Source organism: Agelaius phoeniceus, chromosome 6 (assembly GCF_051311805.1).
Source record: "Agelaius phoeniceus isolate bAgePho1 chromosome 6, bAgePho1.hap1, whole genome shotgun sequence".
Classification (NCBI taxonomy): Eukaryota; Metazoa; Chordata; class Aves; order Passeriformes; family Icteridae; genus Agelaius; species Agelaius phoeniceus.
Window position 1 is genome coordinate 29,697,079 of NC_135270.1, and position 59,601 is coordinate 29,756,679.

The 59,601-nt window shown below is 42.8% G+C and overlaps 1 protein-coding gene across 1 annotated transcript; it reads left to right on the forward strand.

Annotated features, from left to right (window-relative positions):
- Nucleotides 1–5,625: 5,625 nt before the first annotated feature.
- LOC129121412 (deubiquitinase DESI2-like) lies at nt 5,626–55,980 on the forward strand. The gene is made up of 6 exons (XM_077180275.1): nt 5,626–7,080; nt 7,327–7,398; nt 35,922–35,994; nt 37,272–37,365; nt 38,369–38,510; nt 55,086–55,980. The coding sequence occupies exons 1-6, from the start codon at nt 7,042–7,044 to the stop codon at nt 55,326–55,328; spliced, it is 663 nt and encodes a 220-aa protein (XP_077036390.1). The 5' UTR covers nt 5,626–7,041; the 3' UTR covers nt 55,329–55,980.
- Nucleotides 55,981–59,601: the final 3,621 nt, after the last annotated feature.

Genomic DNA, 59,601 nt, shown 5'->3' on the forward strand with positions numbered 1-59,601 from the left:
TGATGGAACACCATTACTGGTTGTCTTTGCTATGGATTTCAGCTTACATTATAACAGTGCTCAAAACCACTGGTACCTAGAATATTCACCTAGAATAAATTATCATATAAGCCTTCTGTGTACCACAGAAGGCTTATATGATAATTTGAGGGTGGGAGTAATGAGAGGAAAAATATCTGAGTTTCATCTCCAGATCCTGCTAGATTTTTCTTCTTTATCAGCAGACTTTCCTTCACTGTTTAATGATGTTTTTGTATATGAGTTTTGTTTGAGAAGGCACTGTAGTGGGTTTTGGCTTGACTGAGTCATTTGAGAAGTGCACACATGTCTAATGGTTAGGCACAGCCTGTTTGCTCATGTGGATTTCATGAAAGAGCCTGTTAGAGCGCTCTGGGCACATGTTACAGAATTTATTGGGTTAAACAAAACCCATCACTAAGCCTTGTTAAGCTATAAAAAGCTATCCAGATTCAGAGATCAAATGAATCAACTTAAAGGTCTAACACTAAAGCCATACCTTCTTGCTTTTGTGAGGGAATGAGCTGCCCAGTCTCTGTATCTAACCAAACCAAGAGATGAGGTACTCCTGGGGAGTTAGAGCTACCATTTTTGCTTAGGTATAGATTGAAGGCTCACTCTTTAAAAATAACAGGTGTTTTAAAGTTAAAACTGGTAAAAAAAAATCAACCAGCTAAAGCTGGTCATAGTAGTATGGTGGTAATAGTAGTACTGAAACTATCAAAAGGCACTTGTGGGTGCACCTGCTGTTGTCTGTGGTGTTTGTTTTATTCTATAAGCTAAAAGGTTCCTTGTATTGTTGGAATGCTATAATAACTCCAGATAATGGCAGCATTCTATTGTATGTACTGGCTAATCATCCAACATGAGACAAGCAAAATAAGGAAAGGTAATTACATTGCAGTATTCTGAAAAAAACCCAGCAACCAACCACAGTGATTTTTAAGGGAATTCATACAATCAAAGAGAGTGGAGCACCTGTAATTACTAACCACTATTAACAAGCTGTAAAGAGTAGCTCTTGCAAGTTGCGTTTTACCCTACTTTGAACATACAGTTTAGAAAAGTAATAGGAAAGTTAAAAATTAAAACCAATTTTGAAACACCTTTCAATACTTTTTGTTATTTCCTTATTTCCTTTATAAAAAGTTCAAGGTCTATGAAAGGACTGGAAAAAGAGGTTTAGATACAGAAAAAGAAATACCTAAATTCTGTGACTAATACTGTGATGAGTACATGCAGCTCTTTAATTAATATCCTGTACCACTAGCTTTGATCACTTTTCTGCAGAATATGATAGCTTGACTGAGAAAGAGACCCTGGACACTAATCTGTAGACAGCTTGAGAATGCTGGAAAAATGTCACTTAGTAGCTGGGGAATATGTCTGGGAACAAATGCTGGAGCTTCTGTCTCCTTTTCTGTTGGTTGTCTTCACCCGATGTTAAATGCATAAAACACTTTGGGAACGGAGCCCAGGCCTCTTGAATCCTTTGTTGTATGGTGAGCAAGAAGGATGTAAGGTGTGAGAATGTAAGACTAGGCTTCCAGTTCCCTCTAATCTAACCAACAGGTGCTTATACCAAAGGCATTCAGTGGCCCCAACAGGGTGGTTTTGAAGGAGCGTGGCGTTTTTTTCAAGACGCTGTGGCCTGCTTTGCTTCCCAGAAATACAGCACAAATTACTGTGCACTGTCCCTTTAACTGCATCTGTTGGCTGCTTCTGACCTGTGATAGTTTGTGCTGTGAATTTTTAATAGCAATAATAAGAACAACTACTTCCCTAATCCTTAGTATAGGGATGTTTGGAATTTTCATCCCAGTGTCCAGGTTGGAAGTCTCTGTGTACATTGTTTGGCTCTCACTTGACAGTGTTGCTTTATGTAAGCAGAGGAGACAGTCCTGTGCTGCCCTGGGGCCTCTCCATGGCCCAGGAGCACCATTTCAGCCCAGCCTGGGGCCATGCCCCTGTGACATAGATGGGATCCTGTTCTCCAGCTCTGCTCTGCTGGGCCTGACACATGGGTGGATGTCCTGGCTTGACCTTAGACCTGACTTATTCTTATAAACTTGCCTGATGATCTGGACTTGTGGCTCAGTGTGGTGGCCATCTGGAGGCCTGCCCTGCACACCTTGCTCATGGCCTGTAGGACAGACCTGCAGAGGGCAGAGACACTGCCCTGTCAGTCATGTTAGGAGCTGTCAGCCTTCATTGCTCCCTGACAAGGAGCTTTATATTAAAAAGTTGTGAATGAGAAGGGAAATGAAATGTAAAATCAGGATTGACTCAATGAGGAATTAAATGTAAATATTAACTTTGTTTCCCCCTTCTACTACTAACACACACCTAGCTTTGAGCTACAAATTCCCACAGTCTTGGATGAAATCTTTTAAAGTATTGAAGTAACCCAGTTTGAGTTTCTTTCCCTTTGTGGTGCAATAAGAAGTTAAATATTTCACATGCTACCTTACACAAGGAAAAAGCACATTGCTGGCATCCTGTGCTGATTTTCTCTCCCCATTTTTTCCCATAGCCTATACTCAGGTCTGACTAGAATCTGTCAGATCCTTGGTATATGCAAGTGCCTCAGTTAGAAGTGAGATTAAACTCCTTAATCAAAATACCTCTTCTCATACACCCAGAATAAGGTTACAAAGCTCCAGCACCTGTCCAGGTGATGATTTATTCCTGTAGATGGAAGGCAGGAATTGCAACTCCCTTTTCATTCTTCCATACCTTCCACCATTCTCAAGGATCTGAAAAAATACTGTCTCTAGTTTTTCAACAGCCATTTTATATTTTCTTTAAGGAGGATAGTCTTGCTAATGTACTCAGAACAGGATTATAATGACAATTTGATATGTGTAGAAGCACTTTGTAAATTCAACATTACAAGCTGTCAAAAAATATAATGGACAGCTGGGGTGGTGTACCTGATGTCAAGAGAAGATCATTAAGTGTCTTGAGGTTTAAACTGGGCAGCCCTGCTGTGAAATATACTTAAAAGCCCCATTGTCTGCTGAGTTGCTTCTGAGCCTTTGAAAGTCCATGAGGGTAGATTAAGGAAAAATGTTAATTTTAACTAGAATTCCTGAATAGCAATGCAAGCAGACAAACTTGCAGATAGACCATCACCTCTAATGCAGCCATTATTTCTCTGTTGCACTACTGTTCTTTTGTTCTTGTCCCGCAGTGGAATGTCTTAGCTCTGTTTACAGTGCCCAGCAATGCCACTTTTGTGACTGTGACCTGGAGGAGGTGGCTAAAGTTCTCAGCTACTGACTTGACTGCCTTGCCTAATGTACCAGATAATTCCTTAAGGTTGTACCTAATTCTTGTTTTTTTAGTCCATGCTGGGTAGCAGCACTAATTTCCTTTTAACTCTCTTCACCTTTTTACCTTGTCTCCTCTAGACACCGATCCTTGTGGATGCACTCATACCATAATAGTAAGTGGGGATGATCTCAGATGAACTCAAATACGTGAATCCCTTTAAAAGGAGTGCTAAGAATGTTGGGCTTGCAACAGGCTGCTTAAATGTGAATGAAGGTGCTGTCTAGCTTTAGGTGTATGTATGGAAAAAGTGTGTCTGCTTTGTCCTAAAACCACCGTAAGTGCTTAAAAGAAGAATTCAAAACACAACCCAAGGCTTTAGTTCCAGCTGCTCTAACGAGTAGTGAGAAGAATTGACCTTTTCTCTGTATTTGCAATTCATTTATCTTGTAATGTTTTTACAACACAAGATATGGGCTCTGGTGCCTATAGGCAGCAAGGCTATCTGTGGGATTATACTCATGCTCCTGAAATAGAACAGTTCACTTTCTCAACTGGCATCAGCCTGAGCTGTTGATGAAACATTTCAACACAGCCCAAAGCAAACCAAGCCTTGTGAAGAGTTTATATGACTGTAAAACAACTCATATTAATGAGATCTTTGAATTCAGACTGATCCCTTCTATCTGGAGCTGTAATAAGTTGTCTGGAGTAGAATGGCATAAAAAAAGGAAATTTCATAGGATCTCTGAAACACTGATGAGGCTAAGACACAATGTGGAACAACTTTCTGTGAAGGGGCAAAAAGGGAGAGCAATGACATTTGTAATGTAGTTCTCACTGTTGTGGATTCTCTCCCTCTAACTTGAAACGTCTTAATGTGCAAGTGACATTTACTGTCTCTCCTACAGCAGAAGTCCTTTAAATAACAAATGCACATTTAGGCTGGCTTTGATCTCTTGAAGCAATATGATTGTTTTAAAGACATGTTTTGGTTTTAATTCCCCCCTTCTTCTAGCTCTAAAGTTTAGAAGTGGAATTCTAGTAATCTTTTTTCCCCCCTAGGTGATGAATTTTGAAATGTTTGTGGGACAAAACATTGAAGCTTGTGGCTGCCTGTCACCTTTCCCAAATCCTAAGTATTTGTAGATGCCTGTCTCTGGAATGTGTATCTGATTTAAGTCTCTAATTGATTTTAGTGAACTCTGAGCATAGCAGTCATTGGAGTTAATTTAGCAAATAAGCATGTGGGTAAGTGTGGGAAGACCTTGTAGTGCTGCTTTTCTTTTCTAGTTACATCAGTCTGCTATTCCCTCTCCTTTCAAGTCTCCTTAAAACATTACCATCTCTAGAGCAGGACACATGTCCCAAAGTGACAGTCTGGGGGTATCTGTGACAGTTTAGCAGGAGCCTCTGGGTTTCAGTAGGCGGTTTGTCTCACAAGTTAGGGCATGAACCATGCAGCTTAGCTTTTTGCAGAGCAAGATCTCCATTGCTCCATAGCCTTTAAAATGACAGTGGGGGCTCAGTCTATCCTCTGAGGAGTATCTAGACTCTGAGATGGTAAGGAGGAGGAAGCACCTTTACCCACCTGCACAAGCTGCTCCTTCAGATGCAGGTTGCTCAGATTGATGGTTAATGGCACAGTTAGAATTGGTGGGTTGGAGAGCTAGGGAAGGGGGGAAGTCAGGGTGCTGGTCAAGTCCCTGTACCATGTGTGTGAGGTTGTCCAGCTCACCCGTGGAATGACTAGTCCAGATGAAATTACTGTGCTGGGGTCCCTGACATGCTGCATGTCATCATGCCTAAGCCTGAACTGTGGCTTCGCACTTTCAGAATGCATACCTAGGGCAAAGCAGTTATGGATCTCCTTTGGCAATGTCTGGAGAAAAAAAATTGTCTGACTTTGTGTTGGCACTTAGCTATGCTGGACATGGACTCACTTCCTTTTCCTACTGCCTGCCTTCACTAGAAATTCTCCTGCACACTGGTTAACAAGTCTTATACAAGGCTGCAGCTCTATGGTCTTGTCTTTCTGCTCCTGACAAGGGAGGTGAGCCCTTCTCCGGACGGGATGGTTCCCATGTGGCTGAAGACGGGGCTGAGGCATGCTGGGCTTTGCTGATGTAACAGGCTCCCTGCAATTTTCATTCAGATCTGGTTGGCTGTGAGCTGGCAGAGAGCCTCAGCCTCAGATACGCCTCCACCTCAGATGAGGTCATCCCTGCTTTTTTTTTCCCCTCTTGCTTCAGAAATCTGTTGTGTATGAACGTTTAAGGTCAGAGTGCTAATTTCCACACCACTGCAAATCTCTGGGAGCAGGAAATCCTTGGTTTCTCTCCCAGCTGCTCTCTTTTCCAGCACCCTCACAGACTCTGCTCTCCCTTTAAAGAGAGAGGAGGAGCAAAAGGAAGACGAATTTACCGCAGTGCATTTTATAATTGATTCTCGCATCCAGTTCAGAGCGGAATGTTTGCTGGCAAGACATTGCAGAGCTTCACGGTCCTAACATGAGTGTAAAGTAGCTCCAGGAAGAAACTCCAGACCCTGCTGCTGCCAGAAGTGAAACTACTCGCCCTGCCCAGTCGCTTGGTCCCTTCCCCGCCCTCCCCCCGTGGATGCCATGCAGGGATGCATCCAGCCAGCAGGGGACGGGGTGGGTTCCCTCGGCTGTCAGTCAGTAGGAGCTGCTCTGTTCGGGACGAGCTGGTCGCGAAATAAGGACTGGCCCTGCGGAGAGCAGAGCACAGAGAGCCGGAGTGTCCAGCCCTGGCCCCGTACCCTGCCTGGAAGCATCGTCTGCTCGGCATCTTCCTCCCTCCAGCCCCAGTCCGGTTAATCCCGCCTCATCTCCCGCGAAGAACTGCCTTCTAACTTCGGCGCCGACGCAAGGTCTGCCTGCACGTCGTGGGCAGGATGGGGGTTGCGGCATCCCCTCTCTGCCCCGGGGGCAACCAGCCCCCTCCTCCTCTTCCTCCCACCGCCGAGCCCCGCGCTGGAGTCCCTTTGGCACAGCCTCTTCACCATGTCCTGCCAGCGGCGGAGAGCCCTCAAGCGAGTGCCTGAGCGGGACCGGCCCCAGCACCGCGGGCAGATCCCGGCTCCGGGCGGACCGGCCCCAGCACCGCGGGCAGATCCCGGCTCCGGGCGGACCGGCCCCAGCACCGCGGACAGATCCCACAGTGTCTCCGGGCTCCGCCGGCGGGAGGGAGCTCGGGAGCTCGGCGTCCGCTCCAGCCCCGCTCCCTGCCTTGCTGGCCCAGGTTCCTGCGTGCTGCTGGCAGCCCCCTGCGGTAGCGGCACTCGGCTCTGCCGAGAAATCTCCCCGCACGCACTGCTACCCAGCTTGCTCACGGCGCCAGAAGAGGGCTTGTATTTGGGCTCAGAATCTGTCTTCTGTGGATCGGGATTTAAGAGCTCGGACGGTGCCTGGTTACAGTGGTGTATGAGTCTACAGACCCCGAGGTGCACTACAGAGTTAAAAAGAAACCTTGGATCTGTCACGGCGTGGAGGGCTGAAATAAACCCTATACAACCAGCAAACCAAATCCAGGCCTTCCTGCCTCCCTGCAACCAACTTTACACACGCACACCCAACCGTGAGAATTCCCTCCTTTCCTCCTTCCTTCAGCGACTGTAGGATGAGGCATTTTCTTCTATCTGGCTGAGGGTAAAAGCATACCCTGGGGGCAGCAACACACATCTGGCAGGGACTGAAAGGTTTTAATCCAGCCTCCACTGCAATCAACAATGGCAAATGAACCAGTGATTCTGAATGTTTATGACATGGTGAGTATGAAATACTACTGACTGGGGGGCAGTGGGGCTGGGTGGGAGTTCATACTTGGAGGGCAGGCACTGTACAAAGAGGAGCCAAGCACAGATCCCCAGAGAGGCTGATTTCCCCCCCCCCCCCCCCCGCTTTTCCCTGGCCCAAACTCCTCATCCAAGCCTATCATGCTCTCATGTCAGAGTGTCAGAGATGATGCTGATCCTGCTTCTTTTTTTTTTTCTGGTTTTTTTTTTTTTTTTTAGCGTTTAGCCTATTTGTCCACTTTACAGGTATTGTGCCTGATTTTCTGCAGGATTTTTCAGGAGCAGCACTGGGTGAGGAGAGGACTTTTTAATTTCCAGTACCCCACTTAAGGAAGAAAATGTGGTCACCTCTGTACGTGTTAGAGATAATTTTCCTTTAATTTTAAGTGAACAAGCATTACCAGGCTGTGGGGCTGGGGTCAGGATTTCATCTAAGGAGGAGAAACAGCTGTAGAGTTGCAGTAAGAACATAATTTCTAATAATCTGGATTAATTCTTCATATGCATAAGATTGTAGTTAATAATGTTCTCTGAAGGTTAATTGCAGCAACAAGAGTAAAAAAACTGTCTGGTGAAGTTTCAGCACAGAAAGGGGCATGGGCACATGCTGCTCAGCAATATTTCCTGAAAGCTCACAGGGCAGCAAGTGGTTTTCCTTGACCTCTTCTTGCAAGGGGGAATGTGAGTGGGTGTTTTCTGTGCTAGCAAATCAGAAGGTCCAAATCTTGGCACAAACCCCCAAAGAGAAGGCGGCTTGGCACAGCCTATTTGCTTGCTGGTCTGACAGAAGCTGAGGAGAATCATGTTCACATGAGAAGTGTTTTGATGATTATGTATTTCACCTTTGTTTTTTGATTACCAACTAATGATTTTTAAAAAGTAGTTTTCAGATCGTCCACAAATTTAATAAAACTTTCTGGGGAAAATATGGCCCAGGTGCTGACTGAGCTCTAAATATCCAGCTCCAGACCTTTAAGTTTACAGCATAGATTTGCCAGGCAGTGACAACTTTTACCAGGAAGCCCACAGAACAGTGTGGGTTTCCCTGCTGGGGAAATCCAGGGAACAGACACCAAAGAGATTAGGAGTGGGTTGCTGTAAAAGTCAAATGTCTTTTTATCACAAGAATCAAGGGATCTTTGTGAACTAAAGCAGGTGGATTGTTTTCTGAGGGAAGAGAGAGTGGTAAAGGTTATTTAGGTAGGACTATATCTGCATTGGTGAGCAGTCCAGAAAGCACAAGTACTGTGGACTGAAACTGCCTCTTCCAGAGCAATTATTGGTCAAATTGAGCAAGTCAGTGTAAAATCCTTCCCAAGACTTTGGTCTTGAGTGTTTATTGGTCAGTTTCTTAGCAGCCTGAACTGTTAACTCCCCCAAGTTCTTCAGCCAACGGATTTGGTAACCCAAATAGGTGGTAGCTAGTGCCTGATAACAGGGGATTTACATTGCAAATGCACATGAAAGGATTTATCATTAATCCTTTGAGGAAAATAAAGGAGTTGTGTTGTCCTTTTATAATATCCACTGACTTCCTTGCAATTTTTTCAATTTGTTCTGCAGCAGACTATGGCCTAAGCTTTCCTCTCTCAGCCCCTGTTGATCCATCCCAAAGCAGTGGATGTTTCACCACTAAGCTGAAGAGATCCAAATACTGGATGGACATGGTCTTTATCTTTTTATGTTTGATTGATTGACACCAAAGATGAAGCCTTAAGTAATTAAGGCAGAAGGAACTTGCTGTTCATGGTCACTGTGTTCTGAGATGGACACGCAGACACAGTGAACAGAATTGAGGTCACCAATTTACTTCAGACTGAGTAGTTTTTGCTGCTTAGCAAACCATGGAAATCGTCATGTGTAAGTACTAACTCCATGGGTTAACCAGTCTATACACAGAAACCAATCTATTTTCATACAGCATCTGTTTGACTACCACTGAGTCACCTGTAGCTCAAGTCCTACCTTATGACTACTGCAGCTACATGCTTTTCCATTGCTGCTATGATTTTAACACCACGAAGCCTGGAATGTAGCCATGCAAAATCTGCACTTTGTTACACTGTGGTGGGGAATTGCGGGGGAACTGGGAAATGAGCACATTTGCTTGAATGACTGTTGGAAAACTAGCCTCAGTGGAAAAAACCCAACAACAACAATAAAAAAAAGACAGCTTGGAACAACAATTAACTGGATGTGAAGTTCTGCTTTCCTGACAAAGAACATGACCCCCGTATGGCAACTGGAAGCACTTACACTGCAGGAAAATTTATCCCCAGGGCAGAAGTTCAATTATGGGCTTTGTGCAGCTATGAAATACCCACTCTGTGTAGTCTTGTGTATTCAAAGATTATAGCCATTTATCCTTTTACCCACTGGATATGAAGCAGGCTTCTTTAGGAAAAAAAAGTTCTGCTGTTTAATGAGGTGTTTTGCACAAATTGCTGAAGCAGGTAGATCTATTTGTAGGCTTGTTTTCTTCAGCATAAAATAATGGAGCAAAAATGACTGGGTATTCCCAGTGTTCTGAATATTGTCATCAAAAGCAACCTATCTTCACCCTCAGCACACAGGGTGGTTGTACCCATCTCATGCCAAAGAGCTTGTACACTTGCAAAACAGAGCAAGTGGACTTTGCTGCTCAGTTAGGACAATTTAAAGAGTAGATATGCAGGATACTGAACTCTGATTTAATGTGTAAGTGTGAACACAGAATAACAACATGGATCATGGGTTTGGTCACTGATGAATCTCTTTGCCAGTCTGAATTCAGCTCTTGCATGGACTTAATCTAAGCCATCTGCTGGTTGGAGACCTGCAAGAAATAACTAGGTCTATAAAATCTGTGACAGTTTGCTCAGATTAGTCAGTTACCACTTTCCCTTCAGAGGGACAAATCAAATTTCCTTTCATAACTTCTTGCAGCTCTCTTTCCTCCAGTCTGTCTCAATATACTGTTTATCGTGGAACAGATCTTACTTAGACCACAGGCACAGGGTGGACTTTTTTTAGTCAGGATATTATCCTGTTTCCTCATCACTTTAAGTTTTTGAGGCTTACATTGGAATAATTTATTTAGTTGCTGTACGTTAATAAATGTTGCCTACTTCAATCAGGCAGGAGAGTAACTGCAATTATTTCCTGGGTTTAAATCTTTAACAAGCTAAACATATTCCACTAAAAATAGTTTTCTTGGAAGAGATTCAAGTTTGGGGGCTCTCCTATTTTCAGCTTATTGCCTAGCAGATTCATGCTATCATATAAGAGGCAAAGATATTCATATCACTATTGTTCCTCTTTTATTACAGCTGAGGTTGTCCTGAATTTCCCCTGTCTTTGCAGTTGATAACATGCAGAACTGTTTTGATCTATTGGCATTTTTGCTTACTCCTTCTGCTGGGGAAAATGAGCCCCTGAGATGTGCTGCAGAGGAGAATGAAAGCCCTGGTCATCAGGGAGTCAGGGAGCAATGACGTGGGATCTATTTGAATGAGAGGGGGGATCTCTTACTCAGCCTTGTCCCACAGTTACTCCATTGATTCCACTGACAATACTTGTCATTCCCTCTGGAGAGGGAAGTACCATTCAGGTTACTGTAGATGGACTGAAGAAAGGAAGATGCTTTGTACCTCTGCCTTCAGTACATAAGGAGCCTTTGAGTCTATTATAGAAACAGCAACAGGATTGCAAGCAAAGGACTTAATTCTGTGACGTGATTGTTTTGAAGCATTGAGTAGATCATGGAGCATGTCATTATCTCTCTGGAGGAAAGAATAAGTCTAGTTACTCAAAAATGTGAATGTATTAGTGCTTACTGTAGGTGAAAGTCTCCGATGCTCTCAGCTCACTTAGTCAGAAGAGTGAAAAACCCTAGTGCAGGTGGTGGCCCCATCTCTACACTGCTTGTTAGTTGTTTGTGAGCTGCTGTGTGTGGAGAAGCACAGCATCACCTGACTGTATTTGGTATTCCAGGAAGCCACATAGAGAGTAAGGGGAATCTTTTGTCAAGTAAGTTGATAGCTGTGAAATTTCTTGCTGTGATGAGCTGAATGGTTGTTCTAAGTCAATAGTAGAACTTGTGGTCTTGAAAGATTAAGTAATGGACAGTCACTAGGATTTTTTTTCCCCTTCTCCGTATGTTGACCACACATTTATTTTTTGTATTTAACAAATAGAGAAAAAAAAGCAAAATATTACCTTTGGGAGATTTTTATTAAATTCTGGCAACTCCTAATATAGATATATAAAATTAAATGCTTTGATTTTCCTTCAGATATTTGCAAGTCATTTCTGGTCAAAATTATTAGTCAAATCTGAATCATTTCAGTTCTCCAAAACACACTATTCACTCAAAGGTTTGCCATGTTCTTGGAAAGGCATGGCAGGTGTACCCTATTCTTATTTGTTCTCTGACCAGTCACAAAACTCGTAAGAATTCCCTCTTCCATGAATAAGAACAGGCTAGGAAAAATCTGGAGTGTTTTAATCTTCTTCACAGGCTTGTTGAGGAGGTAAGTGTAAAGATTTTGTGTTTAACATTTGACTTTATCACTGACTCTTCATTTATCTAGATTCTTATTCATTCTTCTGTCTTCAAATCACATCAAGCTCAGGGTACTGGGGAACAAAGCAGAATGGTGAGCTAACAGGGGCTTGGAAATGGGTTCCCCACAGTGCTATAGTGTATCCAACAGGAGTGCTAAATGCTCTTTTTTTCTAGGAGTGGTCAGACATAGTGCTGCTCAGAGGTGTGAGGGATCAGACAGCCCTCAGGGGCTTGTTTTATGCATCTTCCTGGAGGTTTGAGTTGGCCTTCTGTGCTGATTTTTTGTTTGCTTGGTAGGACTGTGTTTAGATTATTCAACTATGCATATGCTGCATAATGGGTTCAGGGTTCATAAGTCTTGTGTCATACTATGATGCTTTCTGTTATGGGCCCAAAAACTCTCTGGGAAGACTCTTGGTTAAAGGTCAGTAAGCCTAAATAGACCACTGCTGAGAATGAGGGAAAAGAGCAGAAAAAGCTGGATAACAGCAGAGTCCTGAGCCCAAGGTATGAGAAGTGTGTCCAGACTGCTTCAGTTTTCTTGGATACAACAATTCCCAATGCAAATGCTCTTGACTTTGGAAAAAAAAAACCCTCAATATTTTTTTTTTAAAGAAAGGTGTTATGGCAAATTTGGTGGCAGTACATTAGAGGTTTCAAATAAATCAGACTGAGCCGCCTGGCAGTCTGTGCAGGTGAGGAAAACTAGGCTTTGTTTCTGCATCTCTTTTCCTCCTAGACTGCATCAATTTCATTTGCGTGACAACAGGCTGACCTCAGGCAGGGTGGTAGAGTGGGACTGTTCCCTTGCCCTGCTTGAATGCAGGAGCAGAGGGACAAGAAAAGCAATTTGTTGATGCTGAGCACGGGGTTGTAGTCAGTGCCTGCTTTAAGTCTGTGAGATGATGAAATGTAACTAGATATCCTTCCTCTCTTGTCTTTGGAGAGAGGAAATCAATTGGAAGAAGAAGAAAAGATTAAAAAACCTATTACAATGAGCTGCAGCTGAGTTCTTTCCTTCAAGAAGAAGGAATCCAAACATGTCATCTGATTTAAATCAATTAAAGAGAAAAAGAGGAAGTGGCATGGCCCAAGTTAATAAGTCCAGCAATGAAGTGTGCCCATTTATGTATAGTAAGTGAATTTTTGTTGTCTTAGCAACAGCCTAGAGATGTGTTATCCATTGGGGGAGCAGTCTGTTTGGATGTTGTCAGGGTGACAAGCTGGCTACCTGTCTGTGCTACTGCAGATCTTCTCCAGCACTGCAGCCCTGTCACTGACTACTGTATGCTTATGCATGAGATGTCTAAAGAGCTGTCTCTTGACTGCACACAGGGCATTGCTCCTCCAGCCCCAGCATTTATCCCATCAGCAAACTCACTGAGCCAGTGCTCTGTTGCCCAGTGGACTGACTTGAACTGACTCATCCAGGGCAACACAGGAGTTGGCACTTCTGCTAGTCCTGCTTGCCTTAGGAAAACTGCTCCCCAGCATGCACCAACAAAAGTAAGAAACCTGAGGAGAACCTAGGAAAGCTAAAGACAGTGTTAAAAAATGTGTGAACTCTGCTTCTGGAGCAAAAGCCTCATGGATCCTGTCATTAGCCCACAGTTCCCACATCAGTGCTCTTGAGTTGGTTCCTGCAGGTGACAGTCTGACTTGGTATTTCTATAGCACTTATTTCAAGGCAGTCTGAACCCTTGTGGGGTCAGGAGACTCCTGTGCAGGATTTCAGGTGTAAGCCCAGGGGCTTAAAGTAAGGTCAGCTCTAACCCAGAGATATGGAAGATCCAGAGTTACTATTGCTGATACTGGAAGCTGTTCTTTCACCCTGTCCACAGGTGAAGTCCCAATTCCCTGGCCTGGCTCTGAGCAGCTCTGAGAGAAATGATTGCTTTGTCTTGAAACCATATGGAAGTTGGTTTCCAGTGATTTTTCTCTGGTGCTTTTTGGGCGTTCCCCTTACAGAAAGGCAGATTCCTTTTAGAACATGACACTTCGGTCAGCAGGATTTAGCTTCTGGCTCACTAGGCTGTCAAGGTTCCTAATTTTACTTGGCTATTCTTTAAAACAAGCAAATAAGCCCCCAAACCAAACAAACCCTTCTTACTATTGATGAAAGCTGATGTGTTGACAATACTGGAGCCTGTCATTCTCCTAACAAATAAATTTATGCTAGTAGTAGGAAAGCAGACCTTTCTCGCTCTACATCCCTACTACATCCCTAGTGTATAGGTTGAGCTGCTCTGGTGTCATGGCTCAGCTGGTCATCCAGCTTCCTACTCAGGCAGCCCACAGGGACTAAGTCATACATGCAATGGGAGCTTCTGTAGGGGAGAGCTGAGCATTAGTGAGCTACCAAGTTGGAACAGCTGTCAGATCCATTTCCAAGTGTGGTGATCAGCAGGTATATAATTGTGCATTAGTGCAATGAACTGAATTTAAATGGGTGTCTTAGGGCTGAAAGCTATGTTAGTGACCTGAACTGCCCTTATTCTAATTCTGTTTGTTTCAGTCCCTCTTGTTCCTGTCATTATGCCAAGATGACATAGCTGGAGCTGGGGAGGGAGTCAGAGACCAATCAATACAAAAAATCTATATTTTTGCTGGGGAAGAAAAAAACCAAAATTCCTAAGTCTAATGATTCTTTCTCTAACAAGTAGACTCAAACTGTTAGGAAAGAAAAAAAAAATATTTGCTCCTGTTCTAACAACCACTGGATGTTTTTGAGCATGAAAGATCCAGGGCAGAGAAAGCAGGTATCTCCTCATTTCAGAGCTTTATCTATCAGCCCGTGAATCTGTGAGACTTCTCATCTCAGAGGAAAATATGAGGCTGCATCCTAAGATTGGAAAATTGTTTTAATTGGTAACTTAATTTTTAAACAATTAATCCTCAGGTGTCTGGGAAAGCAATGATAAGGGAAATAGAAAATCTGGGAGAAATAAATGATCTGATAGGTGGGAATGCTGATCTACAGAAGCAAGTGTCTGATGCTAGAAATACTGAAAGCATTTCAGCCTGTTTAGTGCATTCATTGTGTGTGTCAACATATGAGTTGAATGCCATGTGATTCCTGATAGATCCACATCTCTGGGAAAGGGAGGACCTGGCACAGTGTAAGCTCTGTTGATTGCATGGTTTGCTGAACCTTCAACCTTGGATCTGTTATTTTGCTTTCCATATGGTCATACTTAAACCCACAAGGAACTATCAACCCATTTGCTGTTCTCTTCAATATCTGCTAGTGAGTGACTTATACTGGATCCTGATGCAAGAAAATAAGCTTCCTAGATGCTGATTGCTGCCTTGGGGTTTAGAGTGTACAAGGAGCCCAATGTAGCCTTCCAGAGTGAATTACAGGCTTTGCCATAGGTTCGCTTTCCCTAGGTAAACAATGTTCTCCTAGACATCTGTTCTTGGCTCATCTGTGTGTCTTGCTCTGTTTGGGATTACTTGGAGCTGATGAATTTATAATTGCCCTGTATTTGTCATCTCCCCTAGCCCTGGATTAGCCTGGTGAATGTGAGAAGTGACAGAAAGGAGTGAGAGGTTAACCATGGGATTAATCTGATAAGTCATTACCTCTGTCATTAACCTCTACTTTTGGGTAGTACCTGGGGTAAGAGCCTCAGCTATCTGCTCTAGTTCCATAAGAAGGAGGCCTAGGTTGTGGGTATTTTCAGGCAGGGCTTGATTGCTTTCTTAGCAAATCACTTATCTAGAAAATGAAAGGCTATACCTAGCAAAGCATCGATATAAAAGGACGTTTTAGGATATTTGGCTGACCTCTGTATTTCTCTCAGGAAAGGTTGAGGTATTTTCCCTCATTGATCTTCTATCATAGCTATCAACTTTGAAGAGATGCCTTGACTATTTCAGGGCATTTGAGATGGCATCACACACCCAGAGGTTTCATCATGAGTGCTGCTTATGTGCTGGGGCAGTAACAGTACTAGTTCTGCATTTGGCTTCTACCGTTTAGTGTGCTGATGCATCTGGGGTGACAGAGACCAGGTTAAAATCCCTGGGGGTGTCAAATACAGCTGCCTCTTCACACAGGTCTGCCAGAGAAGCAGACAGCAGGAAACTCTGGATTTGCTTGTTCTGGGTCTCCTGTGTGAAAATATTTCTGTATTGTTTGCTCACTTAGCAGAAGAGTGCATATTTCCAGTGAATCCTAGCTGTTCCAGGAGGTTGTCCAGGCTGGAGCCAAGCTATAGTGCTACTCACACTTGTCCTATGGCCCACTGAACATGTATTTTGTATGAAAGGAATCTATTCCCTACTTTATGCAATTCTAAAACTGCTTCACCACAAAGGAATGAGAAAGCTGGACTCCAGATACACTATGATAGATCAGCCAGGCCACTTCTCTCTGAGGCAGGTGGAGAGTCAAATTCCTTCTGTCAGGCTGAGGTTGTTAGAAAGTTGGATTGTACCCTCCTGGACAAGTGTTTGGGCTCCTGGTTATTAGGTACAAGCAGAAAGCACTTGCTCCTCCTGGGAATTAAGAGGTCAAGCTTGCTCTTCCCTCATCCTACTTGTTTGTTTTCAGTCAGGGCATTTTTAGACAGATGTCAGGCTTTGTTGTGCTGAGAGGATCTTTTCTGCCCTTCCTTCCTTACCTATCTACTAAGTCTGCAGATTCAGTTACTTGAGGAGCTTTTTTTTTCTGAGTCTGTCCCAGCACTAAGAATTCGAGGGCTATTATGCCTTTAGAGCAACCCTGTGATGGAGACATTGTGGAAAGGGGAGAAGGCAGTGCTGAAGGTTTCCAAATCTGTGGAGGCCAGAGCTAAAAAGGCATGTCCCAGGCTGAAATCCACCCACCATCTGTCTCCAGCTCTAACATTCATTGTTCTTGATTGCAGTACCATTTGCTGTACTTTTATTCACTCTAATTTTTATGGCTGCTTGTTATCCAAGACAGCTGGCTATCTTCTCTTTGGCAGTTCTTTGGATGTAGAATAGACCTATTTTCTATTGCTGGAGCATTGTGCCTTGTATGCTGGCTACTGCAAGAACACTGGGGGACAGGGCATTGAGGAATAGGTTGTACTGAATTGAAACAGAACGGATGAATTCCAGTGTAAGCCAAGGAGAAACAGGGGCAAATTAAATGGGTCCAGTTCAAGCTCAGGTATTCTTGGGACCAGAAGAAAGGTAATACTGTAAATCCTTTTTTCCCCCTTATGTGTCTCATAAACAAGAGCAGTGACTTCTGCAGAGCAAAAGCTTCTGGAAGGATGAAAAAAATGCAAACCACATGGATCCCTAAAAATTTCAGTTGTTTTTATTGTCTGGGTCAAATTCTGTCTCCTCCCCTGGGCAGAGTGCTGCTGGCAGGAGGTGTTCTATATCATGGTAGCCAGAGGCCTTGGCAAGCAGGCAGGACACCCCTGGGGGGCAAGGGAGGACAGCCCTGGGGGGCATCCCAGCACTGTGTTAATTAGATTGGTTATACATCCCCCTGATGGCTGAGCGTGTGCTCTTCTGTCCCTTGTATTCAGGCAGAGCTAATAGGAAGGAACATGTCATCAGAGAGCTGAATTGGGAGGTAAAAAATGAATGAGTATGGGGAGGAAGAGACTCCTTACACATCTGTTTTTCAGTTTTTAACTGCACAGTATCAACTAAAAGTTTTTCAATACTCTTTGAAGCACCCTCTACTCTTGATAGAAAGGCAAGGAAGCAGGAAGCAAACTGGAGTAAAGGTGATATTCTACAGCTCACAAATCTGTGGCTTTTCAAGTGCTGTTTGTAATATGGCATGTTATTGAAATGCTTCAAGGATTCCCTTTGTAATGTGTAATTACTCTCAGATATGCAGTTCAGTGCCTATTGCAGCTGCTGTTCTGACTAATTTTAATGTGGTTAAAGCCATTCATGGATCAAAGAAATTTATGCAGATGAAATTTTAAAGCTAGTGTAAAGAACAATTTAATAGTGTCTAACACATCAGGTACTTAAAAATCCTGTACTTGGTACCTCTGAACTTGGTACCAAGTACAGGATTTTTAAGTATCTGATGATAAGTACCTTGACCTCTCATGTCCAGAGGACTTTGAAGCATATTTCTAACTGTCTGTTACCTCTCCTGAGATCTCAGAGGTGTCTTATTAAAGCTGGTGTTCAAGCCTATTAAATACATGAATGCAGCTTCTAATGATGCATCTCATTTAGGTGAGCTTGACACCAGGAGCTGGGAGGAATCATTGCTGCCCTGGTCCCCCAAGTGCATGGGATAGTGAATTAGTGATAGCCACCTGGAGAAGTGCAGGATAATACCTTCTTCTGTGTTGGAAGATACTAGCAAAGTATCTTGAAAAGGCTGCTGACTTCCAGGGGCACACCAACCTCGTCACCTTCTTACCCTACCAGCTCCCCTCCCTCCCTTCTGAAAAGTGCAGCCTCAGCTCCAGGGGATTGCAAATGGGAAGCATCTGTCCTTGAGCTCTCAGTCTCTCCAGCCAGTTAATTATTAATCATCACAATATCCCTCGTGCCAAGCATCTGAGCTGCCTATGAAGCATGGAGAACAGTTTTATCAGTCCAGTCAGAAAGTTTTAGTCTTCTGCTACTCATTATTGTAAAGCTGTTGTTCTGTGAAAGAACTTAAGCACCCAGAAGTGATAGTTTATCTCATCTGAGCCCACACCAGATGACCTGGTACTAGCAGGGGCAACAAATGTGAAAACTGAGAAAATGCAAGAGAAAGTTAAGCTTCTTTCATGAGTCTGGCAACAGAACTGGTGCTGTACCATTGTATGGGATGAGAACTGTAATGCTACTGCAGCTACTGGTATATTGCCCATTATGAACACCTACCTACTAGGAACATACCTCAATATTTAGCTCTCTAAAAGATACCTGCTAGGCTGTTAAATCCTGGGTGGCACAACTAATTTTCTGTGACTGTTGGCTGACTGTTGTGCCTCTCTGTGGTATGCTGCTGCTTGCCATTGCTTAGAATCAGAGACACTTGAGGTTGTATGGAGCTCTAGGACTTACCTGTAGTCTGATTCAGCTTCTGTGCTATTATAAAAGAGAGACTGAGAGGAGACAGACCAAAGAATAGGCATGAAAGAAGAAAATTGCTGAACTCATCTCAAGGCACTTACTATTGGGAATATTCAGACATGAGAACCTGACACCCAACTCCTTCTAGCTGGGACAATTCTAGTGGAAATGGAATGGCACCAGCACTACATTTCTGGTTGAGGCAATATTCCACTTTCCTGCTACTATTTGAAATCCTACTGTGGGAAGCTTTGGGTGTTGCAGGTAAGTGAACCCAATAAGACAGGATGATACACATGGCTTAAATTTTGCTCTTTAGGATCCCTAGGATATCATTAGCTCCTCAGGTACCTCTATGTTCTCCTCTGCCCTTCCTTCTATCCCAGGATGCCCTCATGCAGATTGAAAGAAATTATAGTGGCTCGGATAGCATGCTTTTTTGTCTAAGTAAATTGATGATTGAGTATCAAGCAAGGGTCAAACTCACTCTTCCTTCATTCTTTTCTAAGATACTATGTAAAAGACCAACTCTTATTTACATGCAATAATAGATGGTGATTTTTTTTTCCTCCTTTCAATTCAAACATAACATTGTGTTCAATGACACCACAATGTTTTGTGGAAAGTACAAGTGCTTTGAACATGTGGGAATCAAAAAGCTCCAAACAGATTGTTTGATGCTGCCAACAAAGCATGTCCTTGGACTCTGGCCGAGAACAACCAAACCTTCATTTTGAGTAGAGCACTGGACATTGAGAAAGAGAAATACCCAAACCTTAGTCCTAGTTCCCATCTCAATGGCATTTCTAGCAAGCCACTTCAATCTCTTCACCTTGAGTCATCTCACCTGTAAGATAACCTATTTATGGGATGCTTAGGTGTTTAACACTCTGACTGCTTTTTTGGCACCTGAGATGTAGCTGCCTGGGTGGGAATGATTCCCATAGGGATGAGAGGCAGCAGCAGGATTTCTGGGTGGTGAGCTGAGGGGCAGCAGCCCTGCATCCTGCTGGCTGCCTGACCTGTGTCCAGGTGAGCACATGCCCTCCTGCTCCATCCCTCTTGCCTGCCCTGGCAACTGTTCCTGTCCTTCCTGTCAATCAGGGGGTGGTGGTCCCAATCCCTTCTTACCATAGCCTGCCTGGTGAGGATAGGGGATTTTCTGAAGTAGTCACCCACCACACCTGCTGCCCTCTGACCACAGACAGCAGATGAAGTGTTTAGAGATAGCTGCTATTTCTGTCATTAGCATCCAGACTTCCTGGGAGAAAACTGCTGAAATCTGTGACAGCTGAAATCTGAGTCAGAGGAAGCTTTTAACTTCAGCATGTACAAAAGCAAGGGGAAAGTGGGGGAGGGAAAAACAGAGCTCAATTTGCTATTCATTTAATTCTGTCAGGAAAGCCCAGGCAAATCAAGATGATGGTGTGCGAATTGCAAGCACGCAGGTTGCAGCATGGTGGATGTTGTTCAAGGGATGGAAGATGCAGAAGAGGTGGGTAAGAAAACAATGCAGCACGAGAGGGCTGTGTGCTGTGCTTTGTGACAGGATACATTAACTCCCCCTGAGCAGCTCTGTGCTCTGGACCTTGCTGATGGTGCTTGACAATTTAAAGCAAATGTATCTCCATGCTGTGTTGCTGTTGCAGGGGGTGGAACAGGATACCCAAGGGATCTGCTTAGCCTTTTCCACTCCAGGGCATGAGCCTTTCTCAGTCTTCTCCAGCATACTTGCCATTATTTCCCTGGAGAAGGAAAAGGCTGTTATTCCCAATGTGCAGCTGAGGCACTAGCTTGCAGAGAGGCTGGCTAGTCTGATGATAGGACATGAGGAAGGGAATGAAGCTGTGTCAGGGGAAGTTCAGACTGGACATTAGGAAAAAGGTTTTCACTGAGAGGGTGATTGGCCACTGGAAGAGGCTCCTCAGGGAGGTGGTCATAGCACCAGCCTTGCATGTTCAAGGAGTGTCTGGACAACATTTTTAGTTATTACAGTTTAGATTTAGGTAGTCCCGAGAGAAGCAAGAAGTTGAACTTAATGATCCTTATGGGTCCCTCCAATTTGAGGTATTCTATGACTCTATGATTAGGTAACTTGTTGTACACTCCCTTCGGTTTTGATGTGGAGTTAGGTTTGTGAGACTATTCTCATTCTTCTCCACATGTAGCTGCTGAAAATGGTCTGATTTCTTTTTAAGGACTGTGATAGATATTTCAAAGCAAAGTGTTTTACTGCAGCTTCCTAGTTTACCTGTGCTCTCCTTTGACAGAGTTCAGATAGCTTCCAGCACTGAAGGGAACTGTGGGTCAGAAGCACTCTTCCAGCACTCAGTCTTTTCAAAATGAAAGTGCGGGCCCTCTGTTGTTATCATGATTTCCTGTTTGAAAGAAAAGTACCAGGATTTAATGTCGTACTGTGATGCCAACAGGATCAGAGATGGTTCTTTCCAAACTGATTAATTTACAGAGCATCTCTGATGATACAATTCAAGAAGCTCTCTGAAAAGGTGTCACTTAGTAAACTGGGGTAAATGAGTCAGAGCATGAACGATTAGTGCTCCCCTTTCCCCCTCGTGACTCTGTATAAGCTTTGGACTGAGAAAGGAGGAGGTAAAGGAGAAACAGTCACTCCCAGTTCTGCCCAATGACTTGACAACAGGATTACGTTCATGTTAATCCATCAAAATTTACCCTTTGCTTTAGAAATAAAAACAATTGCTCTAGACAAGCCTGAAGTCTTTATGCTGATGTGTTTATACAGGGTATAATTTAATTTGATGGCCAATGGATTTGAAAATATTGTTGTTTAACTTGGTACTGGACAAAATAAAATGCTACCTAGGATTTTGGGGGGATAAGGACACGGGGGTTACAGGAGGTGATGTGGTTAAGCACTGCATGCACATATGTGGTCTGGGGACAGCTTGACAGACTGCAGGCTTTTGGAAAGAACTAGTCTAGCAAAGGAGCGGGGGGGGGGAGAAAGCATCTGCCAGTAAATAGATGGATAAAGATGTTTCTTGCTGCTTTTAAGGAGCACCAATCATCTTTATAACTTTGACAGGTGGCAGTGGGGCAGGAGGGGAGGAAGAGATTCAGAGAATTGTGTGGGTGGTGAAGAAATTAATCCTAATGAATTGGAAGAGCAAATCCACAGTGGGCAGAAAGCTTTGGATTTCTGCCCTGCTGGATATGAATAAATAGAAGAGAATCCCTTTTGCACGCAAGAGCTAATTGGGCACTTACAGCGTGATCTCAAAACCTTTGCTTAAATTGTATTCTGACTACCAAAGTGTGAGGCAGATTCTCTCCCACAGGTTCACAAGGCTTGCCCATTCTTTCAGACAGATGAAAGCTCATCTTTGAAACACCTCCCCTCCTTGTATTTCCAAGGTTTCCTTTCCATGTTTTCGTTCTTATTCACAGAAAAGAACACAAACATAAGAACTGCCAAACTGTTTCAGACCAAGGATCCATCTAATCCAATTTCATTATTCTTCCCTCAATGCCTGCTTGTGGTCACAATTGGGAGATGGAGCAGCACAAGCATATATGACACTTCCTTCTAACACGTTCACACATTTTTAGCTCTGGGGCTTCTCTGAGCTTGACCTCTGCTTCTTTACTAGGCCTCCACAGCTCTTTCTTCCATTCAATTTTCCTGAGCAAATGTAACCTCCTGTATCAACAGCCCTTGCTGGTAGCTTGCAGGTGTATTACTTAGTGGTGTAAAGCTAAGTCCTCTTCTGATTTCCTCACTCCTCCTACTTCTACAAAAATAAAAGTGGGAGGTTCCAGCATGGGAATCTCACCAGTTTTATTTTGGAGGAAACAAGAAAATTCTGATGGAAAGATTAAATTAATTTTTTCTGTAACAGTGGATGGGTGGATTGAGTTCTCCTTTTGCAGCTTTGCTATCACTTGGCCCTAAAGACTTCTCTTCTGACCTTTTGGAGGAAGGATTGAAGAAATAAATGTTACTGAGGAGGTTATTCTTTTAATTTTTTAGGTCTGTCTAGAAGCTAAAAGTGAAAATGTTTTCATCTGCTCTTGAAAGGACAGGGTCTTGAGACAATTTGAGTGAGGAATGATCAGTAAGAGTGCTGCCTGCAGTGCTCTCTGCTGGACACTCAGGTTCTCCCATCCCTAATTTGTGTGTTCATGATGTCTAGATCTTTATTGTGACTGCACTTGAACTAAGATTTGAGTGCCACGATGCCAAGCAGTTCCACATGCTCAAGAAACAGAGCATCGGAATGCTTCCAAAATCTTGGCTATTCTTAAGGCTTTAAAACTCAAGACTGATTCCTGTTTACTTGAAGCATCTTCCAAAGGCTCATTTGTGACATGAATCATGTTCTTCTCCATCTCATCTCTCTGTTAAACCTAGCTGGCATTCTTTCTCTCCTGAGTGTTTTTCTTTAGGACTGGCACCAGTGCAGCAATTCTTCACCAGGCTGGTCTTGCTCATGTCTGTTCTGTAGTGCCATCTGATCACACAGATGAGGAGCACGTGCCTTGCTAGGACTGAGCTGGAAGGGAAATCAAAGAAGGTATTTGCAAACATGGGTGCACAAAACCCATGGTATAAGTGTTCAAGTGAAGTAGAAACTACAGCTACACAATTACACAAAATAGAAATGAAGCTCATGTCAGAGTAGGTGGTCTTTTTTTTTACAAAGAGAGAGGAAAAAATGTGCATTGCTGGCTATTTTTCTCCATCCAGCACTGTTTTCATACTTGATTACCTGAACACTGCTACTGCAGGGTAGCAAACCAAGCTGTGTGTTTACTTTTGTTGTTTACCACTTACAAATGCACTTTGGAGGATGAAGTAAGTTGAGAGTTAAAAATTTGCATCTTCTGTAGTTTACTTGCTGAAGAGGGCTGTCTTCTGAGCAGACCAATTATTGCCACAGAAAGCAAAGGCATTCCTAGGGATTCAGCAGCACAGTTGTGTAAGTCACCATGTTCTGGAAGAGGAGGATTAGGAGAAAATTGTTCCTATAAGGAATTTTGCCAAGGACTAATCTGCAGTGCTGTACCTTTGGTGCAATACTGGGCTTGTTTCTAGGCTTGATTACTAAAATAGCATATGTGAAAGGAGACCGTTGGATTTGTGCAGTCTTGGACATGTTTGCATATTGCTAGCCAGCCACTTGATGGAAAGCAGAGGGTTAAAGCACTGCTGTTCTCTAAGGCTTTGCTGCACACATACAGACTGCATTTATGTTTGCAGATGTGGTGCATGAGCAAATATGTCCTGTTTGCTTGTGAAGTTTTCTCAATGTTCTCCTGTGGATGGAGGTAATGCTCTCCTGCTTACAATATGCTGGTGTTTGCCTTGTCCTGCTGTTGATGATTCATTTGTGATACCAAAAATGAGCCTTAGCCATGAACTGGGATTCCATCCTATTTCACAAAGACACTTTGTAAATAGGAGCCAGAGAAAGAGTTCTGGCTCCAAAGAGATGATGAGCTACTTCTCCCCTAGATCTGATAGGAAGCATGAGAAGAAAGATAGTGTTCATAAACCAATCTGGTGACACTAGCCCCTCCTGAGATCTCCCAGTCATGCAAGCAGTCTTTTGGTCATGATGCCCAGTTTTATGTTATCTTGGGGATTTTATCCCTTTGTGGTCTCTTACAGTAAGAGAAGCTAAACAAGATTATTGTGGTGTTAAAGGGAATCACAGTAAAATGAATTATAAAAATGCTACTGAACTCGTACTTCATAGAGCAAATGGAACTTTCACATAAGATGAAATATATCTGGCTGGGCTGCTGATCTTATTTGTTTGATGAATCTGTTTACCTCTTGCATGCATCCATCTAACTTGGGAGAAGGCAGATGTATGGAGTGGGAACTGAATGGTCTCAGACCTATCCATTCATCACCTGCATGACTTTCATTGCTAGAGTGTCCAGATCACTTCCCTGCTAGAAAGGAATAGAAATATATTTTTCTCTTGGTTTACTGGATAATTAACTTAATTTATGGCTTTATGACCATTTGTATTCCTTAGCTTGCATGAGTGAACTTACAGAAAAGCAGCTCAAGGGAACTGAAATCCACATGTGCTGTACAATACCCTTAATCACATATGCAAGTCATGTCTGTATCAAAGGTGACACCAACTGAATGGGGTTTTGCCCTTGTTCTGCATTATGGATCACTCTGGAAAGAGGGTGATGACTTTTTTAGGTCTCTGATTCTCTGAGAAGAATTTCTGGGTCAGTATGGAATATGAATTGTGTATAGTGTCCTATTATGAGCATGTGCTCTTATTTTAGATAGTAATCAAAATGGGGATGTACTTGGAGTGTGCTTCTTCACCTCCAGATATAAGTTGCAATCTGCTTTTGAGGAACTTGACAATGGCTGACCTCCTCAGGACAAATAAGGCTTTGTTTTTCTACAATAGATATCTAGGCATCTAGAAGGGTCCAGATGTCTTAGAATACCTTCGTTTTAGAAGGGCCGATCTATGGAGGCAGCTTAATCTGAGGGCAGAGGTCTTAGATATTAGAGGATGTCATGAGCTAGGTGAGGTATCACAGTGCTTACCTCTTTCTCCTACATCAGCCTGGCCACAGTTCAGATTAGATGTCTGCTCTGCATGCAGGAGAAACATTTGGCAGTTCTCTGAGGGATCTGGCAGACAACACCATTTGCACTCCACGGTACAAATACACAACCCTTTCTCTTTTCACTGAAGCAAATGGGAGCCAAGATGTAGTTGCAGTATCTAATGGATTTTTATAGAAATAAATACTAATGGGGGTGGTGAGGAGGAGACAGAGGGAGGAATATTCCCAGAGAAATTAGTTACATAAGGCAAATTCTCCTCTTTGGTCTTATTAAAGTATTTCCTTATCTTACCTTTTCTCCTTCAATTCCTGATCTTACTGGCTATATTTCAGATGTGGAGATACTGTAAGATGCAAGTCTGTGAAGGAAGCAGTTGTCTGAATCTCTTGGGTCATTTCAGATCTGTTTCTAGATTTATGCAACATACAGCAGACTAGCACAGAAGATTTGCTTTAATACAAGTGTAAAATTGCTATTGTGCCCAGAAGAAAGGAAATATTTAGGGGAGCCTGAATACTAGTCCAACACATGCTGTGCTGTTTATGAGTTGGGGGTAAGGAGAAGAAAGAAAGGACAACTTAATGTTTTCCAAAGAAGCTTCACTGTCAGGTTTATGCCTCTGCCTGTGCAATGGTGTGTGTGCCCCTTGGGAGAAGCAAGCACAGAGGCTGTCCCTTTGAAGGGACAAACACCGGCATTTTAACCTGAAGTGGTTTGCACACAAAACAGTATCTTCATAGTGCCAAATGCTATTGCCTCAATGCCACCCAGTGCTGCCAACAGCCACTTCTGTCTTCTGGCAAGAGATGGCTGTTAAATGCTTTTGGAGCAGCACATCCAGTGCTGCCCATTAAATAAAGACAGAGGGAATTCTTGGGGGAAAGAAAAAAACAACAAAAACCAAACTTCCTGTAGCCCCCACCCAAACCAAAGCAGAGTACATTACATCAGAGTTGTTAAGACACTCCCACAGCTTTTTAATTGGTTCCCAACCACAGTGGCATGCTGCACATATTAATCATTCTGTTGCATCTTCATATGGGGGGAGCAAAAGTATCCCTAAAACACTTTGTCAGCATCCAGTAGGTAAATGCCAACAATAAGAAATTTCCTCATTTCCTAAGCTATTCATGTTTACTATCTTTGGGAATTTTAAATAGTGTTACAGTCACTCAGCAGAGAAGCCCTAGGGTCATGGGTTATAAACAATTTTCTGTCTGAACTTCCTGACTGCTGTTTCTGTATCAGTTTTGTGCCTTGAAGACAATAATTATTCCAACAACCCATTTTGGCATTGAGCTAGATTATAGAGTTACCCCTTCTTGAGACAGTTCCCTTCTCAAGGAAATGTTCCTTGCTTTACTGTTTTATTTTTTTTCCTTCTTCAGACCAGCAGAAGTGGGTTTTGAGGGAAGATGTGTTTGAATCTCCATGCACAGCAGCATTTTATCAGTGCTATATTCAGGTTCCTGAATATATTCTGTTTTATCTCTAAAATTCTAACCTAGAGATATCACTGTAATGCAATTCCTCAGTAGCTGTGCAGAAAGAACAGAGAGAGTATACAATTTTGGCAGAAATGCACATGTATCCATTTACCTGTATGAAGTGCAAAGAGATGAGACGCTGTATGACATTGGCACTGTATGAAGAGTTTTATCCAAGACAGGACAAACACTGTAGAGTAGAAGGACAGGTTATTAGCTGCAGGAATCTGTATTTCCCAGTGTTTTTCTAAGCTAAGCTGGTTAGACACCCTGCCAGCCAGGCAAGGGCCCTGGAAGGCCCTGGAACCTCTCCAGGAAAAACCTCAGCTCACATTGTGAAAGGGTTTCCCCTATCTATGCAGCAGAATAGATTCTCTTCTCAGAAACTCGGAGACAAATATTGATTTTTTTTTCTTTTGCAATAGCAAACTATTGTTAGTGGCATGCAGTCAATTTCTTTCATGGACACTATGAGGTATTTTGAATGTGTGCCACCAAAGCCAGCATGGAGTATAGATTGCTTAGTGCAAGCACACCCTGCCCTGCTCTTTTCTGATCTGCTCTTGGCTCAAAGGACAGGCACAACTGGCTTTGGCAAGAGAATGGGAATGGGACTGAGTGAGAATTTACAGGCCTATACAACATATAATTTTGATTCTACACAATCCTTGTACAAAGAGAAAATCTGGGGAATCTTACATTCTTTTTTCACTTTCTTGTAAGGATTCAGATTCACCTGTGGGTAGGTTTAACTCCTGGCTATGAGGTGCTAATGCTACCATTAGGAATCCCCAGGGTGACTCCTACTTTGTGGATCTTCATCTTTATTGGGGGTTCTCTTTACCAGAGTGTGGAGCTCACACTGTAGTGGAATGGGAAGGTCTTCCATTCAGATTGCTGATAATGATGGTGTTAAACACTTCAGGGTAGATGGGAATTGGAAGAAGAATTTGGAGGATCACAGTCTTGAATGTGAGTGTAGTATCATGCTGATGAAATTTCAGTTTTGACCTGGTCTGGAGTAAATCTGTGGTATGTCCATAGCAGAGTAGGGAATCCCTCTCAAATTCTTGTTTGGCATCCTAGCTGTGGAAACAGCATGGTGAAGTGTATTTGAAACTATACTGTAACTTGAAACAGATTAGTGTTTTGCATGTTCTCATTAGAAACCCAAGAAGAGATCACAAGAAATCTGCCTCAGGTGGTCAGGCATGGACTGTTGGTGTGCCTGGGGTAACCAAAAAGCAGGTATTTGTGTTTGCCCAGCCAGGAACATCCAGGCAAAGGAGGGCAAATAAATAAGGAAGAATCAGTGTCATATTAGCATTTGGCTATCATGGAAGAGAAATTCAGGAACCTGAGCAGGGATCTAGACAAGCCTTTGGAAGAAAAGTCTTAGCTGCTGGTTTATTTGGTGGCATGAATCTCGCACTCTCTTCTGCTGGGCAGTTTACATGTGCATGCATCACTTTGATGGAGAAGCTATGGCTGGTGATTGGGGTGTTCATCTTGGATTTGAAAGACTGAAGTTCAAATTTCTGCTAATAATCTGTCAGAGCAGAGATGAACTGTGCTTTTCAGCACAATTTTTGAGGGATATGCTACAGCTGCTTGTCAATCAGCTGTTCTGTGGGGGACCTGGGGTGTGTGGTACCTGCAGCCCAGTACTCTGAGCAAAGCAGATGCTTTGGCCTGGGCAGGACTGATGAGTCAGCTGGAGTGTGTTTGCAAAGGATCCACTGAATGTCTGTTTTCTCTCTGTAATGCTGGATATCAGGATGGGTTAGCTTCTTCTTTGGGAAGAAACACTGCTACAGATCCACAGAAGACAGCAAAGGATCCTTACCAACCAGGAAAAGGAGATGTTAATGTTTCTTGGTCTGAGCAAGGTCGCAGCATTACTCCACATCTGAAAAATCATTTAACAGCCCTATTTGTTATTACAGTTCTCAGTTACATCCTTTCTGCAAGAGGAAGGACAGAGAGCCCTAAGGCTGTATTGCTGACCCTACCAGATATGTCAGGGTCAATCCAGTTCCAGAGCCAAAGCATCTGCACTGTGCTTCAGACAGCTCTGATGAGCTCCTGTCCAAGCTGTTGGGTATTTATCTCCCTTGCATTTTTTTTCAGCTCATCTGAATCCTCTTTGATGGGAAGCCTACTTATTGACAGTCTGGGCTGAGAGCTCACAATACAGATAGGTGTGTAGTGTCTGAAATACACTCAGCTAAGAATGTTAGCAGACTCCTTGACATTAGCAGAGCAAAACAGTTCAGACCATTCAATACTCTGTCTTGTACAGGCACATTAAGGCTTTCTCAATATCTGGTTTTGAGTCATACAAATGTTTTCTTGTTCTTTTTTTGCTGCCAGGAATCTTCTAAGCACTTAGTCAAAGTCTCTCTTTTTTTAAAGTATGTTGCTCCTACTTGAATCTTTTGTGTCATTCTTAAGAAGTATTCTCCCATAATTCATGTCAGCCCTTCAAATATTTGCAGATTTGTCATTTGCAGTCATTGCTTTGCTAAACTATTAGTGCTTCTAAATTAATTCTTATATGTCAGTCTTGCTACTTCCCTGATCATTTTGCTGCTGTTCTTTTTCAATACCTCTCAATTTGTCATTGTGAATGCATGTAAGGCAAAGGTATTATTACTTCTTTAAGCTTCTAACACATGTGAGTTTCTCAGGCACATTCCATGAGTGAATATATTTCAGTGTAATCCTGCAAATGGATGTGCTTTTTTTCATATGCTTGAGATGAAGAGTTTCATAAAAGTTGTCTGAACTAAGGGGATACAACATGTAAAGGGGTGTGCAATAGCATTGATAATCCTTCTTCTGGGCTGCTTATAAGATTACTGTGTGGGACAGGCTCCTGGCACTGGCACATGCTCCAGCAACCCCTCCTCAGTGACTTCTGCTTGATATCCCAGCCCCACCCTGGCTCACTGAGCTGACTCCTTCAGGTACAGTCAGTAATGAAGTTTAGGGAAACAGGTGGAGGTTGGAAAAATGGTATATTGCTTCTTGTATGCTGTAAACAGTCTGCTATAAATGCCATGTTTGGTACACAGCTGAGATGGGCCATTAGTGTGCCTGGTGTGACAAACCCTTGGCCTGGCGGGCTGGCTTTGTGTGAACCTTCAAACAGAAGAGACAGGGATGGTCATTCTGCAGGGACAGAAAATAGTTGTTTATTTTAGCCAGCAAGTTGCCCTATGTCTCTGTTTGTGAGGCAGGTTCTCCCTCGAGCACTGAAACATGAGTTGGATGAGTGCTGGCTCTCCTCATCAAGAGAGCTGTGTTTGATGCAGAGCACACCGGGTCAGCTGCCTTCAAACAGCAGCTTCAGATGTGCATGCCTTGAGGCCAAGGATGCACAGCAGTCAACTTGTAAACACCTCACAGATGTAGCTGCAGGAGGGAAGCTCTGCTCAGGACAACACCTGCCAGCAGCATAACAGGCTAGAAAGTATAAACAGTAATGGAGAAAGCAGAAAATTGTAAGAGACTTCAAGTAATACGAGTATGCTGAGCTAGAACTGTGCCTACCATTTATAGGATGAGGCTGTAAGTGGAAGTGCTGGAGGTATCCCATTGTCACAGCTAAATCTTGCTTGTGACTTTTAATTAAAATATTCTGAATACACCCAAAGTTAACTTGTGAAATGCTTACTGTTTCATTTCCACAGCATGATTAATATTTTCTTCTGTCCTCATATTCTTCCACTAAAATCGCATTGCGTCACAACATTGAAGCATAAGTAGATTTCCAATCTCTCTCAGCAGCAGCATCAGTTTTTAATCCATACACAGCGTTTTAGAAGCCTCTGAAATAAGCTCTTTATGCTTCTTGATTGTAAAGGTTTTATTGTTGGCTCATGCATCAGGCAATTCAGATGCATATTATAATAATGTCTGAAAAGCCACAGTAAACTCTGAAGAAATGCTTCCTGAGGAGACAGCCAAAGACTGTATTCAGCCCAACCTGAGAAGAAAAGTTCCTTTGCAGAGCAGGACTTGGCTGAAATAGAAGACCTGCTGAGACAGAGCTGGCTGCTGCAGTCCCTCAGAGGCTTGGCCTCTCATTCTTCTCCAGGCTGCAACTGAGCATCCTGCCTTGGGTCTCCTCTCCTAGTATCTGTGGGTTTGCATGAGGGAATACATTTAGCAGTATCAGTTTTAAGCATCAGGCTGTTGTTTCCCAGGAAATCCTTGTTCTATTAGAGTGTATTAACCTGAAGAGTAGAGAAGTGTCTTCAGCAGAAGCTTCTTTCATTCAAAATGCAGCAGAGCAGAGGCAGTTGCATGCCAAAGGATGCCTTGTCTTTTTCTTCTCTCTGACTCTGCTCCTCAGATGTCTGCTCTTCAGCCAATCCAAGTATGAAGTGGGGTTCTTGAGTGGGGTCCTTGTGTATCCCTGCCTCATCAGAGCTACATCAAGCTCTCTTGCTGCACTGAACCTGCAGAGTTCTCAGTATTTGAGAATGCTCTCCTGGAAGAAAAACTGTAGTTCCTGAGCTTTAATCAGTTCTGGCAGTTGGGTTATTTGCAAGCAGGCCAGTGACTACACCCTGAGAATTGTTTTTCTTGATATTTGAAAGTTACTGCCTACTGCAACTGGAGGCTGCACCTGTTTGTAAACACAGATCTCCTCACTGCAGCATTTTGTTTCTTTAACACTGTCTGGAACTGTAGCTGAAAGTTAACATACCTGACTAAAGCAGGTGCTTTTGGCTGATTGGATTTGGAATGACCTGATGGGTTTTCACACCCATGTCCTTGACTTGCAGATTGATAACTTTTGCCAACAGTGAAGAGGACCTGATATAGGAGATGATCCTCCAGCTGGAAGAGCCATGTTCTGTGTGTGCTGGAGGGAGGACCCACCCAGGTAGCTTTTCCCAGGTGTGAAGTAGCAAAGACAGGTCTGTGTCATCACTCCTCAATACTCTGTTAAGCTTTATTTAGTTCCTGTTTTGCCCACATGTATTTAAACCCTTTCCTACTTAATGTGTAGTCACTGTAGTATTAGGAAAATAGCATTTTAGACTTGATGAATACACAAGCCTTGGACTCCTGGAGAATGGAGTGTAAGAGACACAGGTCACACTGAAATGAGCTTGAGTCTCACCCAATTGCAAAAAAAAACTTGCTAATAGTAGCTATGCTGTAAAATTTGATGTCATCCCACATGATAGTGAGTTTTTACCACTAGAGCTCCAGGGCAGAAGGGGTGAACAGAAGGACTAGGACATGTTGCAGGACTGTGTGCCTGCCTGGGGCCGTGGAACAGAAGTGAGCACTGCTGCAATATGACTGAAGAGCCCTGGATCTGCAGGAAACCCCCTGTTCTGCATGTCTGTAGTTGAAGTAAAGCCTCCTTCATCCCTGCCAGCATTACTTGGGGAATAATCTGTGATGTTTTATGGACCCTTTCCATCCACCCCTGTGGGACCAAGATTCTGGATCTTGATTTAGAGTGATGTATCGAGGAAACAACTCTTCTGAAGCTGCTGACTGTATGCTATAAACAGCTGGGATTTTCTGGCTCATTTCCTGAAATGCTGTTCTCTAGCTTTCCCCTCCAGTTTTATCTTTTGTGCTCTCAAATTTCTGGATCAATGCATCTCAGGACATAATGCTGAGGTATTACTTTGATGTTCCCTAGCTGGTCTCCTGCATCAATCTGATGTTGCCTTTAAAAGACTGCCTTTTGTGCTGAGATTTAACATTGCAGAGCATTCTCTTGGTGTTTGAGATACAGCTGAGCAGTGTATTTGTTAGTACACACAGTCCCTTTGCATGTCTTTGTGAGGCTGCTTAGGTAACTTGACTGCAGGGGCAAGCACTGCCCTGGGTGTTCTCCACTTGGATTTGTTGAGCCAAGGGTCTCTTCAGCAAGCCAGATTCCCCAACCTATAAAGAGGAGACATCCTTGTAAAGGGCCAAGTACAGTGTGAGACTTGGCCCTCAAAAAGGAAAGGATTAAAATCAAGCTCAGGTGGTAGGGCTGACAGTCTCTTTTGGGACCTGTGTTGACACGAGTCCCTTAACATGCTCCTTGCTCCCTAGCAATGTCTAAATATAATTATTTACTGTTTTTTTCCTTTCTCCTAGAAGCAAAGTTCTGCCAGTGAACTCACAGGGAAAAGGAAGTAATCCTTCTGAATTACATGCAAATGGTGCTTTGAGAAGAGATAGGAAGAAGTTAGTTACTGTTTCATCATCTGCACCCATCCTTGGTAAAGGTGTCTCATGCACAGTAGTGTGTGGTCGTACCTGGACATCAGAGCACCAGATGAGGTCACAGCCAAGCTCTCTCTAGCCTGGTATGCTGGCTCAGACATTGCTTGTGTGTGACACCTGGTGAAGAGTAGAGGTCTCTGCAAGGATCTATGACACTGGGTTCTCTGAGTTTGCAGCTATTTATTGAAATCAGATCTAATTAACAACTGGTGGATTTCTTTCCTATATGTTAGGTATGATACAGATCACAACAAAGGAAGGCTTAGCAGCTGTTCAGTAATGGATGGATCTGGTGGAGTGGAATATCCAGTCAGTATTGTGGTGATAAATGGAATACTGCTTAGTGGGTTGGCTGCTCAGAGAAAGCATCAAGTGCTCAGAATATCTGCGATACTCATGGAAGAGGTCTTGTCTCCAGCATCTGGGGAGCTGTTTAGTTAAACTGCTGAGCACATTGATGCAGGAAAGATTTTGGTGACACACCATGGAAAGTAATGAAGTATGTTTGAAGCAGGGAAGACAGAGTTAGTGACAGAAACTTCAATGTTATAGTACAGTATTAGTTGATGGTGGAAGGTTGGTGTTACATGGACGGGCCACTTCTGTCTGGACACTCATGTGTCTGGCATGAGTTCCTAGGAGCTCCTACTCTGAAAACCCCCAGGATGATATAATCTGCCAGTATCACATCATCTGATTCTCCATTCTAGACCTGAAAGATGCATGTCAATATAATGAAGCTTTTTAGTTTCTTTCTTTTCTGGAAAGTTAGGGCATGGTTCACTGTTCTGGACTTTTACTTCTACCTCTGTGAGATGGATAAATGAAGGGAATAATGCAAGAACTGACTCAGAATATCCCCCAGAATCTAAACTATCTCACTGGTTATTACTGACCTCTGAACCAAACCAACAGAAGATCAGGGAAGACCTGAATAAAATCTGAAAATTTTGAAATTCTACTTAATCAGAGATCTTCATTAAAAGCTATTAATTGATACACTACAAACTAAACACAGAGGTTCCTCTCTGGGTTTGAATTTTGAGTTTTGGGCTATCTGCTGCTATTATGAGGTGATTATAGCCTGGTTAGCCTTCCTCCCTGCCTCGTTTATCATCTGAGCTGTTCTCTGTTGAAGATGGAAATGAGACAGAATGCTCTAAGTCCCTCCTGTGTATGGTTTAGGGCACAATTTTCCAGGCAGTGTGCAATGCAAGTATGAATCACAACTCCCTTTAAGATACTGCTGTATTCGGTTCTCTGGCTCTTCATCTGACTGAACAGGCTGCCGATTCTTCTTTTTAATCTAAGCAATAACCAATTTACTCCAGAAATGAGCATTTGCTGACTGTTGCTGCTGTTCTTATGCTCAGAATTGTAAACCCCTTGGAAAACAAGGCCAGCTTGTGCATGTGTGTACAAACCTGATTTCAAATCTGGCTTGGATTCTCTTTTCCAGCTCAGCAAGTGACTGACACGTTCACTTTAGCATAGCTTCCTCCCAAGACAAGCCGGAGGCTGTGCCAAAGTGCTCTGAGGCATTCACTGTGAGTTCAGTCACACACTGGAGGCAGATTCTACAGCACCCTGGAGACAGGGGTGAGATGAGGACAGTACAGCCGTGATTCAGAGCTGCCTTGCACTTTGGTCTTGCTAGTAGGTCATATCAGTATTGTATCAATTGAAGCTAGATGGAAATCAGACTCCTCTTCAGTGCCCCAATCAGGGTGTATTCTGAATTAGAAGCTCAGCCTGACCACAGGATGGAGTATACTGCTAAGCTCGATATGGCTAATAGGAAGAGCAAGCCTAGGTTAAGGTCTGCTAAAGAGAATGGAAGGGGTAGCTCAGTGACACCAGACACAGGGAACATTCAGCTTATTCTGGTTCCACAAGAAGCTGCTACCAGATCCAGAAGAGAGTTTAATGAACCTGTCATGTCCTTGTACAGGAACAAGTGAGCAGCACTCATTTTCCTCACAGTGGTAGATTAAAACCAGAATTTAGTTACTAGAACATGTATCTTCATTGCACAGCAACTGTAAGTGAACTGCAAATATAACAGGCATGGGCAGTTTCCTCTGTGCCTGAAAACATCATTTCTGTAGCAGTGCAGCTCTGCAGCTGACCTAATAAACACTGATGCTGAACAGGGCTAATTATCTCCAATGCAGCATTGCCCTGGCATGGCTGTACAGCTTCTTGCTCTGGAATTAGCTTAGCTGGGACTTGTTTGGGTGTCTGCACTGTCCTTCACGGTGTGGTGGAAACAGGCCCTGCGCAGCGCTTGGCAGAGGAGCATCACACGCATGCACTGGACTGCAGTGCTTCTCTGCTCTAAATGTAACGGGGACCTCTGGGCTCCAGACAAAAGAGTCACTTAGCAGCTCCGCTTGAAAATTTCTCTGACCTACTAGGGCAACAAACCTCCAATTCTATGATGTCTTTGCCTAAAACCAAAATAATAAGTAAGGGTGCTGGGAGGTAATGTTATAGGGTGTGTGGAAAATAACTGGGGATTCTCTTACTGAAGGTTTTGAAGGTTAAATAAGGCAAGTGAATTGATAAAAGTGACTCAGTGTGAGATATTAGGTGAGAAGATAGATAAATAATCACACATCCTGTAGCAGCTGGGTTTATGCAGGTTCAGGTCCAGTTGTATCTTAATACAGGTTAGTATCTTAGGTGGAAAAGGTTAGATGAGCATTTTTTTGAGAGCTAATCCAGTCCAGCCGAATAAACACAGTGCCCACTTCTGTTGGTCTGTAAGAGCCTCAATTTGTTTGCCTCAAGATAATTTCAAAATCTCTCTTCTCCTTAAGAGGAGGTGGGGAGAGGTGGGATATACCCTAGACTAAAATAATGTGTTTCTTTTCCACTAATGCTTCCCAATGTGACTTTTCTCTTACTGTAGTACTGGATAAATGAATACACCTCCACCTTGGGGATTGGTGTCTTCCACTCTGGCATTGAGATCTACGGCAGAGGTATGAAGTATTTCCTTTTTACTGCCTGCAGAACATGGGGAAAACTGTATGGCCGGTCTGATATGGAAAAGCATCCCAAACTTACAGCTCTTGGCAAGGAATGTTTTGAGGGATAAAAACTCAGCCAATTCTCTTTTCAGAGTCCATTGTGGAGTCTAGGAGGAACTCGTGCAGTTCTGTTATGACCCATGTTGTCCTTCTTATTCAGCCTGTAACTGCAGCCTGTATAGCTTGTGCAGGTGTGTAGCAGGATGGCAGATGGGAGGAGCCATTCTGTAGTGAAGGAGGGAGATAGAGAATGGGAGAAATCGGGGAGGGGGAAGAGAGGTGGATCAGGGGTTGTCTTAAGGCCTGTAGATGTGTTTGTGCTAATTCCCCGTCAGAAAAAATCTTTTCTCCATTTATTCTTTATGAATGTGGTCTAGAATATGGTCTAGAAATCTTGGAATCTGGGTTTCCAGATACTGGAAACTGTTAATTCTAAACAGTAGAGTTACAAAGAAAGGAAAATTTTTTGAAATTGTCTGGATGGGGTACAAGCTGATTAGAGCCACCCATTTAAAAAGTCAAGGCATCTGGAACACATCTGTAGTGTGGGGAAGGATGAACTAGCATCACAGACTTTGTTTCCTTTTTCAGCTTTAAATGGGAATGACTTGACTACTCACTAATGGTATTTTCATGCAGTGCCATGCAGTAGCCAGAACCCCTGTTGGTGCTATTTCCATCTTGAGCACAGAGGCTCTCACAGGCCCTGTGAGATGGTCTGTGTGACACCATGAGGATCACAGGCTGTGTTTCACTGGCCCTGTATGACATGGAGGGACTCCCTGGCCTGACCTTTGTGCTGAGGCAGCAGAGTACAATCCCACTCACTGCCTGTAAATCCCTCTGGAAGGTTTGATTTCTCCCTGCTCTAGAAACGGCTTCTTCCAGCTCTGTAGCACTACTGGAAGCCTCTCACAGTTTAGCCAGATGTGCCTTCAATGCAGAACTTTCCACTGAGAGAAAGCCACCTGGATGAGGACAGAGACAGACTCGGAGTTTTCCTGGTGCTGTGGGAAAGGAGTAGTGCTAGCATGGAGGGAGGCTGTGAGGGCATCCTCAGTCCAAAAGGTAACCAGGCAGCAAAAACGACTTTCAGAGTCTGGCTGAAACTGATTTTGGCAAGAGTCCAGCCCCTGGTGCTGATGTTGAGCCATGCAGACAGCTGCCATAGACTTTTTCCTGACATGGCGTTCATTCGATTACTCACAGTCTGTTTCTTTTCTTGTCAGAGTTTGCCTATGGAGGGCATCCCTACCCTTTCAGTGGGATTTTCGAGATCACACCTGGCAGTGCGGTAGAACTTGGCGAGACCTTTAAATTCAAGTAAGGGCCCTTTTCTACATCTTCCCTTCTGCCCCTGGTAGCCATTGGTGTAGGGGGGAGCAGGGAAGTCCTGTCCTCTGGGTCCTCCTTTCACTCTCCTCATAAGTGCCCTCACTGCCATCCTTTCCATGATCCTGATTCAAAGGCAGCCCTGCAGGGATTTTGGAGGTGGATAAAAGAGTGCGTACAGCAAACAGGGAACAGTGATGCACTGTGTTTGTCAGGGGTTAAAAGCACACTTACGAACGAGTGCAGTTCTCTTTTCCAATTTTATTAATCTTCTGTTGTCCCAGTTTTGCCTGTTACACAAAGCAAATGTACAGGGGGAAAAATAAGACTTCTCCTTTTATGAGTACCCCCTATCTGTGGATACTGCACAGAATACCTGAAGTCATCATGTGTGTTTTTTGCTGCTCTGTTACAAGGGACAGACTGGCTGTTAGAGGAGTCTGAGAGGATGCTGCATTCTTGTTTTGTTCGAAATGCTCAGACAGTGGGACTGTGAGTCAAGGAAATGTCCATGGCAGGGGGGCTTGACCTTGCCAGACCACCAGTTTATGTTGAGGGCCATTTTAGAGCAAGTGCTACTGAGTGAATATTGGGAGAAGCAATAGGTTTCTGCATAAAGTTTTCAGTCTGCTCCTTCCTGGCCCAGGGGACCCTCTCAATTGTGGAAAAAACATCTTCTCTCTTGTAATAGAAATTTATCTTCTGGGATGATGGGCAGAGTAGGAGCAGACCCCCAGAGCTGAGACTTCCCTGGTGGTGACCAAGAAGATCTCAGGACTGTTGTCTGTGTGATAACTTGCTTTGTGGAAAAGCTGTGAATATTACTGTGCCCTTCTGTTAGTCAGAGTCTCTGATAGCCTCAGATATGCATGTCCATAACATTTTAAGCCTGTCCTTCTTGCCAATAGCTGATAATTTCCTTCTCCCTTGGTATGTATTGCACTTTTCACTGTATCTTTCTGTTCTTCCTGTTGTATGTTTTTATTTTAACTAGAGAATCCATTGCCTTGGGCACTACGGACTTCACAGAAGAGGACGTGGATAAGATTATGGAAGAGCTGGGCAAGGAATATAAAGGAAATGCATACCACTTGATGCACAAGAACTGTAATCACTTTTCTTCTGCTCTGGCTGAGGTGGGAACAAATGGGGTTTATTTATTCATTTTTTACTGCTTCAGATCTGGAGTAATGTTCACAGCAAGGGACCTGGGGTCAGCACACCCTTCCAGGTCAGAGCCCATAGCCAAATATTCTCTCTTTGCCCTTAATATTTTTGGAAGCCGTTTGCTGTTGAAAGGAATGGGATCAGAGATAGAGATGTGGAAGGTTTATCAGTGTTTGGTCCAAACTGTGTGGGAAAATAGGAGTGCTTGTAATTTGGTTCACTGAACAGGCGCTGAGCAGGAATTGAAAGGACAGACCTGGTTAGCATGCAAATGTGCATCATTTCTATTACAAACATAAATAACAGTGTATGATCTGCAAAGGCATAAAAATGGTTTATCAGTGTTCTGGAAACAAAACTTTGTAGTATTCAGAGAGTGGGCATTCTTTTTCTTTATTTAATCTGCACCATTCAAACCGATTAAAAAAATAATTAATTTTCTTATGGACATCTTCGGTGCTTATTCCATGTTCTCAAAACCACTGTGAATTTTGAGAAATTATTATAACAGAGCTGTTATTTCTATTTAGAGACAACTGAAGCATAGAGAAACACAAATTTTATTCCATCTATCTGCTGATTTTGGGGTATCTGATTTTTGATTCCCAAAGATGTGATTATTTTGGGGGGAAGTTGCCTTCCTCCTCAACTCCCAGATGAGCTGGTTAAAGTGTGTTTCAATTAAGATGTGAATATTCAACATTTGTGTAAATCTGATTTCCAGATTAACCCAGTGTCAGAAAATGATGGGAAAAGCAAAAATGGAAGTGACCTTCCATAAAAACTCTTTTGGTGCTTTCCATTTTGCTTTATGGAAAACTCAAGGAGAGAATATAATATGTCATGATATGGTAGGGTATCAGTGAAACTTTAATTTCTCCCTCTGGAATCCTCATGCTAATTAATTACACATCTCTTGCCTTTCTTCATCATATGGGGCAAGGGTCCTATTCCTCTTTTGCCACAAGTGTTCATTCATCCCCAAACAAGCCCATCACGGATCCCAAGTGAGATGTGTGGAAAAAGTACTGTATGACTTTGTAAGAAAAAAACAAGTGAATCTGAGAACCAGCAACTGATTTACAAGGGACCCCCTTAGGCTCTTAGGAACACCAATTCTCTATTGGTTCCATCCTTATTAATTATATGTAGAGTCCTTTCTGCAAATGTTAGTAAATTAAAACAAACAGGAAGGAATTTAATTGGTAGAAACAGAGAATGAAGTTCCAAGCAGTACACTGAGCAAATCAATGTTAGTCACACTACTAATTTGGAATCAAATATCAAATTACTAAAACAGAAAATAGGAACTTTAACAATTATGAAGGAAACTCAGAAGAAAGCTGTGGGATTACTAGGAAAAGATAAACAAAGTCCTTTACCTGCAGCAGTGAAATAAAGTCACTGCTTACTATGTACTTTGAAAGGTAAAATGTCTGTCTTGTCTCTAAGCTATAAGCTCAAAGCCATTCTTCCTTGATTCTACTGCTACACATCAGTGAATCCCTCACTGCCCCTTCCTTGTCCAGCCTTCCTAACACAAGTAAAGAAGTCTTACAGAAAAACTAGTTATGTATTTTTAATTTTGTTTTCAATATGCTTTTAGTGGGCATCTTTATTGGAGTGGAATTTAGGGTTAAGTTTTCCTGCAAGAGCTTTCTTGGTGGATTTAGAGCACTCATTCATTGCCCCATAACCTGTCTACATTGTAAAGCAAAAGCCTGAATGGCTGGTTCTGACACTTCTGCTCCCAGGAGCAGAATTTTCTTGAGATTTACGTCAGTTTAAATAAGCCCTTCATAGGCAAGCAGGATTTTTTGTTGCTGTTGCTTTTCACATATGCCTGTGTTTATCAACCCTCTCTAATGCATTACAAATGCGCACCCAGAGGAGCTGGACAGCAAGCCCAGGAGCAGAATGTCCTGGATGGTCTCTAGCACAGGGATACAGAAAATGGGAGGTGGAATTCTTATAAAAATATCTGGTGGTATGACACTAAGCAAAAGTCCCAGCTATTCAATAAGCCTCCATCAGCAACATGAGGAATATGTGTGGCTGCCTTGCAATAGGTAGCCCCATCTATTCTGGTAAGTACAGTAATTGTGAAAATTTGGAGCTGAGTGAGGAGTAGCGTAGCTTATCTTGGGATACCTCTGACCTTTTGGAAGAAGTCTGCTTGAAATCTGTTGAGACAGAACTGGAAGTTTCTATTCTCAACATCTGAATGCTTTCTTTACTTCCCAGCCTAAGTGATTTTTTTCTCTTCTTCTTCCTGTAGTTCCCATAAAAACTAAACAAACCAAAAATGACCCCATTTGGAAGCTCCAGTCCCTTCCGCACAGAACTACAAGATGCATCCTCACAGTGCACAGAACATGATGACTACATGATGACTGGCTCACAAGCCTGCATAGATAAGTGTCATCATATAGGCCAGAAAACAGAAATTATATTTGCTCTCAAAAATCAATTCTGAGATGCATCTCTTTAGTATTTGTATTGCTCTCTTTTCTTCAGACTCATCAGCTATGAATGAGTAATAATAACAACAACAGCAAAACTATTTAGCACCTATTATAGCATACTTATGTGACAGTTAAAGACAGTAAACTGGAAAAATTATTCAAAGAATTAAAATAAAAGATGTAGAAATTTTGCTCAACATAATGAAGCACTGGAACTGGGGTTTCATTCCAGCCACAAAAATAAAGATGCCAAGGATTTTGTGTGCAAATTCTCGATCTCTCTGTTGGCTGTAGCCCATCTGAAAGGTGATGCTATAGGTACCACAATGTCCTTTCACCACAGAGAGGGCTTGGGGTGAAGGATGCTTTTTAGCATGAAAGAGGGAATGCCCTGCTCTGCTCCCAACAGCCCTTTAGGCTCTTCTGCTTACAGGCATAAACCATTGTGCACAGTTAAGGAGAGGGTTGTTCTGAGCCTCCTGGGTAATGCCAGGCAGGTCACATCCCTGTGCTGTGCCAAAGTATCCCCCTCCTCACATATTGGGTTCTTTGCTTCCTTAAAAAGGGGCTCTGAAATCTTGTGATGACAGCTCTCTCACCTGCCAGTGTTAGTTGCTTGGTTTCTGTATGCAAAACCAGAGACAGAGCTTTATAGCTGAATGGTGATGTCTGAGTTAATGAGTGTTTACACAGACCTGGCTGGCAGGCCTTGAGGCTTGTAGGCCCTGTGCTGGGGAGCTGTGTTCAGGCACCCTAATTTCCTCAGCTGGCTGTGGGTTTGCTAATACTAATTAGTATCCATGCAGAGGTTGTCCCCGTGGCAGGGCCATGGGCTGGGAGGATAATGCCATCTGGTCTTATAGCCTGAGGGTAAATGTAGCCATGTGTGCTGCTGACTGGAGTCACAATTCTGCAGAGAGAAAGGAAAGGAGGTGTAAGATTGGCCCTCCTTCCTGGATCAGCTTCCTCAGAATCATATTGTGAAAAAACAGTCACGTATCCAATTGCCAGGACTTGTAGGACAGGTTCCACATGCTGAGAAGGACTGCTGAAACCACACTTCATTTTCAGATTTTTTTTGTTTTCTTTTCCTTTACCTGTGTTTTCTCAACAAAGAGAACATCCATTCAGAAATCTTCCATCTACATCTGTTTAGAAAACATTTTTTTCTGTCTAATTTGCATTTAATATGATGATGTCTTGGGTCTCCCCATGATAACTAGTAATAGTCTTTAAGAGCTACATGCAGGCTGACTGCTGATGGTTAGGGACATGTCTGGACCCATGACTGCCACTCTGCCATTTGGCCATGCATCTTGAAAAATCCCTGGACTACAGAAGTGCAGCACAAAAACTCACTTTGCAGTGCAATTGCAGCCTCATTGTGTGCTGCTGTGGCATTGAGCCTCTCCCTGAATCCACACATCTCTTCTGAGTCTTCTGAACTTCCTGCCCACATCACTTGTAAGCTGCAAGGGGCTTTCTTTGTTACTCTCTCATTGCCACTTAGCTCTGAAGTTCCCTTACTCCCTACTGCACACTGTTGAGCATATTTAACTTGTTCAAGACTTAGTTCTCTCCCTGCTTTGCCAGTTCCCTATGAACTTTTAATGAGCAGCTATTGGAACAATGAGACATGGCTTGGTCTACTCACAAAGCAGCTTCTCTGGAAACAAAGAATGCTGCAGTTTTAGCTGCAGCAGTTCAGACTTCATTGTCTTTAATGCCATTTTATGGCAGCCTTCTCAGTAAGTGAATATGCTGCATGATCAAGAGTCTTTTCCTGTGGACTCTTCTTCACCAGGAACTTTGGGTTATTCAAGAAGTGAAGAACTACCAGAAAGCATAAGTGTCTGCACAGCATATTAATTAGTTTTGAAGGAAGTTCTGACATAAAGCAGGGCATAATTTCCTTATGGATAATCATAAGAAAGAAATCTGATGCACTCCCTGAGCATTTGCCCAGCTCCAATTTAAGGTCACTCTATACACACCACTTCATACCCCTTTGCAGCCTCCCTTTACCCTCACCATCTATGTCAGTCTGAAAATATGAGAGGCCCTTGAGTCAAGCAGTCAAAATCTTGTCAAGGTGGCCTCAGCCACTCGATTCCTGCAACATGATGTCATGATACCTGCATTTATAAACCTCTTAAGCAAATTGTTTGTGGGTTAAAATGAAGAGGTTCATCAACTGGGATTAGCAACTTGCCTGCAAGAAGCTTACTACTTTCACACTGCTTATATTGACAGTCCCCAAAATCAAGCAGTATCATACTCTCTGAAGAAACTGTCCAAGAAGATGGGCAATCCCTTTGGAGGACTTATGCTTACAATTTATGCAAAGAAAAATCAGTGAAGCCATCATCATCAGATCTCAAATTTCAGGTCCTGTTCTGTATTATGTACTATGTACTATTCTGTGCTTTAGTACTCCAGTGGGGTTTCATTCTGATTAAGTTATGCATGTGTGGGGAATTCAGTTAGGACTATGTCAAGATTGGAAAAAGCCCTTCTGTTTGATCATCTGTTTTAAGTTACTTTGTTCCTAACAATCCCCTGCAATCCTCCCCAATGTACACCTACAGCATTACGTTCAAAGGGCCCTTCAAGTAATTGCAAAATATTTATGTTCTTTATGAGTTGTCCTGGCTGATGAAAAAGACTGTTTAAATTCTGCCAGATGGTAAAAAATACTGGCTTTTGAACATTAGAAAAACATTTCAAAACCAAGAGAAAAGGCTAAAATAATTAGTTCTTTCCATAATGTGAACTGTTGAATTTCCTGATGCTTTTAGAACATGGAGATGTGAGATAGAAAAATGGCGGAAGTTACAAATTGCTCTGAAGACAAGAAGGAAGGGAAAAGCCAAACTCAAATTCCTGTACTGTAAGTTCCTTTGCAAGGTCTGGAGGTGTTAGGTCCTATCCTTGCCACTGCTTTGCAGAAGCACTGGTCGCTACAGCAGCGGGCCACAAGAAGCTGTGATGTGATGTGCCAATGACTTTCAATTATACACTTTGTCACCAAGTCTGTTCTTTGGATATGAGTTAGGGAGGAGACACAGGGAATGGTGAAATTGCTGTCAGAAGGCTCTTTTCAGTACAAGACCACAGCTCATAGTTTCCCTGCAAACAGAATTCGGACTTGTGGAAGGCAGCTCCTGGGTGAGGCAAAAGCACACCTGGCACAGCTTGTGCTTCCAAACACACATAAAGGTGGAAGGTTGACTGACAGGGTTTGAGTTTGGGAATGTAAGAATCTGAGCCCTTTGGATGGGTGGGTATATGCTGAGTGTACAGTGCCTGAGAACAGCTTCTGCCCAGGAGATAGCAGCAACTAGAGGTTCAGAGGGAGGATGAAGGTTTACTGCTTTGAGGTTCTTCTCCAGTCTGGTGATATTCCTTAGTGCTGAGTGTAAGGATCATACATGTCACAGGATCTTAAAGACTGAAAAAGCTTTTGCTTCTTAGCCCATTCACAAACAGAAGACAACTCATTTGACTTCTCACCAGCAATTTTCTATGCTTCTGCAGCATTCTAAATAAGCTGTGGAGCTGTGTTCTTACCAGAGTGACGACAGTTGCTACAACACATCTCAGAAAAGGACAAACCGCCATGGGAAGAGAGAAAAACACCTCTGAATCAGCACCATAACTGGATGATAAGCAAAATGACTCAAGGAAACCACTCCTCTCCTTTCATTAATGTGATTATTGCTAAGCAACTATCCCTATTTAAGGAAACCCTCCAGTACCTTGCTATTGGACATACAGCACATCATTATCAAAGAAATGTGGCTTCTGAGCATGAGGGAAGGCAGCCCCTTTTAGTCCCCAAAAGCCTTACTAGTGGTGGGAAAGCAATGAAGTCACTGGGTCTTATGGGGCCTTTTGATAACATATGAAGTTGATGCTCATTATAATTAGAAAATTAATTGAGAGGCAGTGGTTTGATTTGCCCTAGAAATTGCTGATGCTGGAGCTTTACCTGAGGATGGCAGTGGCAAAAGGTTTTATTCTTGTATGACATCTTCTTGAAAGAGGAATGATCTCTTTTTGATTTGTATGAGTAATTTATCTTAAGTACTGGAGAAGATCAAAACCCTCTGTATAGCCTGAGAAACACTTGAATGGTCTGGTATGAATTCCCTCAGAATTTATGAAAGCAGGACCTCACTACATCACTGAAGGGTGATGAGGCACTGTCAAAAATCCCTATTTGCTTCCCAAATTACTTAGTCTTTCTCTTAAACCCAGAGAAACCTATTAAAAAAGATCAGACCCGACTGTGAAATTAGTGCCCACATTTGATCATTCTTCAGAAGGCGTTTTAAGGTCATTTGGATTTCAGGAATCAAAAACTCTTTGGGAAAACATATTGGTATCTCATTATCCAGCTTCCTTTTGTACCTACTGATCCTTTTCACCCCTTTACTGTTTGAAATAGTAAATGTTTCCTTATTGCTCAGCATTTCTTGATCCAAATGATTGGATCTAAAGGGCTCAAAAATGCTATCTGGACAAATGGTTAAAATTTGAACTCATTATTAGAGTTGAACTAGGATTTTTGGAGTAAACCAGGTATTCAAAAGCAGAGCCTTTTAGAAGGATTTGATAGTTTTAATAAAACTATTGCTAGGATGTTTTGTTCAAACAGAACTTCTAGCTGATGAGACATTCACAAGTAACTGAAAGAGAGAAGATTGCTGAGGTGCAGGAGAGCAAGTTGGACTAAGGATTTATTTACCTTTTGTCCTACATTTCAGGAAAAGTTCTCCTGAATATCAGCCACAAGATGTTCTGAAGTAGGGAATCCCTCAGCCTCTCCTGTGGGAACTCTCCTACCTTAATTATTTACATAAACAGGGAGATAACACATTTCAGCAGAAGAAGTCAGAGGTCTAAATTGGAAATTTTGTCTTTGTTGTTTTAGAAGCTCATTTCAGAAGTTTCTATAAAGAGATTATTTTTGAGAATTGGTGATCTTGAATCACCTGAAGTGGCCTTGGAAAATACACCTGGGGGTTAACAAAGTGAGCTGGGCCTATCCTTTGTTAACAAAGGAGAGAAAGAGAGTCTTCTAAGTATTTGAGGTTGCTGAAATCAGCTTTTGAAAATTCTTTAGCATCCTAGATGAGGCTGGATCCTAGAAGGCAGGGATTTTGAACCCTGTCCCAATCAAATAGTTTGCAGCTAGAGCTGCAGCACTACAATGCTCAGCCTGGGAAGTAAATAGGTTCCAGTCTCCTGAAGTCACCAGGACTCTCTCAAATCAGCCTAAAAGGATAGTCTCCAACAGGAAATACCCTGAAGATTAACAGGTGGAGTCTGCACAGTGGATTCTGGTGGTTACTGAGGAGTGCAGCAGGCATCTAGCATACCCATAATTAATGTCAGCACCACAGGGATATTATTAAACCTGCATGCCAGATGGAAATGCTTGGTAAAGCCACACACCTCAACCTCCTTGAGAGGCAGGGGATGTCCTGGTGCAATCAAGTTTGCTTGCAGGCAGATCACTGGGCCTAGGATGGGTGCTAGGGCTTCTTTACCCCTTCCTTTGTATTATTGGTAGAGATCTGTTCTATTGATAATAGCAGAGGGAGGCATTGTCATTGTATGTCAATGTGATAGCAGGAAATATGCATCTCTTGTAACTGCAGTGCAGCAGAAGACATCTCTGTGATTGGCTGTACTGCTGTGTCTGGTGTGTACTTCCCTGATGGTGTGGCTGTCCTTTGTCAATGTGGCTGGAGTTTTGGTAGAACAGAGGGATTGTATTTTACTTGTGGAGAGTGTAGAGTTGTGCTGAAGTCACAGGAGATGGTAGTCAGTACTTATTATTTTCTCTTTGAATATTCTCCCATCCTTTTTCAGCAAAACTGGCAGCACATAACAAACCTACATCAGAATCCTGCTTTCTTCAGAAAAGCTTGACTTTCAGCAAATTCTCTGAAATAAGGCAGGTTTGCTGAGTCAAAGATCAAATGAGAGCAGTTTTTTAATCATCTGTGAATAATTCAAGACTAAAGCTTTTCAGGTCCATCCCCAGGCATATGTGACTTCTTATCATAAAGTTATTCAACTCTAGGAAGCTCTCCTTAGCCTGAAAGCTATCACAGAGAAAGGATTAAACACCAGAGAAAAGGAGGTTCAGGTGGCATTTTTGAGTCACAGTCAAAAGCAGCAAAATCTTTTATAAACCAAGCTTTACCTAATCCTAAGTAGACAAATAATGCTGATGTCTTCCTTAGTCAACAACTGCTTTTCAGTTGCCTCTGTTGCAGAGGAGGTAGGTGTATTGTTGAGTGAAAATCTATGTACAATTCTGTTAATGGCAGGGGAGACAATGCTCCAAACAGACATAAAAGACAGAAGAAAATGAAGAAACAAACAAACAGCCACAGGACATGAAAGAACATTAGGAAAGCTTTATTTCCTGGTGCCTGAGCCAGTCCTCAGTGAAGTTGATGGAAAGGCTTGCATCACTGCAGCAGCCTTTGAGTGTTGTTAGCTCCATGGAGAACAGGCGGTGTTTGTTTTCTGGTTTTTAGCTGCCACATATGTTTAAAAGAAGCTTATTTATAAAGATGCCCTGCACCCATAAATTTATACTCATGGTTTCAGATGGATGTGATTTTTCATCTTGCTTCTGCCTGTATGCATCCATAGTTTTGACTGCAGACAGTTAATATACTGCTGTATTGCATTCCTGATGTGGTGTCTCTGCAGCAGTAAAACATTTCTAGGTGTAGGTTGTGTATAAGTTGACATTTATGAAGTCGTTGGGAATTCCTTAGAATGAAGGTTTCTATAAAAATATTTTCCCCCCACTGTTAAGCTCTTTAGCCTTGCTATCTGAATAGCCCAACAAAAATTACTACTGGGATTACTTTTTATATGCACTTTTCGGCTCTCAGTCCATCTTCTTTCCCCATTTATCTATTTGTGCAGGAGAATAATATAAATTGGCAGGTAATTTGAAACTGAAATCAACACCCCTAAATGGCAAGATTTTAGCACATTATTTCAATTTTTTGAAAAAGGTCTGATTTTGTTGCGATATATACCTCTGCAACTATTTAGGTTTTCCCTATAATGTGATCCATAAAAGTGAAGGTATTTTAAGAAGAAATTTAACAAAAGAAAAATATCTCTCTGGGGCTGGTGTAAATGTGGTGGGTTTATCACCTATTTTATTTTATCTGCTTTTTGCATCTGTCTTACCAAATTGAAACCCCTGCTTTCTTATCTTATAAATGAGCATAATACCTCGGGGCTAAGTTAGTTCACACTGTCTGGGGAATTCATTCCTAGTCACACCCTCATGGAGCCTTTGAGTCTGTGTGTGTGCAAATGCCTGAGAACAGTGCCTCTTTCCACAAATGAAAATGGCAAAAAATACCCCTGTCCTTTTGACCACAGCCTGATGATAAATGAGAAGTGTGAGGAGTCTAATGAACTGTTTGAATATGTTGAAAGGCTTTTGAGACTGGAACCTTTTGCTTAGGAGTCCTGCTAACAATCATACAGAAGAACTTTCTCAATTTCTCCGAGTTCTTGTATTCTCCCTCCTCATTGTATCTCCATCTGCAGCAATCTGCTTCTCAGTGATGTTAGGAAACAAGGCTTGAGACTGAAACACAAGAGTTTTCTGGTTAGCTATGCAGGAAAAATAGACGTTCTTAATGTCTGTCCCTCTATGCATATGGGCTGGCCTGGTCATGCTCAGCATGTCCACAACACTTGAAAGAACCTTGTTAAGCAGCAGCTGTTCTCAGCCAGTGTTCTTGAAACAGCATCTGCTAGGAGAAGGCAATTCCTCTTCATGCCAAATTGCAGTTGTTCATGCATTTGGTGGGAGATTCTTTATTTTAAATGCCATTAACAAGCCCAAACTCAATTATACCCAGTTTTCCCTAAATGGTCATCTGTTATGAGGCCACTTGCTACCTCCCCTATCACCCTGCAGCTGTTGGCTGTACTTACAAGTGCTCGTTGCAAAGACCTTCATGCTCAAGAGGGCACTGCCGTGCTCCAGTGTTGGTACATGACTAATCAGTGATGCCACTCAGAATCCAGCTCTCAATGTGGATCAACAAGATGTCACAATTGTAGCCACTGTCTCTCCACTGGTGGCTGGCCAGTGAAGCTGAAATAGTGCTGTGAGTGCTGAGGTGCTATGAGCCAGCTGTCTCATTTGACCCAGAGCTACCTACCCCATCATCTGTGCATGCACACTGCTGCAAAAAGGCAACTCTGTCCTTCTACCACATGTCCACAGAGGTGACTGACATGCTTCTAACTAGCTTCACAAGGGGAGCAAGACTATGGCAATGTGCCCCCTCTGTTGACAGAGTGACAAAATTACCCTTTGTCCCCTTAAAAAGGAAGTAAGCCCAGAAGTTTCTCTCCTCAATTAGGTGAAAAGACATCTCATAGGACCTGGGGGACTTCACCTCATACTTAAGGATAACTAATTGGACAGGAGCCAAAAAGTCCCACCTGAGGAATTTACTAGGAAAAGAATAGAAGAAACTAATCGCTTTTCTGAGTGTTTTACCAGGGGCAAAGACTCTTGCACCTGGCTCGGTTTTTCTCTGTAAAGGGTTTTGTTATTTTGCCTTTTATTAAAACCTTTTTGTTTCCAACACTACCACAGAAGCCATCCTGCTGATTTTATGCCTTCTAAGGTAGCTGAGCTATCTTGGGTGTGAATTGTATCTCCAAGAGCTTATGAGACCTGGCTCAAGGAGACTCATATTTCACAAGACCATAGGTATTAGTTCCTCCTTTCAATGCTTTCCTTTTTTCTTCACTCCTGGCTAGTCTCGGATAGATGGTGCAGATGCTACCTCTACTTTACAACACCCACGGTCCTAGAAAAGAGCTGTAGGAGTTGCAGAACAAAAAAGGATTGCATAGGAGAATAGGGGCATTTCAGGCAGTTGCTTAAAATAATTTAAAATTCCTTTGACTTGGCTGCTACCTTCCTGACTTTGACTCAGGCTGCTACCTCCCAGAACATAGCTTCATTACTGAGCTCATTTATCCTCATCTACAGTTTCTCAGCTATAGCCTTTCCTCTGTAAGTCACAGGCCATTCCTGGCTCTGCTGAACGTGTGCTGCAGGCAGCTTTACAGCTCAGTGGCACTTTATCTATTCTGTGTGAAAATACAGATTCCCAAAGGCTACTTGAATTCCCTAGAGTAGAAACTGTAATTTTTACACAGTAAGTATAATATAAATCTGTTTCAAGCAATTGATCTAGCATGCCAAGTCCACCAAGGTGAGACTGTACCTTCAGGTGTGTTGTGAAGGTGGTTATGTCCGTTCCTTCTCACAAATTTTATTTTCAGTGTACACACTATGTGCAGCAGCTGACTGAGGTGCAGAGCTAATAGGTATATTTCTTGTTGATGCACTCAAACTCCCTCAACTCTGCCAGCAATGGGCAGTTATGCTACCAGGTTAGTTTTTGTGAGGTGGCAAAAAAGATGTCCCTGTATGTTGGGTTACTGGTTTATTCTGGATGTGTCAAAGAAGTACACAGATTGAATTGCCATTTTCTCTTTCCACATATGTGTTTTGGCTGCTCTAGCACAGCCTGCAGGCCTTGCCTGAGCAGATATGTTGGTTTGCATCTAATGGCCTTTTTCTGAAATTCTGATCAGGAATAATAAATTCCTACACAATAAACCTATGCTGTATTGTGTAGTCCTTGTAGGAGCCATTGTATGCAATTACTATAATGATTCCCCTGTAGTTCTAAAGCCTTTGCTCTTAAATTGCTCTGAGGTGTGTGTTAGACTCCTCAGGTGCCACTAAAACCCCTCTGCATTCTTTAAGAGACACCAAGGGGAATTCTGTAGAGTAGCTCAAATGGATCCATGCCCCATGTGGACTCCACCTCATCTTTAGCAAGGCTGCTAAGTGGAAGAGGTTGTAGGTGCTTCAACAGCTGTTCAGCACTGAACTCTCCAAGCCTCAGTTTGAAGATAAGAATTGAAGTAGTTAGTTTGTATTGTTTGTATTGAGGAATATTACGTTGCTTCTGTTCATCTTGATTTTCATGGATTGGAGCACTACATGGATTGGAGCCCCTGAGAGGGCTCACTTACAAAAAATATCCTCAATGCCTTGAGTTATACTTCCATGCATGGTTTGAATTGCCCCAGTTGCATCATCCAGCACAGCACAGAACCTATTACATTTGAGAGCTTTCTCTTAGGATCTACAACCGATCAGCTTTTCTCTATATTTTGAAAGGGGCTCATCCTGTTAGACTATCTCAGATAATGTCAAGCATATGCCCATAGAACCAAAGCCCTCTCAAAATGCAGCACATTGATAACATTGCCTTCTAAAAGGCAGGAGACTCAGGAAATCTTCCATTGCTGGATGGCATTTCAGCCCACATGGCCCAGCTGCTAGGCTGTTCCTCTGCCCACTGCAAAGCTTTACAGGGAAATGTTAAAGCCTTGCCCAGCAGGGACAGGTAGCTCCTAGGATACTTAGGGGAGGAGAGAGGGTGCAGGGCAGTTTGTACATTTTAACCAGTTTGTACATTTGACTGTTTAGTGCAAAATGGTACAGCTTAAGATATTTGGAGGATATTTCCATATCCCAAATTAGTTGTTTCCTGATGAGTTGAAATCCTGGTGTGGATTTGACAGTTGCCTAGAAAAAGCACCCAGACTGTCAGGTCCCATTTCTCCTGCCTATTTGGCTTCAGCCATGGATGGCTGAATGGCTGTTTCCACTTGACTCTGCAGGTGCCAGCTGGGTCACTCACAGTTCTCACACAGAGTCCCCAGAAGCAGCTGCAGCTATGGGAGATTTGGCTTTCTGGCAGCTGGTGCTGCTCAGTGGAAGCTGCAAGTACGTGCAGCCTTCACCCAAGTGCCTGAAGCAAGAACTGGTCTGCAATCAGAAGTTGTGCTTGCTGCAATTTCTGACCTGTAACAGTTTATTATTTATTTACATCTCCTATCAGAGTTAGTACCTTACATACCACAGAGAAGTTCATCCCCTTCAACAGAGAAAACCCCACTTCTTTGACAAAAAAAAAAAAAAAACCAAAAAACCATGTGAAATTTTCAACTCTAAAAACATCTGAAAAAGGGTTCTGCTGATGGAAACAATGGGTGGTGACAGCATTCAGTGAATTTATTGTTCCAGTGAGTGGTTTTCAGTGCAGAATTTCTCTGAAGAGCTGCAGTAGGTAATTTTTCTGTGACTTCATATGCAGTTGGAAAACACCCACTTCATCTTGCTTGTGCTGTTTTATTTAAACTCAATTGGCTTAATCCCATGGCAGCCAGGTTCATTTGATATTTCTCCATTAGCTAAGCACTGCTGGATGCTCCAGCACAATGTGCTTTATGTCAAGGAGTGAAAAACACAGAAGCAGATTGTAATGTTGGTAGCATTCCCTGCCATTGCCCTTTTGTTCCTATTGAACATTGTGTTCTGCCGTGAGGCTACACTGACAAGAGGTGACATGGCAAGCAACACTGAGGTAAGGGGAAACCACTTTGACTGCATCATTATCCTTGAGCTCTACAAACTGCCCTTTGTTGCTTGGTGGCCCAATGCCCACACATCTTCATTCTTGTTCTGGCTCTTCCTTGCCTTATTGATTCATTCTGGGTGAAGAAGCTCCTATAAAAATAAGGCAAACACCTCATCATTGCTTCTACATTGGGAAGTGCTATTTCAGTTGCTAGGGGATGTACTTAGAAAATAAACCCAACTCTTAAAAGCAGTATTTCCATTTCAGGCCATCTTACCTTATGCTGTTCTGTTGTTTCAGCTAATTTTCCAAAGAATCATACTTTGGTTTAGTTGTTCTATCTATTAATATCTGGGAGGAAGTCTTAATTAAAACTTTAAACTGCTTGAGAACTAAACTCACATGCATGCATATATCACAAGGAGCCTAAGCTGAGTCACTTTCTATGGCAATATGTTGCCTAAGTTCCTGAAGAGGAAGAAAGAGGAATGCTACAAAATCTGAGGGAAATTGTAGTGCAACCTGTGATTGGCTCAGGTCAAATTAGTGTAGTGTAGGTAAAAATGTTCGAGTAGAACACATCAAATAGAGTCTTAAACTTCAACAGTCTTCTTGTGAAAATTGTCTGATATGTCTGGTAAGAAAATCAAATGGGTCAGCAAATTTTCTATGACTGAGTCTCAAGCACATGTGGAGAAGCTGTCCACCTATGGGTTCAGGCAATAGCTCTAGCAATGGAAACCAGGGAATCTAGATGGAGATAAAAAATTGTAAATTAAATAAGTGGCCCCAGATTAAACATTTCAAAAATACAGATTCATATAGGTGTGTCTAAGGTTAAGTGGAATGCAGCATTGGTAAGAACTGAAATAGAAGTCCTTGGAGTGCATTAGGTAAAGAACAGTCTATGCTTGCAAGTAATTTTAGCAGCTAAATGGCTCTGCTCATCTCATCTCATTCTCTGATACCTAATGATAATGTCTCCAATTTCACACATTGATTTTTAAACAATGCTTGTCAAAATAAAGTGAGTTCTGTAGTCAAATTAGCACAGTCACAGGTTTGCTGTCTTCTCCACACCTCATTGGAAATGCCACACTGTTGGAGCAAGCTAATTTCCTTATGCTCAAGGTGACTGTTGGAGTGGAGCTTGGAGTGTTCTGCCCTGGCCATTTGCAGGAAGGACCAGCTGCAACACAGTACAGCCCATCCTCTAGAAAATGTTCCATTCTCCCTGAAAACTTCTTGAAACCTCTAAGTTCTACGTTAACTTGCCAATAAGAGACTTCTCACCAAATCATCTTCTTAGTGGACTCCAGACAAACACCCTTGGAGTTTTTGCAGTACTTGGTATTAAATTAAGTGTGGTTTTAGTCAGAAAGTGGGTGGGAGGAAGAGCAGAGGAATTTAGTACTGGCAAAAGGTACAGTATGGACAACCCTGGAAACACTAATTCACGTAAATTGTGGGACAAGGTCTGTGGGGTGGAGTTTCCTCTCTGTCTCTCTTGCTCCATGGGAAACAACACATGGAGGGAAGGAGAATTCAGGTATTATGATTCCCGAACCTGCTACGGACTTTAGGCTCTAGCATGCCAGTATAGGGCCCTACAGACAGGCAGTAAATTTACTAAAGACAGGCTCTTGAGGCATGCCTGCTGATCAGTTCCCTGTGTCTCTTCTGTGCCTGCTAAGGGATTTAGTAAAATGTAAAGGGAAGCACATTTTATGTGGTCTAAGCCAGATACAGCTATTAAAATCTGGCACCTGTATGTCTGCATGGCTAAATGCTACAGAAGAAAGGGTCTGCAGTGTGAAGCAGTTTGTTTCATTGTGCTGAATTTGGTATGACCTTGGAAAACAGTATCTGTGCTGGCAGAGTGTAATCCAAGTCAGTGCCAGGAGCATCTAGGATGGAACAGAGATACTTACAACCTAGGCTGGGTTTTTTAAATTGCTTTCCCCCCCATATTAGGGGGGGAAATACCTCATTCTCCGTATACTATATGAGGAGAAATTAGAGGGTGGTATGGTAGAATAGGAAGAGGACCCCCAGATACTGTAATTTGACTGGACCACTGTGTCAGCCCAAGGAAGAAAAGGGAGGACCAAGAACAGCTTCTCAGGCATCTCCATCTACCTAGTCATACTTGGCTTCTGGGCTCCTCAAGGTCTTGCCAGCAACAACTTAAATATTTTTCCCAGACTTTTTGAGCTACTTGCTAAAGGAATGTCATTGTCTTGGTTGAGAAGCCCCAGCAGGCCTGTTCTTTTACCCATGGACTGCCTGGAGAACAGAGTCAGCAAAGCTGGTGAGGGCCACAAATTGTTTTTCCTGGTTTCTGTTATGATGCTGACAAGACCTACAGCTGGCAGGGATCCCTGTGCATGTCAGCGTGGAAGTTGGCAGTTACTGCTGTTTCTGACTGCAGGAGATGCTCCTTTCTGTTCTGAGCAACAGGGAATTCACCCTGTTGATGTGGTGGTGTGGATGGGGATGACATTGCCTCTACACTTGCTTTGGTACTATTAACCATGCTCCCTTTTGGTTTACTCCACAGATATTATGTGGGAAAGAGATCCCCCGCTGGGTGAACCGCCTGGCCTACTTCAGCTCCTGCATCCCCTTCCTCCAGAGCTGCCTCCCCAAGGAATGGCTGACCCCAGCAGCCCTGCAGAGCCACATCAGCCTTGGTCTCCACAAGGAGGAGCAAGGGGACACAACAGATGAGGAGTCCCCCTCCACCTCTGCAGCCCCCTCAGCCTCAGGCACATCACGAACCTGTAGACATACACGAGTCTAAACTGCCCAGTTTCCCCCCAAATAACATCCCTGCTCTCTTGTTCTATTTATTTCTCACACCCTTTCGCACACACTAGTTTCTCTCTTCAACAGACAACACAGGGGAGGGAAGACCCCTTCTGCTTCAGTCCCTTTTCCAAGGACTGCCACTACAGTTGCTTGGCAAAATGACTGTGAACCCCAAGACAGAACTGAGGATTGTGATGACTAAACTGTATTCTCCTCTAGGGGTCTCCATGATCCTTGATCTACAGAGAACTGCTGACTCTCTCAGGCATGAGAGCATGTGTATGGGCAGAGTGCACATACTGTGATGTTCCTTCTCTGGAACTGTTTTATCTTTTTATCTCTCCCTCTACCCATTCAAGACCAGCAGTCTCTTCTCTATTTTGGCTGGATTTTCCCTTCCCCAATGACAAATCACCTGCCCACACCCAGTGAAGGAACCAGAGCCAGAACTCAACCTTCTCATCTCTCAGACCAGCAACAAACTCCACTCAGATCCATCCCTTTTGTAATTATCAGGTTTCTAACTCATGTGAAGGACAAATGAAAGGTGCTCCTGTTCTACAAACCACCTGTTTTCAGTACTCAAATTTAAGAGCTTAAATGATTGTCCTGCTCTTGAAAATAATAAGAACCTAGAAAATGAATGTGTTACTGTGGCTTTTCTTTGGGGTCAAAAAGAGCACAAGGCTGTGGTGATTAGAGGCAGCTACTAAGTAGATGTAGAGGTTACTTGACCATATCGGTGCTTTTTGGCACAGACCCCTCTCAGTTTTCCTAATCCTAGGCAGTGTTCCCAGTTTCCTTTTTTCTCCCAGATTCCCTAGGGAATCTCTCTCCTAGCTGACATTTGCTGGCTGTATTCAGGGAAATGGCTTTCCTAAGCTCAAGGAAGAGGAGAGGGAATCTGTTTGGAAGGTCAGTATTTCCTTCAGATTTTCCTCCTGCACTCACAGCCATAACACATGGCTTCAGAGCCATTCTTCCCCGGCCTATTTACAAGCCAGCCCAAGAAGGTAAAAAACAAATGGTGAACCCAAAGAATGTCAACCTGTTACTTTCTCCTCCCTTTTTGGAGGTGGAGGGGGAAACTTAGGGCCACATCTGGAAAGCAAAAATGACCCTTTCAATGCATGGGCCACCATGGTGCCTTCTGCTGTGTGCACTACTTCAGTGGAATGAAAAATGGGCAGAGCTGGCTCACTGGCCTCTCCAAGCTGGCTCATGACAAGAACCTGGTCCTTGGATGTATTTATGCTAATTCTGACAGCTGATGAGAAAGTACAGAATGAGGAAAGGACAAGTACACTAACTGTTCCACTCAATTACCTCACTAGGAATTCTAGTCAGAAGGTGTAGGAAAGAATGAAAGGGGAAATCCAGATCCCCTCCCTCCCTTGCAACTTCTCTTGGCTACACAAAGGAGGATGAAAAAGGAACAGGCAGTCTGTTGAGAGGGAGTTGCCATTTTGGAAATGGTGTTCTCAACAGCTACTACCAAGTCAGGACTTCCATTCTGGACCCAGAGGGAACTTAAGATGTTGGTTGTTTCCTTTTTTTGGTCATAAATGCATACTAAATCCAACCAGCTGTTTCTTTAGCTCAGGTATACAAGAGTGTGTCCTTTCAGGGCTGAAGGTCTCAGCTATGATGTACATCATGTCTGCAAAGATAACATTTAATGGTTTGTTATATGTGCATGCCCTTAGTGAAGCAGGAGGCTCTGGAGCGATCTATTGGATGGAAATGTAACTCACAGGATGGCCTCACTCCATTGCCTCCTGAAGTGATGCATGTTTAGGCAACAAAACCTTTACAACATGCGTCTCATTTTCATCCTCTGTACAAACTGCTCCAAGATGTCTACTGAACTAAAGTCATGTTCCTTATTAACCTTGGCTACCCACAGCCAGTGCTGCATTGTGAGCAATTCTGCAGCTCCTGCTAACCAGTCCAATACCAATCTTGATTAGTATGGCTTGTCCAGGGATGTTTAATAGGATTTCCATCATGATCTCTGTGCCACTGCCCAGAAACCATATTGCACAATGTACTGTTTCACTCTGTATTCCCCTGCAGTCGGGGTCATTGCAGCCTAAACCACTGCAGCATTGCAAGCTTCATTTGTCTGAAGTTCCCAGGGATTCTGCCAACAGCCAGCAGCACATTATGTGCAATGAATTTTAAAGGTCCTTCTCAGGGCGAAAGTGAGAGAAGGCTTTCCCAGACCATTTGTCTAGGCCAGGGCAACTGCAGTCAGAAACACCTCGTTCCCTTTGCTGTGACAAAAGCCAGCCAGCCATCACCCTTGTGTTTCTGCTCTGCACCTTCAGATGAAGCATCATGTATACATCTAGGAGATGGGCTCCAGAGGCATATTTCACACAGAAAACCCTCTCACAGTACTTCACAAAGTAAAAAATGCTTAACTAGATGAAAACCTGGACAAGAAATCCACATTTAGCCTACTTGAGAACATAAATATGTGCTTGAAATATTGGGAATAACATTTGGGGCAAGCTGTGAATGTCATAAAAACCCCAGATGTTTGTTTACCCATTTTTATGTTTTTCTGTCTGTTTATGACAGTATGGGTCACATCAAGGAGGCATCAAACCTCTGCTGTAAATCAAACCCAGAATATATTCCAATCTTCAAAACTTTTTGTTCAAGGTGACTGATCAACTAACAACGAAAAGAACAAAGTGACACTGTGGAAATAAATTATATATTGATGATGGCTTTACCTTTGTAATATAGCAGCATTTTAGATTATTAAACATTAAGACATTTTAAAATCCTAATTTACTGTTCATCTCTGGCACAGAATGTTTGTCTTAGGCATCTTTATTATTCTTCCAATTATTACAAGATTGTTGTTATTACATAATTATATCATATTTGTATTTAGTTACACATTTACTTTCTCTTGCTGCTTTCTCTGCATAACACCATGTAGAAAATTTTAAATACCAACAGTAGTTATCAATGAAAACAGAAGAACAATGTATGAATCTTAACAAGAGCACCCCATAGCAGTGGAACAAACTCTTAACCTTTCTTCTTACAGCCAGGACTTTTGTGTCTTTTTAAAAGCTGGTATGAGATGGCACCAATTCTGCACATGGGCATCAGCAGCTGTGGGCTGCGTCTCTAGCAGTGACCTAATAGTGTTCAGGTGGGACACTAAGACTGGAGGTGAGGTTAGCCTAACACTGGAATATTAAAGGGACAAAACAAACTGTTGCTAGGGAAGGCATAAAAGGAGGGAAGCAAGTAATAATATCTTTTCTCAGCATGTCTTTATCTATAGTAGCAATTTCTTTAATTTAATGACATTATTCTTTCTGATTTCTTTCTGGTCAGTTACCTTCCTCTTCACAAGTCTGTGATTTGAGGCTTATATTTCTCAAACTCTTTAGAAGGGACACTTGTGCTTTCAGAGGCCCTGGGTACGCTGCTTTTCCAGCACTGAGCCTGTGCTCTGTGATGAGCTCATCCCAGGCTCAGCACAGCATGGGGATGGACTCTGACAGACCTGTTCTCTTGCTCTCACTGCTCCCAGCTGAGAGTTTGCATCTCACATCTCGAATTCAAACCTATGTTGCCTTTGTGTTACTGAGGTACTCAATATATAGTAATTTCCTGCTATGTTGTTTTTTATTCTTCAGTTCTGTTTCTTTTTCTCTAGGCTGGTAGGGCTCTCAGAACAAGTTAGTGGATATTGGACTGCAATAATATTAGCTTATCTTACTATATGTTTTCAATTTTATTCTTATTTTAGTTTGTATATATGTGCTATCTAATTAACATGGTCAGAAAACTTTATTAAGTACCTCCACCACTTCCTTGATTAATGGAGAAAACTGAAGGATCATCAATGTTCCATCTTCAAATGTTTTTAAATTACTCTTTGAGTTGAGGCAGCAGGTGCCTTGTTCCACTTTGTCCCTGCCCTGCATGCCATCAGCAATGACTTGGAATGTCATTGCTGGGTATGAAAAGGCTGTGTGGTGATTCAGAAGTATGTAAAGCAGGACCTGACAGTCTCCTGTCTCCAGGAGATTGCCACAGGCTACCAGAACAGGGCAGAACCTCTAGCTACAATAATATGTAAAAACATTGCAGCCTATGCCTGGGGAATGGGTGCTCTTGTCTGTAACAGGTCAGTGCTCCAACACCGTGCATGTGGCTGTAGCTCTCACGTGCTGGGGTGGATGGCACAGCACATTTAATTCCTAGCACATATCAAGGATATTGGCTCTAAA

Coding starts and splice junctions, on each gene's coding strand:
- LOC129121412 (XM_077180275.1), top strand. CDS start 7,042: ATGGCAAATGAACCAGTGATTCTGAATGTTTATGACATG. Junction 7,081..7,326: donor TTCTGAATGTTTATGACATG/GTGAGTATGAAA, acceptor TTTTTTTTTTAG/CGTTTAGCCTATTTGTCCAC. Junction 38,511..55,085: donor TTTCTTCTGCTCTGGCTGAG/GTGGGAACAAAT, acceptor TTTACTCCACAG/ATATTATGTGGGAAAGAGAT.